Source organism: Lolium perenne, chromosome 4, assembly GCF_019359855.2.
Source record: "Lolium perenne isolate Kyuss_39 chromosome 4, Kyuss_2.0, whole genome shotgun sequence".
Classification (NCBI taxonomy): Eukaryota; Viridiplantae; Streptophyta; class Magnoliopsida; order Poales; family Poaceae; genus Lolium; species Lolium perenne.
The window spans coordinates 302643020-302715108 of NC_067247.2; the positions used below are offsets into that span (position 1 = coordinate 302643020).

Genomic DNA, 72089 nt, shown 5'->3' on the forward strand with positions numbered 1-72089 from the left:
GAGGGGTTTATGTGCATGAGGTCACTACAAAGGACCGTGAGGTCGCCTCGCATTCCCAAGCATATGGGTAGGCCAAGCAACAGCTCGACACGCCCATGCACACAACACCCACCTCAAAGGCTCACGATAGGCTTTCCAAGCCTGAGTGCTTCACCTTCCTGTGCACTTCACACATACACACACTGTGCACAGGATACGAGGGTAGAATACAGCTTGAATATCACAACATGACTATGTATGACACAAAAGATGGAAATAAGGTTCATATGTATAGCAACGCTCTAATGAGCAAGATCCAAATGACACTCAGAAGGGAAACATATCCCATCAGTACATCATACATAAGGTAGCCAAATAGTCTGGGTACAGACAAGATCCAAATTGGACTAAGAGTCCTGAAGATAATCAAGCGATGTTCCATAACCAACAAGCCACAGGCTGCTGCCTTAGGAACGATCCTGCTACGCAACGAAGTCGTCGTCCGTGAACTCGACAAAGTAGCCACCTGCGTACTGCTCATCATCTGTCGTACCTGTTTGTCGAAAAGCGGGTTCCGGAAAAAGAGGGAGAAAAACGAGGGTAAGTACCAATGGCACGTACTTGCGAGACAAGACCAGCTATGCTTGCTGGTGGGCGGTGTAAACTTCGCCCGGCTATATGTGGAGTTTAGCGGCAGCAAAGCAACTAACCAATAGAGACACGCTACAACATTCGTCTATTAGAGAAGGTGAGAGAGCGCATAAACTAGCAGTTCTATACTCTGCAAACAAAACCCAGCCAATGCGATCCCCCTTCGCCAAGAGGTATTGCAAAGGCACACACACTTTTGAAAGAGTTTTATTAGCAAATTATTAACAACAGGAAATAAGGTGTAAGTTGTTCTATGATCGAGTTAAACATCTCCAAGTCGTCCATAACCGCGGACACGGCTTATCGATAAGATCTCACCCTGCAGGGATGCACTACTGTACCCATACACGCATGTCCGACTCCACAAGCAAGGGTTTTGAGAAAACTTGCCAGCGAAACCTCGCATCACAACCCCTCCCTTCACCACAGACCAAGTCCAAGAAGCCACCTAACTAAGTTGAATCCGTATCGAAGTCCGGCGAAACTCCGAGGCGGACCTAGCTATGTGCGTCAGCGTACTAGGTGATCAGTGCCCAGCGGGATGACCACTTCGCAGCGGCTCCGCAACCTACGAGCGTGCAAGAGACAACGGGGTTACAAGGCACACGGCTTCCCCAAAAGTAACACCATGATATCTGACCACAAAGAAACAAGCTTGCACGCCCGGGAGAAACAAAACGTTACGAACTAGTTGTGGCACTTGGACAGTGGAAGCAGTTCCGGTAATAGGTCGAGGGGGGTCCCAGTGAAACCTCCCACGTGTGGTTAGTGCGCTCAGTCTTGGATCAGAAAACAAGAACTCGTCCTAATTATAAAATTAGACACAAGTGAGCCATGGTAAAACCAATTATACAGCTGACCCACCGATGCCTCTTCTTATCCATTTTAATATTAGCATTAGGGTGAGCCATGAATATCTCCAACAACAGATATAGCAAGTAAAACAACTACCCAACAAGATATCCCGAACATTTCGAGATATCAACAAAACCCTAAACTCGCCTACGACTCGCAAAGCTGGCAAACAACAAACAATGGGTAGGGCGAGGAGGTGTAATTCGGTAATATAGGTAACAGGTGGAATAGGACACGTGACACGACAGAATCGCAACATAGGGATAGCAATAGATCAAAAGAGCATGAAAATGTAAAATAGGTGAAGGGGTGGGCTCGCCTGTCAAATCGGAAGAGGAAACACGAACGCGATCTTCAGGGGTGATGTAGAGGAACTCCTCCCGAACTGCTCGGTGTCGATGTCTACTCGAGAAGAACCAAATAGCACATACAAGAAAGTAATAGCACAAATCAATACAAGGAAATGCAATGCGCAATATGATGCATGAGATGCAAAGGTTTCATACATAGCATAATTAAGTGGGGTGCTTTCCAAAGTAGCATGAAATGATAAAAACACCCACACATAGCATTTAGTTGAAGTTGCACTTTTAATTTGGCCGAACTAGGGATGCGGCCAATGATGCATGACATGGTGATATTTGAATACATCATGCTTTAGTGATGCAATTAGATATAAAGATTATGCAAATTGGAGTTGTAGAAAGAGGGTTATGAGTTTTGCAAGTTTTAGCAATTTTAAACCCAATTTATAAAGTGGTCAGATTTTATTGTTCAAAAGTTGAAACAAGTTTTATAACCATGTAGCTTAGGTTTTTCTGATGCTCAAACATATCAAGTTTGTATGAATTGAAATTTGTAAGGTTGGTTTTTAAATCAAAACAAAAAGTGTGCTGTAAGCAAAACTCCTGAAACAGTAAAGAAGAAAGGAAACTGGAGCTTCAGGAATTTTTGCGCCGGGGTGGTTCTAGCCAAGATTAAAGACAGTGGTGGGAAGCAAATGATAAAAGGATCTGCCGAAACGTTCCGGCCAGAATTTGAACTTGAGACATACAGATGGTTGGCTAGAGATATAACCAGTATAGCTGCTCGTTTGTTTTGATATGTTACATGCTTCAGTAAAGAAAACGTGTAGACTGCAGTTAACTGAAGAATTGAACAAAAGGGGGACGTTTCATCAGGTGAAGCAGATGTGCAAAAGAATGGTCTTCTCGCCAGCTATAGATTTGAACTCCGGTCTATTAAAACAGGAACATGCATCTAGCCACTGTGTTACACGATCGTGTTTGAAAAGAAAAGGATACTGAAACAAAAGAATGTTGTCGCGCGTTATCTGGAAGTTTTAACTGAAAACAGAGACAGGGTTATCTGAAAACTGTAACAGCGCGAACTGAAGACGATTCCTGTCTTTCGCACGCACACAGTCACGCGACGGAAAAAGAAGTGACTGCTGCAACGTTCTAGTGGCGTGCCCATGACGGAGAAGACGACGTTGAGATGCAGCGTGGTGGCGCGCGTCGAGCGGTACTAAAAAGGTAGGCTATTGTGCACGGATACGACGGGAAGGAGCTCGCCGGAGACATGCCCGTGGCGGCAACGTACAGCGACGAACTCGGTTCGGCGAACCAGAGATGGTTTCGAGCGGGGAAAGGGAGGAGGAGAAGCGGCTGCTCACCACGCGGCTGCCGGACGAAGGAATCGGGCGGCGGAGGTGCGGAAGCAAGGCCACGGTCGTCGGAGTCCGTGAAGAAGACGATGTGGCGAGGTCGATTACGCGCAGACCTTGACGTATACTGCTCCGCGAAGAAGTCGTTGAGGAAGAGGAAGCAGAGGCGGAACAATTTCCCCGGTCAGGTGAGCTCAAGGACGACCATGGCGTCGGCGGCGGTCGGCGATGCGCTCGAGCAAAACCCTCTCAGTTGCTTGGGAAGATACAGAACAAAGTGGGGAGTAGACACGGGAGTGGCGGCGTCGAGGAATAGAGCAGCTAGGGTTTGCTGGCTTGATCTCCATTTAGTTTGGTAAGGCCTTGTTCGGTACTCGCGGTTCTGCTGGGTTTGGAGTGTATTTCACCGGGCTAATCCAATAATACACCTAGGAAATCTACAAACACCGTTCGGCAGGCCGGGATGAAACGGAATTAGCATGGTAATCCCCCTAAAAACTCGTCGGGCCGGAGGGAATTAGAAACGCGAGGGGTACTCGCGTTTTGTCTCTTTCTCACGCGCGGTCACTCGCCTACTTCATTTTGCTACTGCCGGGCTGCCGGCGGTCTGCACGAGAAGAGCATGCATGCATAGCTAGGTGGTGTGTGTCAGACTGCCAGCTCTCAAGGGTACGCACGTGCTGAGCTGTTTGCTGGGTAGTGTCGAATCGCTGGCGGTGACCCAAAAGGTCAGTTATTTCCACCAAATACACGTCTGAACCACTACCAAACCCTGCGTAGTGTAGTATTTCCACCCGATACACGCGAGACAATACTCACCAAAACACCCCAGCCGAACAAGCCCTAAAGAAGTGAGCAGGTGGGAGGAACACATGTGGAGGAGAAGCTCTGTGTCGTGCTGGAAAGCAGAGGACAGGGAGGCGAGCGCTCTAGCTCGTCAAGGTAAGCAGGCCGGGCTGGCCTGGCCTGGCCTTGGAAAACAAAAAGGCCACGGCAGGTTTTCCTGGGTTGGGTTAGCAAGGTTAGCTTTAGGTTGATGTCGAGCTGATTTTGTCTATACCGCTCAGCGGGAGGAGGTTTGATGATTTCTGGGCGTGGCACTATGATCGACAAGGGGTGTTCTCTGTTCGGTCAGCATATAGGATGCTAGTGAAGACTAGAGAGAAGAGGGAGGCCTGGCTGGAGAAGAGGCCATCATCCTCACACACGGAGGTGATTGTAACGACCCGGAAAAACCCCATAGAATTGTTTTTTCTCCGTTGCTTGTTTTTCCGTGTCGTTCCAAGTTCATCATAGCATATGCATCATATCATCCATGTTTTCACTAAATTAAATTATTTTATAAAGTCTAGATATTTTGTTTTCTTCTCATATGGTATATCTAATAAACTCTCCTCTTTTCTTTTCTCTTAACAAAACCTTAACACCAAACCTATCTAACAAATAAGACTATTTCAAATATTTCATATACAAAGTAAATCTGGTTTTGTTTTGGTTTGGTTTGGTTTTAAAATAGGTTTCAAATCTGTTTTGAACAAGAGAGAAAAGGAAAATAAATTTTAAAAGCAAAACCCTAACATCTAACCCTGGGCCGCCTCTCCCCTTCCCTGGCCTTCTTCTTTTCCTTCCACCGGATCTATCCGGCCCACCTTCCTCCACCGCAGCAGCCCACCTGGCAGCCCATCTCCTTCTCCCTTGCCCGGCCTGCAGCGAACCGGTACGCCACCGCGTCGTTGTCGTCTTCCCCAGAGAGCACGCGAGCAGCGTGTCCCGTGGTCCTCCACCGAGCGCCCCACGCCTCACCTGCTCTCCCTTCCCTTCTTATCCCCTCCTGGAGGCTCCTGGAACCCTAGATGCTCCTATCTCCCTCCCTCACGCGCCGCCATCTCGGTTCCTCTTTTCTCTTCCATCACCGAGAACGCCGCCGCCTTTGCTTCCTATCGTCGGCGACACCGTCCACCCCTAGCCGTTCCAAGGGCACCGACGAGTGCGTCTCGTCCTCCTCTACCTCTGCTGCAAGTAATCGACACCAGGCCGCTCACCCGAGCACAAATCGTCGAATCCCTCGCTCCGGCCGCCGCAGTTCGTGGGACGAATCCGACCGCCGTGGTCAACCTCCGGCGACCTCGACCACACCACCGTGCTCTGGGTAATCTCCTCGACCCCCTGGACACCTCCGTTCTTCCCCTTGCTTCCTCCTTCTTCTTCCTCATGTTGATGCCGGTGCTTCCTCCGCAGATCCTCGCCGCCGGCACCTCTCCGGCGACCTCCAGCCGGCGGCGTCGCCCCCATCGGGTCCGCGCTACCGAGGCGCACCCGTAGCCTCCTCCTCGCTACCTGGAACCCATCGAGGCACCCGCTGCGTCGACGCCGCCCCGCGGTGATCGCCTTTGTCTGGAACGCGAGCGGCATCGTCCCCGCGTCGAACATCTCTTGCGCGTGCACGCTTGGTCTGCCAGCGTGGCCGCCACGTCGTCTCCTGGGCCCCATCCGTCAGCCTCTCCGGCTAGCTCAGCCCCGGTGAGAAATCTTTTCCCAGATCCGCATCTACACCTTTTACGCTTTGGTCCCTGCATCTTTTCAGCATCAACCCGTGGTCCCTGGATGTGCGCGTTTACATGATAACCCCTGAATATTTATAAAATAAACCCGGGGTCCTTCCCCGTATAGAAATTGTTTTCGGTCCTTACCCCAACTAAATAAATCTGTTTTCTATTTTAATTAATAATAAAACTTAATAATTAATAACTTTTAATTGGTAACTCCAATAAAAATGTTTTATATATGAAAATTAATCAGAAAAATGTGCTGAACATGAATATGCCATCCATACATCTGTTTGCATTTTGCATCGTGTCGAGACGTGATAGTTATGCATGTTCACCTAACATATATGCGGAGTATTTCGGATACCGACTATGGTTTTCCCCGCTCCGTTTAATATTGAAGTAGCGCACCCCTGCCATGTTATGCCGTGCTAATCAACACTTAAATTTGCCGGTAGAAATGCAACTCCAACCTAATTTGCTTGTCCGGGGTTCCGACTCCGATTAAATTGGATAAGTGCATCGCATCATATCTGCCATGTCATGCATATCATCTTGAGCATGCCGACTTTTTATCCGTAGTAGTAAGACTTGCATGCGTTGTGTGTTCCAGCATTTGCTTCTTCTCGGATAGGATCGCGAAGTGGTGATGTGAGATACGACGAGTTCTCCGACAAGTTCTTCTGCAGCTTTTCACAGCGAGCCCTCTCTTCACCTATTTTACTCTCTCTCTCGCATTGCTATCCCTATGTTGCGATTCTTTATCGAGTCACGTGTCCTATTCCACTTGTTTACCATAATAATCCTATATGTATCATTCCTCAACCATAGCCGTTGCTTGATGTTTGAGCCTTGCGAGTCGTAGGCGTGTTTAGGCTCTGTTGTTTATCTCGATCTGTTATCGGGATATGTTGGGTTGTTGGGAGGTTATCACATGCTATATCAGTTGTTGGAGATACACATGCTTTACTTTATTGTTAACAACTAAAATTGTAAGCAGAGGCATCTGTGAGCCCCTTTGCGAAAGCATCGGAACTTTGACTTGCTAATGTCCCCTAGGACCCGAGTTCTTGTTATCTGTTCCGAGATTGAGCGCTCTACCCGTACGTGGGGGAGTGGGACCCCCATCACCCACTACCTTTCCTCGAGTCTGTTTATTGGGAGCCACAACCTTGGTTTTATTTGCTCATATGCACGATGCATGATTTACTTCTGTTGCCTTCGGGTGTTTATATTCTGTTCTGTACTCATATCGTGGAACGATTAGCGACAGCAGGTTGTTCACACTTAGCTTAGCCGTTGACACAAACCTCTGGGTCCGTATCGGAGTACGGCCGAACTTCGTCACGGGTAGCTTAGCGGGGTGGCTCCCCTTAAACTTTCTCTTGCATTGGGAACGGTCTTGATGTGAGACTCCACCTGTAGCAAGTGGGTTCGAGCATGCGTATGGTTACATTTGGGCAACCCCTGCAGGGTGTACATCTTATCGATAAGCCGTGTCCGCGGTTATGGACGACTTGGAATTGTATGGCTTGATCATAGAACAACTTACACCTTTATGTTGTTGATAATAATCTGCTAATAACTTGATTAGTAATATAGCATTACTACAACCGATACCTAATAAAACTTGTCCACCGTTGAGTGCCTTTTACATTGCCTCTTCGCAATTGTTGGAGGGGATATGTGTAATCGGCTGGGTTATGTTTGTGTAGTATTTATCTGTTACCTTGTGCGCTCTCTTATCTTATCTGATTAGACGGATGTTGTAGCGTGTCTCTATTGGTTATAGTTATGCTGCCGCTAAACCTACCATATAGCCCCCGGCGATATATATATTATACTCGCCCGGCGAGCATAGCCATTTCTAGTCTCGCTAAGTACGTGCCGGAGTTCGTTCCTTGGTACTTACTCTCGCCTTTTTCCCCTTTCTCTTTTGCTTCCTCCCTCTTGTCGGCAACCGATGGCCCGACTTTGACAGGTACAAGATGACGACGTTAGCAAGGTTACCCTTCCGGCTTGGCCTGGGCAGGGTTATGGACGCCACTGGTTATCTTCAGGACTCTTAGTCCAATTTGTATCTTGTCCGTACTCGGACGTATTCGATCTTTTGTATGATTTGGATCTTTGTATTGTATATTTGTATCTTGACTCGTTGGAGTCGTTGTTGTAATATATCTGTATCTTGTGGGCTCTATTGTAATCCTGTTGTAATGTTACCGCTCGTGTTAATTCCTCTGGCATCACGTGTGTGATTCGTCGCGCACGTCGTGTCGGAGGGCGTCTCTGAATCGATATCGTGCGGATTTCGGTGGGATCGCTGGAATCCTCATGGTACCGGTTCCGGGGCGTCACAAGTTGGTATCAGAGCTCAGGTTGACGGTACCCCACTAGTCCAGCCTGTAGGATAGCCTTGCCAACGTTCGTTGAGTTAGAGTGTCAAAACCTATTTTCTAAAATTCGTTGGATAGATCTGATTAGCTCTATTTTCTCCTTATCTATATTCTTTCTCATCTCACCTTTGCGAGTTTTGAGTCTTCTCTCTTATCCGAGTTTTTCCGAGTCTTAGGTTTCGACGTGGGTTGGACGATCTATGCCTTTATCCTATTAGGTTCGATCTTTGGAGGACCCAGACGGAAGCGCATCATCAACAACGGAACAACGACTTCTTGTTAGTGGTGTCGCCGATCTACGTGGAGCAAGAACTCTTGTTAGTGGTGTCGAGGAGATCGTCACGCGCCTGAAGATCCGATAGTTCACCTCTCTTCCCCGTACCTTGAGGTGGAACCTCGGGGCGAGGTTCCTTGTTAGTGGTGTCGTTTGTAACGACCCGGAAAAACCCCATAGAATTGTTTTTTCTCCGTTGCTTGTTTTTCCGTGTCGTTCCAAGTTCATCATAGCATATGCATCATATCATCCATGTTTTCACTAAATTAAATTATTTTATAAAGTCTAGATATTTTGTTTTCTTCTCATATGGTATATCTAATAAACTCTCCTCTTTTCTTTTCTCTTAACAAAACCTTAACACCAAACCTATCTAACAAATAAGACTATTTCAAATATTTCATATACAAAGTAAATCTGGTTTTGTTTTGGTTTGGTTTGGTTTTAAAATAGGTTTCAAATCTGTTTTGAACAAGAGAGAAAAGGAAAATAAATTTTAAAAGCAAAACCCTAACATCTAACCCTGGGCCGCCTCTCCCCTTCCCTGGCCTTCTTCTTTTCCTTCCACCGGATCTATCCGGCCCACCTTCCTCCACCGCAGCAGCCCACCTGGCAGCCCATCTCCTTCTCCCTTGCCCGGCCTGCAGCGAACCGGTACGCCACCGCGTCGTTGTCGTCTTCCCTGTAGAGCACGCGAGCGGCGTGTCCCGTGGTCCTCCACCGAGCGCCCCCCGCCTCACCCGCTCGCCCCTCCCAACCCAACCCCCCCAGGAGGCTCCTGGAACCCTAGATGCTCCTATCTCCCTCCCTCACGCGCCGCCATCTCGGTTCCTCTTTTCTCTTCCATCACCGAGAACGCCGCCGCCTTTGCTTCCTATCGTCGGCGACACCGTCCACCCCTAGCCGTTCCAAGGGCACCGACGAGTGCGTCTCGTCCTCCTCTACCTCCTGCTGCAAGTAATCGACACCAGGCCGCTCAATTCGAGCACAAATCGTCGAATCCCTCGCTCCGGCCGCCGCGGTTCGTGGAGCGAATCCGACCGCCGTGGTCAACCTCCGGCGACCTCGACCACACCACCGTGCTCGGGTAATCTCCTCGACCCCCGGACACCTCCGTTCTTCCCCTTGCTTCCTCCTTCTTCTTCCTCATGTTGATGCCGGTGCTTCCTCCGCAGATCCTCGCCGCCGGCACCTCTCCGGCGACCTCCAGCCGGCGGCGTCGCCCCCATCGGGTCCGCGCTACCGAGGCGCACCCGTAGCCTCCTCCTCGCTACCTGGAACCCATCGAGGCACCCGCGCGCGTCGACGCCGCCCCGCGGTGATCGCCTTTGTCTGGAACGCGAGCGGCATCGTCCCCGCGTCGAACATCTCTTGCGCGTGCACGCTTGGTCTGCCAGCGTGGCCGCCACGTCGTCTCCTGGGCCCCATCCGTCAGCCTCTCCCGGCTAGCTCAGCCCCCGGTGAGAAATCTTTTCCCGCATCCAGATCTACACCTTTTACGCTTTGGTCCCTGCATCTTTTCAGCATCAACCCGTGGTCCCTGGATGTGCGCGTTTACATGATAACCCCCTGAATATTTATAAAATAAACCCGGGGTCCTTCCCCGTATAGAAATTGTTTTCGGGTCCTTACCCCAACTAAATAAATCTGTTTTCTATTTTAATTAATAATAAAACTTAATAATTAATAACTTTTAATTGGTAACTCCAATAAAAATGTTTTATATATGAAAATTAATCAGAAAAATGTGCTGAACATGAATATGCCATCCATACATCTGTTTGCATTTTGCATCGTGTCGAGACGTGATAGTTATGCATGTTCACCTAACATATATGCGGAGTATTTCGGATACCGACTATGGTTTTCCCCGCTCCGTTTAATATTGAAGTAGCGCACCCCTGCCATGTTATGCCGTGCTAATCAACACTTAAATTTGCCGGTAGAAATGCAACTCCAACCTAATTTGCTTGTCCGGGGTTCCGACTCCGATTAAATTGGATAAGTGCATCGCATCATATCTGCCATGTCATGCATATCATCTTGAGCATGCCGACTTTTTATCCGTAGTAGTAAGACTTGCATGCGTTGTGTGTTCCAGCATTTGCTTCTTCTCGGATAGGATCGCGAAGTGGTGATGTGAGATACGACGAGTTCTCCGACAAGTTCTTCTGCAGCTTTTCACAGGCGAGCCCCCTCTCTTCACCTATTTTACTCTCTCTCTCGCATTGCTATCCCTATGTTGCGATTCTTTATCGAGTCACGTGTCCTATTCCACTTGTTTACCATAATAATCCTATATGTATCATTCCTCAACCATAGCCGTTGCTTGATGTTTGAGCCTTGCGAGTCGTAGGCGTGTTTAGGCTCTGTTGTTTATCTCGATCTGTTATCGGGATATGTTGGGTTGTTGGGAGGTTATCACATGCTATATCAGTTGTTGGAGATACACATGCTTTACTTTATTGTTAACAACTAAAATTGTAAGCAGAGGCATCTGTGAGCCCCTTTGCGAAAGCATCGGAACTTTGACTTGCTAATGTCCCCTAGGACCCGAGTTCTTGTTATCTGTTCCGAGATTGAGCGCTCTACCCGTACGTGGGGGAGTGGGACCCCCATCACCCACTACCTTTCCTCGAGTCTGTTTATTGGGAGCCACAACCTTGGTTTTATTTGCTCATATGCACGATGCACGATTTACTTACATTGCCTTCGGGTGTTTATATTCTCGTTCGTACTCATATCGTGGAACGATTAGCGACAGCAGGTTGTTCACACTTAGCTTAGCCGTTGACACAAACCTCTGGGTCCGTATCGGAGTACGGCCGAACTTCGTCACGGGTAGCTTAGCGGGGTGGCTCCCCTTAAACTTTCTCTTGCATTGGGAACGGTCTTGATGTGAGACTCCACCTGTAGCAAGTGGGTTCGAGCATGCGTATGGTTACATTTGGGCAACCCCTGCAGGGTGTACATCTTATCGATAAGCCGTGTCCGCGGTTATGGACGACTTGGAATTGTATGGCTTGATCATAGAACAACTTACACCTTTATGTTGTTGATAATAATCTGCTAATAACTTGATTAGTAATATAGCATTACTACAACCGATACCTAATAAAACTTGTCCACCGTTGAGTGCCTTTTACATTGCCTCTTCGCAATTGTTGGAGGGGATATGTGTAATCGGCTGGGTTATGTTTGTGTAGTATTTATCTGTTACCTTGTGCGCTCTCTTATCTTATCTGATTAGACGGATGTTGTAGCGTGTCTCTATTGGTTATAGTTATGCTGCCGCTAAACCTACCATATAGCCCCCGGCGATATATATATTATACTCGCCCGGCGAGCATAGCCATTTCTAGTCTCGCTAAGTACGTGCCGGAGTTCGTTCCTTGGTACTTACTCTCGCCTTTTTCCCCTTTCTCTTTTGCTTCCTCCCTCTTGTCGGCAACCGATGGCCCGACTTTGACAGGTACAAGATGACGACGTTAGCAAGGTTACCCTTCCGGCTTGGCCTGGGCAGGGTTATGGACGCCACTGGTTATCTTCAGGACTCTTAGTCCAATTTGTATCTTGTCCGTACTCGGACGTATTCGATCTTTTGTATGATTTGGATCTTTGTATTGTATATTTGTATCTTGACTCGTTGGAGTCGTTGTTGTAATATATCTGTATCTTGTGGGCTCTATTGTAATCCTGTTGTAATGTTACCGCTCGTGTTAATTCCTCTGGCATCACGTGTGTGATTCGTCGCGCACGTCGTGTCGGAGGGCGTCTCTGAATCGATATCGTGCGGATTTCGGTGGGATCGCTGGAATCCTCATGGTACCGGTTCCGGGGCGTCACAGTGATCGAGAAGCAGTGGACGTCTTTGTGGAAGACCAGGGTCCCTTCAAAGGTGAGAATGTTCCTCTGGAGATTATCCAAGCAATCTTTACCGACGAACGAGGTCCGCCACCGAAGACATATGGCAGATGATGATCATTGCCAGTTCTGTGGGGCACAAGATTCATGGAGGCATGCCTTGGTTGATTGTAATTTAGCCAGGTCAGTCTGGGCTCTAGCAGATGAAGAGCTAACTGAGCATATTCAGTGTTCGGCTGAAGGGGACGCGAGAGAGTGGATAGCCAGTCTGATTTCTACTCTTAAACACTCCGAGCAGACAAGGGTTTTTGTGACCTTGTGGGCAATTTGGCATGCGAGGAGGAAGGCGATACATGAGAACATATTCCAGAGTCCTTTATCTGTCCATTTTTTCGTTCAGAATCTGATGGCAGAGCTGAGTTTTGCTGAATCTAGTAAGGATCGGAGAGCGAGGGTCAATACCCCAATGCAGTCACCGGCATGGATTCCTCCTCCTAGCGGGGTGATCAAGATCAATGTTGATGCAGCTATGGGGAAGAATACGCGGCGAGGATCAGTAGCCGCAGTGGCGAGAGATGACTCTGGGAAGTTTGTGGGTGCTTCTGCGGTGGTGTTGAGCGGGCAGGTCGCGGCGGAGACGGTAGAAGCACTGGCGTGTCGGGAGGCAATCGCCCTTGCTCGAGACATCAACGCTCGGCGGGTGCGGGTGGCGAGCGACTGCAGCAATGTGATTGCAAGCATTGAAGAAGGAACGCGGGGTGTCTATGCTCTCATTACTATGGAGCTGAGGGATGCAAAGCGGGATTTTGAGGAACTCTCGTTCTGTCACGAGAGGAGAGGTTCGAATAAGGAACCTCATTCTTTAGCTAAGTTTGTAGTGTCAGATGATCTAGGCCGCCAAGTTTGGTTTTTATCGCCACCGGATGGCGTTTGTATCCCGATGTTTGTGAGTTAATAAAGGCGGGTGGATCTCTCTCAAAAAAAAGCAAGGTTAGCTTTAGGTTTTATTTTTTTCTTTTATTTTTTTTCCTTTTCTGATTTTTGTTTACTTTTCAAATAAAAACTGTTTTATCAATTTGATAAAAGGGTGTTGGTTGAAGGTTTGAAAAGGAAAAGAATATGAAAAGAAACCAAGCCTTTAAACCATATATGGTGGCTTGAGAAAAGAAAGAGAATATAATTATAAGAGAGAGAGAGGGAGACATAGAGAATTAAGAGAGATTGAAATTATTTGGTTTTCAAATATTTGTAAGCCCTAATGGGCTCATCCATTTGAGATTCATCTCAAGGATAAAAGATAGGTGCATTGCAAAAGAAAAAGGGGAGAGCTAGGTTTATAGCAACCAAGGAAAAAGGAAAATTTTGGCATAACCTATTTGTAATATAGATTAAGTAGAGGGAGAAAGTTTGGCTTGTGCTTCTCTTGTGACATCACAAGTGGTGAGATGAAACAAGAGAGAGAAGGAGGAAGAACAACACATGAAAATATAGGGCAACAAAACCAAATGCAATTTATTTAAAAACCAAAGGTGACATGATATGACATGCATGATGCAAAGATGATGCATAAACATGGAAAGTAAAGATGGTAGCTCACTTGGGATGTTACAGGGCGCGCCCCCTAGTGTGTGGGTCCCCCGTGGCCCCTCCGACTCCGCCTCTTCGCCTATTTAGGCCTCCCTGACCTAAAACTTCGACACCGATTGACGAAACCCGAGAAAACCTTCCAGAGCCGCCGCCATCGCGAAACTCCAATTCAGGGGACATAAGTCTCTGTTCCGGCACGTCGCCGGGACGGGGAATTGCCCCCGGAGTCATCTCCACAGCCGTCTCCACCGCCATCTTCACCGCCATCGCTGTCTCCATGATGAGGAGGCAGTAATTCACCCCCGGGGTTGAGGGCTCCGCTGTAGCTATGTGGTTCATCTCTCTTTATGTGATCTAGTTGAATATCATCTATGTGCTACTCTAGTGATGTTATTAAAGTAGTCTATTCCTCCTCCACGGTGTAATGGTGACAGTGTGTGCATCGTGTAGTACTTGGCGTAGGTTATGATTGTAATCTCTTGTAGATTATGAAGTTAATTATTGCTATGATAGTATTGATGTGATCTATGCCTCCTTCATAGTGTGATGGTGACAGTGTGCATGCTATGTTAGTACTTGGTGTAATTGCAATGATCTATCATGCACTCTAAGGTTATTTAAACATGAATATCGAATATTGTGGAGCTTGTTAACTCCGGCATTGAGGGTTCGTGTAATCCTACACAATTAGTGGTGTTCATCATCCAACAAGAGAGTGTAGAGTGGTTCTATTATGTGATCATTGTTGAGAGTGTCCACTAGTGAAAGCAGGATCCCTAGGCCTTGCTTCCAAGCATCGAATCTCCGTTTGTTTACTGTTTTATTGCATGTTTACTCGCTGCCATATTTTATTCAGATCGCTATTACCACTCATATTCATTCATACCACTTGTATTTCACTATCTCTTCGCCGAACTAGTGCACCTATACATCTGACAAGTGTATTGGGTGTGTTGGGGACACAAGAGATTCTTGCTTTGTGGTTGCAGGGTTGCTTGAGAGGGATATCTTTGACCTCTTCCTCCCTGAGTTCGATAAACCTTGGGTGATCCACTTAAGGGAAAACTTGCTGTTGTTCTACAAACCTCTGCTCTTGGAGGCCCAACACTGTCTACAAGAAAAGAAGCGTGAGTAGACATCAAGCACTTTTCTGGCGCCGTTGCCGGGGAACGAAGGAAAGCTACACCATTTCCTCCCTCATCAACCACGCGCCAGTCCTGGACAGCATCAAGTACTTTTCTGGCGCCGTTGTCGGGGAGGAAAGGTAAAAGGTACTCACACTCCGGATCTCGGCTACTAAGCTATTTTCTGGGTGAGTGCTCGAAGCTATTTCCTTTAGATCCTGCAATTGCATTTTTTTGTTTCTTGTTTTACACTAGTTTGGCATAATGGAAAACAACTATGAGCTTTTTAATTTATTTCCTAAGTTAAGACATGAATTGTGTGATGCCAAAATTAAAGAACCTATGGAACCTCATTTGCATGCTAGTAGCAATGTTATTGGTATGAACGCAATCACTGCTAATGCTATGGAGAAGTCTAAGCTTGGGGAAGCTAGTTTTTATGATCTTTTTAGCTTCCCATCTTTAGGGGAGAAAATTTGCTCTGATAATACTTTATCTCCCATATGCGATAACTCTAATGATGCTTGTGATATTTTAAATCCACCAACTGCAAGTACTGCTTTCGAGATACCCATGAAAATTATTGAACGTGTTATGGATAACCGCTATGAATGGGATGGAACTGTCCATCCTGGAGATCATTTACTATTTTTGCATGAATTATGCGGGTTATTCAAGTGTGCAGGTATCTCTATGGATGAAGTGAGGAAGAAACTATTCTCTATTTCGCTGTCTGGTAAAGCGGCGCATTGGTATAAATTGCTGAAGAATAGTCATTCTCTTGGTTGGGAGGAAATTGTATCTCTCTTTTATTCTAAATTTTATCCTCCTCATGAAGTGCATATTGATAGGAATTACATTTATAACTTCTATCCTCGTGATGGAGAGAGTATTTCCCAAGCATGGGGGAGATTGAAGTCACTAATGCTCAAATGTCCCATTCATGAGCTCCCCCGTAATGTTATTATTAATAATTTTTATGCAAGGCTTTCAGGACATCACAAGGACACTAGTAGGAAAACCCTTATAGGCGGAGCTTAGTTCTGTGGCGCACCACAAAAAATGCGCCACAGAAAGTTATTTTGTGGCGCACCAGGCACGGTGCGCCACAGAAATAGCTTAATTTTGTGGCGCACCATGGATCCATGCGCCACAAAAATTTGGTGGGGCCAGCCCCAATCATTGGTTTCACTATTTATGTGGCGCACAGGATCACGTGCGCCACAGAAGCTACACATTTCTGTGGCGCACATGAGTTCCATGCGCCACAGAACTTTTTTGGCTCCCCACGCAACTCCACCCCCACCCCCCTTGGATCGCCTTTTTTACCTCTTTACAAAATAAGAACAATAGATAAAAATTTCAAAAAATAAATTCCTTCAAGATGCCCATGTATTATGTCATCTTTACCACTGAGAATTAACAAACATGAATTTTGACTTTTTTTGCAAAATTGCGTGGGAAAATCATGAAACTGGATTTCTGGTTGCATACGAACTCGAAAAAAACGCATAATATATCAAAATGTTCCCGGTTGGACAATTTTTAGAATCTCCAAATTCGAAAAGAGTAAAAAGTTACGGCCAGTTAAAGTTTTTTGGCTGCAAAATACAAAAAAAAGAAAAAAATTCAGTGGCGCACCTAGTGCCCGTGCGCCACAGAATTAACGTCCAAAAAATTCTGTGGCGCACCTAGTTCTGCCCTCCTCCACTTCTCCTCCACTTCTCCTCCACTTCTCCTCACTTCTCCTCCACTTCTCCTCCACTTCTCCTCACTTCTCCTCACTTCTCCTCCACTTCTCCTCACTTCTCCTCCACTTCTTCTCCTTCTCCTCCTCCTCCTCCACCACAACCACCACCACCACCTCCTCCTCCGGCCGGCCTCCTCCTCTTCCACCACCACCACCACCACCTCCTCCTCCTCCGGCCGGCCTCCTCCTCCTCCTCCACCACCACCACCTCCTCCGGGGCCGGCCTCCTACTCCGGCGACCTCCTCCTCCTCCTCCTACTCCGGCGACCTACTCCGGCGACGACGACCTTCTCCTCCTCCTCCTACTCCGGCGACCTACTCAGGCGACGACGACCTTCTCCTCCTCCTCCTACTCTGGCGACCTACTCTTCCTCCACCTCCACCACCTCCCCTTCCTTCACCACCACCTCCTCTTCCTCCACCACCTCCTTCACCACCACCACCACCTCCTCCACCACCACCTCCATCACCACCACCACCACCACCACCACCACTACCACAACCACCTCCATCACCACCACCACCACAACCACCACAACCTCCTCCTCCTCCGGCCGTCCTCCTCCTTCACCCACCCACCCACCTCCGGCTACCTTCCAGCGAAATTTAAAAATAAAAAATAAAAAAATTCGGCGGGGGCGGCCCCTGATCTAGATCTAGATCTAGATCTGGCCGCCTTTTTTTTGAATTTCAAAAAAAAAATCTGTGGCGCACCACCACCGGTGCGCCATAGAAATAAGTTTCTGTGGCGCACCATCGCCGGTGCGCCACAGAAATAAGACTTTCTGTGGCGCATGGGCCGGTGCGCCACAGAAACCTTATTTTTGTGGCGAGAATTCTGTGGCGCACCGCCCATGCGCCACAGAATTGATTTTTGGTGCGCCACTGATGAGCCTTTTCCTACTAGTGGGACTATCTAGATGCCTGTTCGGAGGGATCTTTCACAAGCAAGGAGGTTGAAGCTAGGTGGGATCTTCTTGATCGGATTGAGGAGAACGCTGAAGGATGGGAGAACAACAAAGGTAAAGAGTTAGGTATAAAATATGATTATGAATGCATTGAAACATTTATGGATACTGGTAAATTTCGAAATATGAGTGCTACCTATGGTCTTGACTCTCAAGTTGCTGCAAATCTTTATAAAGCTTTTGCCTCTCATTTTGAATTGCCTAAGAAGAATTTTGATAAGTATCATGAACCTTTTAAAGATGCTTGCATGAAGGATGAAATTGTTGTTAATGATTGCAATAAACATGCTCAAACTCCTAAGACTTCCTATAAGCATGTTAATTTTGGTGGAATGCATAGACCTTGTGGAATTAGTCAAGTCGAAGATGAATATTGTATCCATCATATTAATGAAAAAACTAGAAAGTGGGCTAGGGTTCTAGATGATCTTGGTAAAAAGGTTTGTGCCGACTATCCTTTTATTTGTGAAGTTTGCCATAGAGTGGGTCATTTTAATTTTCAATGCTCCTCCAATGGTAATTTGAACCCCATGAGTGCTGCAAATTTGTATTGTGATGATGAAATTACTCCTAATCAGCATGATGAACTTACTTTATTTTTGTGATGTGAAGAGCTATCAAGAAAAATCTCTTTGTTACATATGAGTGATCTTGATATTGATGATGTCCTGCATGGGTGTTTTTCTTATTGCATTGATAATAGCCATACAAATACTTACATACAAAATATTTTAGAAGATGACACCTTGCCAAAATATGATAGGACCGCTATGTGTTTTGAACTAATTAATGAAAAGGAGGAATCCTCCCAAGTTTCTTCTATTATTTCTGAAAGTAAATCAGGGTATGTGGACAAGCCACCCTTCAAGCCTCTTCCTCCTAAAGAAGGGAACAAGGAGAAGAAGAAGAAAAGGGAACGAAGAAGAAGAAGAAGAAGAAGAAGAAGAAGAAGGAGGAGGAGAATAAAGAGAAAGAGGTAACGGCATATCCCCGCATGAATGAGATAACGCTAGGTAACCGTAAGTATGTTGCTCCTAATGATTATCATGATAATGAATCTGAATACAATGATCTTCCTATGCCCTTTACATACATTAGTGATCATGATTTGAAAGAGCACACTACTTTTGATATTGCAAATCTCTGGGAAACTAATTCTGAAAATGATGATGTTAATAATTGCCATAGTATCAGTACTATCCATGCTTCCTCCCATAATGATATAGAAATCTCTAAGCTTGGGGATGAGGTGTTTGAAAATCCTTTTGCTACTGATCATTACATGTTTGATACATCTTCTTCTTGCAACAATGATGGTATGATCACGGATGAACCTACCGTGAAAGATAACTATTCTATTTCTTATGATGACATTATGCCTCCGACCTTTGATGATTATTATAAAGAATGCTATGATATAGGTTATAACTATCCTTATGAAACTTGTCATAGTTATGATTGGATTGCCAAAAACAATTCCTTAATATGCAACTTGTTTGCCATGTTCAAATTCTTGATAATAATCTTGCTCCAATTACTATTAATGAGAAGAACTCTTCTTATGCCAAAATTAATGATACTTCTATGCATATGAACCATGATAAGAATGTTTTAAGTGATGGGTATATTGTGGATTTCATCAATGATGCTACTGAAAGTTATTACGAGAGAGGGAAACATGGTTATATGCATCTTAATAATATTAAGTTTCCCCTCTTTATGTTGAGAATCTTGAAGTTGCTCGTGTTTTATCCTCCTATGCTTGTCACTTCGTTCTTCATGAATTCATTTGTGTACAAGATTCCTTTGCATAGGAAGTGGGTTAGACTTAAATTTGTTTTGAATTTGCTTCTTGATGCTCTCTTTTGCCTCAACTCTTATTTCTTGGGAGTGCATCATTGAAATTATTGAGCCCATCTTAATGGCTATAAAGAAAGAACTTCTTGGGAGATAACCCATGTGTTTATTTTGCTACAGTAACTTTGTTTTATATTTGAGTCTTAGAAGTTGTTACTACTGTAGCAACCTCTCCTTATCTTTATTTTATTGCATTTTTGTGCCAAGTAAAGTCTTTGATAGCAAGGTTGATACTAGATTTGGATTACTGCGCAGAAACAGATTTCTTGCTGTCACGAATCTGGGCTGAATTATCTGTAGGTAACTCTGAAAATTCTGCCAATTTACGTGAGTGATCCTCAGATATGTACACAACTTTCATTCAATTTGAGCATTTTCATTTGAGCAAGTCTGGTTCCTCTTAGAAATTCGTCTTTACGGACTGTTCTGTTTTGACAGATTCTACCTTTTATTTCGCATTGCCTCTTTTGCTATGTGGGATGGATTTCTTTGTTCCACTAACTTCCAGTAGCTTTAGGCAATGTCCAGAAGTGTTAAGAATGATTTTGTCACCTCTGAACATGTGAGTTTTTGATTATGCACTAATCCTCTAATGAGTTGTTTTGAGTTTGGTGTGGAGGAAGTTTTCAAGGGTCAAGAGAGGAGGATGATACAATGTGATCAAGAAGAGTGAAAAGCCTAAGCTTGGGGATGCCCCGGTGGTTCATCCTTGCATATTTCAAGAAGACTCAAGCATCTAAGCTTGGGGATGCCCAAGGCATCCCCTTCTTCATCGAGAAATTATCAGGTCCCTTCTCTTGAAACTATATTTTTATTCGGTCACATCTTATGTACTTTACTTGGAGCGTCTGTTTGCTTTCGTTTTTGTTTTTGTTTGAATAAATGCATGCTTGTGTGGGAGATATACACGCTCCGCTGGTTCATATGAACACATGTGTTCTTAGCTTTTAATTTTCATGGCGAAGGTTGAAACTGCTTCTTTAATTATTATATGGTTGGAAACAGAAAATGCTACATGTAGTAATTGGTATAATGTCTTGAACAATGTGATACTTGGCAATTGTTGTGCTCATGATTAGGCTCTTGCATCATATACTTTGCACCTATTAGTGAAGAAATACATAGAGCTTGCTTAAATTTGGTTTGCATGATTGGTCTCTCTAAGGTCTAGATATTTTCTAGTAAGGGTCGAACAACAAGGAAGACGGTGTACAATCTTATAATGCTTGCAATATGTCTTTTATGTGAGTTTTGCTGTACCGGTTCATACTTGTGTTTGTTTCAAATAGCCTTGCTAGCCTAAACCTTGTATTGAGAGGGAATACTTCTCGTGCATCCAAATCCTTGAGCCAAACACTATGCCATTTGTGTCCACCATACCTACCTACTACATGGTATTTCTCCGCCATTCCAAAGTAAATTGCTTGAGTGCTACCTTTAAATTTCCATTCTTTGTCTTTGCAATATATAGCTCATGGTACAAATAGCCTAAAAACTATTGTGGTATTGAATATGTACTTATGCATTTTATCTCTTATTAAGTTGCTTGTTGTGCGATAACCATGTTCCTGGGGACGCCATCAACTACTCCTTGTTGAATATCATGTGAGTTGCTATGCATGTCCGTCTTGTCTGAAGTAAGGGCGATTTACCATGAGTTGAATGGTTTGAGCATGCATATTGTTAGAGAAGAACATTGGGCCGCTAACTAAAGCCATGATCCATGGTGGAAGTTTCAGTTTTGGACAACAATCCTCAATCTCTTATGAGAATATTATTTGTTGCTAAATGCTTATGCATTAAAGAGGAGTCCATTATCTGTTGTCTATGTTGTCCCGGTATGGATGTCTAAGTTGAGAATAATCAAAAGCGAGAAATCCAATCCGAGCTTTCTCATTAGACCTTTGTACAGGCGGCATAGAGGTAGCCCTTTGTGACACTTGGTTAAAACATATGTATTGCGATGATAATCCAGGTAATCCGAGCTAATTAAGACAAGGTGCGGGCACTATTGGTATACTATGCATGAGGCTTGCAACTTGTAGGATATAATTTACATGATACATATGCTTTATTACTACCGTTGACAAAATTGTTTCTTGTTTTCAAAACCAAAGCTCTAGCACAAATATAGCAATCAATGCTTCCCTCTGCGAAGGGCCATTCTTCTACTTTTATGTTGAGTCAGTTCACCTATTTCTCTCCATCTCAAGAAGCAAACACTTGTGTGAACTGTGCATTGATTCCTACATACTTGCATATTGCACTTATTATATTACTTTGCATTGACAACTATCCATGAGATATACATGTTACAAGTTGAAAGCAACCGCTGAAACTTAATCTTCCTTTGTGTTGCTTCAATGCCTTTATTTAGAATCTATTGCTTTATGAGTTAACTCTTATGCAAGACTTATTGATGCTTGTATCGAAAGTACTATTCATGAAAAGTCTTTGCTATATGATTCAGTTGTTTAATCATTGTCTTTACCATTGCTTTGAATCGCTGCATTCATCTCATATGCTTTACAATAGTATGATTAAGATCATGTTGGTAGCATGTCACTTCAGAAATTATCTTTGTTATCGTTTACCTACTCGAGGACGAGTAGGAACTAAACTTGGGGATGCTGATACGTCTCCAACGTATCGATAATTTCTTATGTTCCATGCTTGTTTTATGACAATACCTACATGTTTTGTTCACACTTTATATCGTTTTTATGCATTTTCCGGAACTAACCTATTGACGAGATGCCGAAGGGCCAGTTGCTGTTTTCTGCTGTTTTTGGTTTCAGAAATCCTATAAAGGAAATATTCTCGGAATCGGACGAAATCAACGCCCAATATCTTATTTTTCCCGGAAGCTTCCAGAGAACCGAAGAGGGGCCAGAGGGGAGCCAGGGGGCCCCACCCCACAGGGCGGCGCGGCCAAGGGGGGGCGCGCCCCCCTAGTGTGTGGGTCCCCCGTGGCCCCTCCGACTCCGCCTCTTCGCCTATTTAGGCCTCCGTGACCTAAAACTTCGACACCGATTGACGAAACCCGAGAAAACCTTCCAGAGTCGCCGCCATCGCGAAACTCCAATTCGGGGGATAGAAGTCTCTGTTCCAGCACGCCGCCGGGATGGGGAATTGCCCCCGGAGTCATCTCCACCGCCGTCTCCACCGCCATCTTCACCGCCATCGCTGTCTCCATGATGAGGAGGGAGTAATTCACCCCCGGGGCTGAGGGCTCCGCTGTAGCTTTGTGGTTCATCTCTCTCTTTATGTGATCTAGTTGAATATCATCTATGTGCTACTCTAGTGATGTTATTAAAGTAGTCTATTCCTCCTCCACGGTGTAATGGTGACAGTGTGTGCATCGTGTAGTACTTGGCGTAGGTTATGATTGTAATCTCTTGTAGATTATGAAGTTAATTATTGCTATGATAGTATTGATGTGATCTATGCCTCCTTCATAGTGTGATGGTGACAGTGTGCATGCTATGTTAGTACTTGGTGTAATTGCAATGATCTATCATGCACTCTAAGGTTATTTAAACATGAATATCGAATATTGTGGAGCTTGTTAACTCCGACATTGAGGGTTCGTGTAATCCTACACAATTAGTGGTGTTCATCATCCAACAAGAGAGTGTAGAGTGGTTCTATTATGTGATCATTGTTGAGAGTGTCCACTAGTGAAAGCAGGATCCCTAGGCCTTGCTTCCAAGCATCGAATCTCCGTTTGTTTACTGTTTTGTTGCATGTTTACTCGCTGCCATATTTTATTCAGATCGCTATTACCACTCATATTCATTCATACCACTTGTATTTCACTATCTCTTCGCCGAACTAGTGCACCTATACATCTGACAAGTGTATTGGGTGTGTTGGGGACACAAGAGACTTCTTGCTTTGTGGTTGCAGGGTTGCTTGAGAGGGATATCTTTGACCTCTTCCTCCCTGAGTTCGATAAACCTTGGGTGATCCACTTAAGGGAAAACTTGCTGCTGTTCTACAAACCTCTGCTCTTGGAGGCCCAACACTGTCTACAAGAAAAGAAGCGTGAGTATACATCAGCAACTAAAGCACTTTTCCCCATTTGGTTCTTTCTCCTGACGTGGGCATTACCCTTCGAGTAACCAGCGTTGCCCTATCCGGCATTGACTAATTGGAGGCCCATGAAGATACCTGAAGGCGTGATGGGCCGCTAGGTCGGCGTACCAGAAGATTCCTTGACGGGCAAGATAAGGAAGTGAACAAACAAGGAAAGATTGGATCTAAACTACTGTAAATCTAGTCGTATTCGGTTAGACCTCTTGAGACCTGGCCTCCTATATAAAGGCCAAGAGAGGGGCTGCTGACAAGGTATCAACTTGTCAATGCCTATGGATTGTAGGCTAGGGTTTAGTTGGAAGTAGAGGGCAAGTAGATCTCGAAGGTTTCAGCCGAAAAGTACTCGACGATTATGAAAACTAGGGTTTGAAACAATGATTCGATTCCCTCTTCGTCCCTCGACTCCCCCTTTATATAGGAGGCGGAGCCGAGGGATTCGTGTTGTATAAGTTACAGAGTCCGGGACGGTTTCTAATTCATCCCGCCAGATTACAAATAACACTTCCTATTACAACTCTAACTTTCCTTAATATATCTTGGGCTCCCGAATCTTCTTATTCTTCGGGTAGTGGGCCTTCAGCAAACCCCGGGTACTATCTTCAGCAGGCCCATTTGGGATGCCTATGTCAGTAGCCCTCGAGATTTTTCTTGAATCGTAGAGTCAGGGAAAATCTCCACTGTTTACTTTTATTCGACAACTTCAACTTTTCTATATTTCTTTACATAAAATTCTATATTGTACATGGATAATGGTAGTTGGGGCTAGTTCATCTGACGGATCAGGTACTAGTTAACTGCTCTAGTGGCAATCCGCAAAAACCTACTTCAAGATCACGTCCCTGGACATGACCTCGGGATACTGGTGTAAACTTCGACAGGTGCCGCTTAAGGTCTTACCATTCTGTCGAGTCCCAGTAAAATTTATCGGGTACCTAACGCGTCCGTTAGGATTTTTCTTCGTATCTGTTGATACGGATGAAAGTAGCAGAGCGCATTCTTCGGCGATGCCACGCCCAGCAGAACGGATCTGGGGTCTTACCTTCACAAATTTGCGGCATTCAGAAATTGATCGCAACTTTGGCGTTCTGAGAATATATTGTCGAGTGCTTTTCCGGCTGTTGGAATGGCACATTTTATCGAGTCAAAGATGACTTATATTGTTCTCCCGATGGGAGTATATGTAGAGTTAGTTATAACTCGAAATATACTCTTTTGCTCTTTTATCTTTCTTTTTTCTCTGTCTTTCTTTCTTTTATAATTTCCTCGGGCACGCGAACAGCGTTCCCGATGGGAGTAGCCCCCGAGGCTACAGCCAAGGACTTGTACTTGGGTGTAGGCTCCACGCCTTATGCCGACATATTTCCCTTTCTCTCCCGGAGTTTTACAATTTCTCGGGTGCGCGAACAGCGCTCCCGATGGGAGTAGCCCCCGAGGCTACAGCCAAGGACTTGTGCTTGGTTGTAGGCTCTCACAATTTCTATATTGCCATACTCGAAATTTTACTTTTGTCGAAGTAGCCCCCGAGCATTTGGGCAAAAACTTGTATTTGATCAAAGGCTCCCGAAGTATTCAATAACTTCTCCTGTCGTCAATCTTCTTTTATTTTTCTTGTCGGCATGCTTTCCTTAGTCAAATTTACTTCATCTCTGTTACTAGTCGTGATTTTTCTTCCTTGTGGGTCCATTGTTTCCACCATGTTGACACGCCGTGCAAGTGGGGGACACACGTCCTCCGCTTTTCCTGGCGCACGTACTGTAACGTCTGTTCTGTTCCATCTCAGTAAAAATACCTTTTTACCCTTTATCTACAAGATCTTTTTTCACCACACGATTTCTTCATCCAACGGTGCATTGCTTCGTCCAATTCCTATATAAACCTTTCTTCAACCTCTGTTCACATCTTCGTTTGCGCCGCACCTCTGTTCCTCTTTGCAAAAAACTTCCACTGCGCCCAACTCTCTTTGATCTTACGCACGCACGACTTTGCTTTTCCAGTGCCGTTGATGCCACCGCGCACGCGACTCACTCGCCACAGTACTCCAGAGTCCAAGATGGCCGCTGAAGATCTTGAGTGGGAGAGATCTAAAATCTCCAACCAAGACGTCAACATGCTGAAGAGGCTAGGCCTGATGAAGAAAGAAGACGCCATCCGCTTTCCCAGCGAAGAAAGCTACCCAACCCCTCCAATGGAGTACCGGGTTAGTTTCGTTGATCACCTCATCCGCGGCCTTTCTGCCCCAATTCACGATTTCCTCCGCGGCCTTCTTTTTGTTTATGGGATTCAGCTGCACCAGTTGACCCCCAATTCCATCCTCCATGTCTCTATTTTTATCACTCTTTGCGAGTGCTTCCTTGGAGTCCCTCCTAACTGGGCTCTGTGGAAACGCATTTTCTGCCTCCGCCGCAATGGCTCCCACAACGCCACCTATAACATAGGCGGTGTTGTTATCTGTGTCCAATCTGACGTTGATTACTTCGACGTCAAATTTCCTGATTCTGTCCAAGGGTAGCGCAAAAGGTGGCTCTACATACACGAAGAAAGTGCCAATTCTGTTGAGCACAACATAGTCCCTTTCGACGGAAGTGCCAAAATTCTGCGCCGCCGCTCCTGGGATGCTGAAGCTTCCGAAGAAGAGAAAACGTCGACAAAAGCACTTATGTCTCGTATTCATCAGCTTCAAAATACTCGAGGCAAAGAACTGTCTGGTGTTCAAATCACCGCCTACTTCCTTAGGATTAGAGTGCAGCCTCTTCAGGCCCGCAAAAATCCCCTTTGGACGTATGCTGGTGAAAATGACGCCAATAGGCTCTCCAATGATCTTTTTGTAAAGGACTTGGAGAAGCTGATTCGAAGAATTTCCTCGCTTAACAAGAAAGATCCTATTCCCTCCTCTTGCCGCGTGGAACCATACAGCTCCGCCAATCCTCTCCCTGAGGTATTTTGTCTTCTCGAATTTCTGTTTTGTTCCGAACTTTTCCTGCATCTCATTGTATTGATACCTCTCTAATTTTCTTTTGTCGCTATTTTCCTGCAGAACCATCCTACTGTGGTGTCCCTTCCTCCTCTTCCTGAGGATGGAGAAGTCGAAGAAAGGGCCATTATCACGGATGACAATCAAGAAGCTCCATCCTTTGTGAACGAACCCGTGGATTCACGAAAATCTGCGGGTAATTCCGAAGGTACTTCGTCGGCACAATCTCCTCCTCCCGCTGTCTCCCCGAAAGGCATTGATGTCTACTTCCCCCTCCTTTCCTGTAGACAGTGTTGGGCCTCCAAGAGCAGAGGTTTGTAGAACAGCAGCAAGTTTTCCCTTAAGTGGATCACCCAAGGTTTATCGAACTCAGGGAGGAAGAGGTCAAAGATATCCCTCTCATGCAACCCTGCAACCACAAAGCAAGAAGTCTCTTGTGTCCCCAACACACCTAATAGGTGCACTAGTTCGGCGAAGAGATAGTGAAATACAGGTGGTATGAATATATATGAGCAGTAGCAACGGTGCCAGAAAATAGCTTGCTGGCGTGTAGTTGATGGTGGTAGTATTGCAGCAGTAGTAACACAGTGAAATAGTAAACAAGCAGTAGTAACGCAGCAGTATTTAGGAACAAGGCCTAGGGATTAGACTTTCACTAGTGGACACTCTCAACATTGATCACATAACATAACAGATAAATGCATACTCTACACTTTTGTTGGATGATGAACGCATTGCGTAGGATTACACGAACCCTCAATGCCGGAGTTAACAAGCTCCACAATTTGTTCATATTTAAGTAACCTTATAGTGCAAGATAGATCAACATAACCAAATAGATCACATCAATACCATCATAGTAATAGTTAACTTCACAATCCACAAGAGATCATGATCATAGCCTACGACAAGAACCACATGGTGCACACACTAGTCACCTTTACACCATGCAGGAGGAATAGAATACTTTAATAACATCACTAGAGTAGCACATAGATGAATTGTGATACAAAACTCATATGAATCTCAATCATGTAAAGCAGCTCATGAGATTATTGTATTGAAGCACATATGAGAGAGATGAACCACATAGCTACCGGTACAGCCCCGAGCCTCGATGGAGAACTACTCCCTCCTCATGGGAGCAGCAGCGGTGATGAAGATGGCGGTGGAGATGGCAGCGGTGTCGATGGAGAAGCCTTCCGGGGGCACTTCCCCGCTCCGGCGGCGTGCCGGAACAGAGACTCCTGTCCCCCAGATCTTGGCTTCGCGATGGCGGCGGCTCTGGAAGGTTTCTGTGGGTTTCGTCGAACGTATCAGGGTTTTCGATCCAGGGGCTTTATATATGCGAAGAGGCGGCGCAGGAGGGTCGAAGGGGCGACGACACCATAAGGCGGCGCGGCCAGGGCCTGGGCCGCGCCGGCCTATGGTCTGGGGGCCCAGTGCCCCCCCTCTGGTCCTTCCCGGGTGTTCTGGATGCTTCCGGTGAAAATAGGAACTTGGGCGTTGATTTCGTCCGATTCCGAGAATATTTCGTTACTAGGATTTCTGAAACCAAAAACAGCAGAAAACAGGAACTGGCACTTCGGCATCTTGTTAATAGGTTAGTTCCAGAAAATGCACGAATATGACATAAAGTGTGCATAAAACATGTAGATAACATCAATAATGTGGCATGGAACATAAGAAATTATCGATACGTCGGAGACGTATCAGCATCCCCAAGCTTAGTTCTGCTCGTCCCGAGCAGGTAAAACGATAACACAGATAATTTCTGGAGTGACATGCCATCATAACCTTGATCATACTATTTGTAAAGCATATGTAGTGAATGCAGCGATCAAAACAATGTATATGACATGAGTAAACAAGTGAATCATAAAGCAAAGACTTTTCATGAATAGCACTTCAAGACAAGCATCAATAAGTCTTGCATAAGAGTTAACTCATAAAGCAATAATTCATAGTAAAAGCATTGAAGCAACATAAAAGAAGATTAAGTTTTAGCGGTTGCTTTCAACTTGTAACATGTATATCTCATGGATAATTGTCAACATAGAGTAATATAACAAGTGCAATATGCAAATATGTAGGAATCAATGCACAGTTCACACAAGTGTTTGCTTCTTGAGGTGGAGAGAAATAGGTGAACTGACTCAACATAAAGTAAAAGAAAGGCCCTTCGCAGAGGGAAGCAGGGATTAAATCATGTGCTAGAGCTTTTTAAGTTTTGAAATCATATAGAGAGCATAAAAGTAAAATTTTGAGAGGTGTTTGTTGTTGTCAACGAATGGTAATGGGTACTCTAACTACCTCGCCAACCAGACTTTCAAGAGCGGCTCCCATGAAGGACGTTATCTCTACCAGCAAGGTAGATCATCCCTCTTCTCTTTTGTTTACATGTGTACTTTAGTTTTTGTTTATTTATGGGTGACACTCCTCCCAACCTTTGCTTACACAAGCCATGGCTAACCGAATCCTCGGGTGCCTACCATCAATCTCATACCATGGAGGAGTGTCTATTTGCAAAATTAAGTTGCTTTGCTGATGAATCAGAGCAAAACATGTGAAGAGAATTATTAATGCAAGTTGTAATTAATTGGGGCTGGGAACCCCATTGCCAGCTCTTTTTGCAAAATTATTGGATAAGCGGATGTGCCACTAGTCCATTATGAAAGTCTGTCAAAAGTAAATGAAAAGGTTGAAAGATAAACACCACATACTTCCTCATGAGCTATAAAACATTAACACAAATTGAGAAGCATTTTGAAGGTTTAAAGGTAGCACATGAAGTATTTACTTGGAATGGCAGAAAATACCATGTAGTAGGTAGGTATGGTGGACACAAATGGCATAGTGGTTGGCTCAAGGATTTTGGATGCATGAGAAGTATTCCCTCTCGATACAAGGTTTAGGCTAGCAAGGCTTATTTGAAACAAACACAAGGATGAACCGGTGCAGCAAAACTTACATAAAAGACATATTGAAAACATTATAAGACTCTACACCGTCTTCCTTGTTGTTCAAACTCAATACTAGAAATTATCTAGACCTTAGAGAGACCAATTATGCAAACCAAATTTTAGCATGCTCTATGTATTTCTTCATTAATAGGTGCAAAGTATATGATGCAAGAGCTTAAACATGAGCACAACAATTGCCAAGTATCACATTACCCAAGACATTATAGCAATTACTACATGTATCATTTTCCAATTCCAACCATATAACAATTTAACGAAGAAGAAACTTCGCCATGAATACTATGAGTAGAAACTAAGGACATACTTGTCCATATGCTACAGCGGAGCGTGTCTCTCTCCCACACAAGCATGATGTAATCCAATTTATTCAAACACAAACAAAAACAAAAACAAACAGACGCTCCAAGTAAAGTACATAAGATGTGGCTGAATAAAAATATAGTTTCAAGGGAGGAACCTGATAATGTTGTCGATGAAGAAGGGGATGCCTTGGGCAACCCCAAGCTTAAACGCTTGAGTCTTCTTGATATATGCAGAGGTGAACCACCGGGGCATCCCCAAGCTTAGACTTTTCACTCTTCTTGATCATAGTATATCATCGTCCTCTCTTGACCCTTGAAAACTTCCTCCACACCAAACTCAAAGCAAACTCATTAGAGGGTTAGTGCATAATCAAAAACTCACATGTTCAGAGGTGACACAATCATTCTTAACACTTCTGGACATTGCCCAAAGCTACTGGAAGTTAATGGAACAAAGAAATCCATCCCACATAGCAAAAGAAGCAATGCGAAATAAAAGGCAGAATCTGTCAAAACAGAACAGTCCATAAAGACGAATTTTAAAATGGCACCAGACTTGCTCAAATGAAAATGCCCAAATTGAATGAAAGTTGCGTACATATCTGAGGATCACTCACGTAAATTGGCATAATTTTCTGAGTTACCTACAGAGAATTTTTCCCAGATCCGTGACAGCAAAGAAAACAGTTTCTGCGCAGTAATCCAAATCTAGTATTGACTTTACTATCAAAGACTTTACTTGGCACAACAAAACACAAAACTAAGATAAGGAGAGGTTGCTACAGTAGTAAACAACTTCCAAGACACAAATATAAAACAAAGTACTGTAGCAAAATAACACATGGGTTATCTCCCAAGAAGTTCTTTCTTTATAGCCATTAAGATGGGCTCAGCAGTTTTAATGATGCACCCGCAAGAAATAATATTTAAAGCAAAAGAGAGCATCAAGAGGCAAATTCAAAACACATTTAAGTCTAACATGCTTCCTATGCATAGGAATCTTGTAAATAAACAAGTTCATGAAAAGCAAAGTAACAAGCATAGGAAGATAAAACAAGTATAGCTTCACAAATTTCAGCACATAGAGAGGTGTTTTAGTAACATGAAAATTTCTACAACCATATTTTCCTCTCTCATAATAACTTTCAGTAGTATCATGAGCAAACTCAACAATATAACCATCACATAAAGCATTCTTATCATGAGTCTCATGCATAAAATTATTACTACTCCCAACATAAGCATAATCAATTTTATTAGTTGTAGTGGGAGCAAATTCAACAAAGTAGCTATCATATATAGGAGGTATATTGTAATCATAATCAAATTTATCCTCCATAACAGGTGGTACCAAAAGACTACTATCATTATAATCATCATAAATAGGAGGTAGAGTATCATCAAAGTAAATTTTCTCCTCAATGCTTGGGGGACTAAAAAGATCATGAAAACCAGCTTCCCCAAGCTTAGAATTTTCCATATCATTAGCAACAATGGTGTTCAAAGTGTTCATATTAATATGTTCCATGGGTTTTTTAATTTTCGGATCAAACCATCCATGTCTTAAATCAGGAAATAGAATAAAAAGCTCATTGTTGTCCATTATGCCAAACTAGTGTAAACAAGAAACAAAAAGATGCAATTGCAGGATCTAAAGGAAATAGCTTCGAGTACTTACAACGCCGGAAAATAGCTTAGTAGCCGAGATACGGAGTGTGAGTACCTTTTACCTTTCCTCCCCGGCAACGGCGCCAGAAAATACTTGATGCTGTCCAGGACTGGCGCGTGGTTGACGAGGGAGGAAATCCCTGTTGTGTAGCTTTCTGGTCCCCGGCAACGGCGCCAGAAAAATAGCTTGATGTCTACTTCCCCCTCCTTTCCTGTAGACAGTGTTGGGCCTCCAAGAGCAGAGGTTTGTAGAACAGCAGCAAGTTTTCCCTTAAGTGGATCACCCAAGGTTTATCGAACTCAGGGAGGAAGAGGTCAAAGATATCCCTCTCATGCAACCCTGCAACCACAAAGCAAGAAGACTCTTGTGTCCCCAACACACCTAATAGGTGCACTAGTTCGGCGAAGAGATAGTGAAATACAGGTGGTATGAATATATATGAGCAGTAGCAACGGTGCCAGAAAATAGCTTGCTGGCGTGTAGTTGATGGTGGTAGTATTGCAGCAGTAGTAACACAGTGAAACGATGAAACAAGCAGTAGTAACGCAGCAGTATTTAGGAACAAGGCCTAGGGATTAGACTTTCACTAGTGGACACTCTCAACATTGATCACATAACAGAACAGATAAATGCATACTCTACACTTTTGTTGGATGATGAACGCATTGCGTAGGATTACACGAACCCTCAATGCCGGAGTTAACAAGCTCCACAATTTGTTCATATTTAAGTAACCTTATAGTGCAAGATAGATCAACATAACCAAATAGATCACATCAATACCATCATAGTAATAGTTAACTTCACAATCCACAAGAGATCATGATCATAGCCTACGACAAGAACCACATGGTGCACACACTAGTCACCTTTACACCATGCAGGAGGAATAGAATACTTTAATAACATCACTAGAGTAGCACATATATGAATTGTGATACAAAACTCATATGAATCTCAATCATGTAAAGCAGCTCATGAGATTATTGTATTGAAGCACATATGAGAGAGATGAACCACATAGCTACCGGTACAGCCCCGAGCCTTGATGGAGAACTACTCCCTCCTCATGGGGGCAGCAGCGGTGATGAAGATGGCGGTGGAGATGGCAGCGGTGTCGATGGAGAAGCCTTCCGGGGGCACTTCCCCGCTCCGGCGGCGTGCCGGAACAGAGACTCCTGTCCCCCAGATCTTGGCTTCGCGATGGCGGCGGCTCTGGAAGGTTTCTGTGGGTTTCGTCGAACGTATCAGGGTTTTCGATCCAGGGGCTTTATATAGGCGAAGAGGCGGCACAGGAGGGTCGAAGGGGCGACGACACCATAAGGCGGCGCGGCCAGGGCCTGGGCCGCGCCGGCCTATGGTCTGGGGGCCCAGTGCCCCCCCTCTGGTCCTTCCCGGGTGTTCTGGATGCTTCCGGTGAAAAGAGGAACTTGGGCGTTGATTTCGTCCGATTCCGAGAATATTTCGTTACTAGGATTTACGAAACCAAAAACAACGAAAACAGAACGGCACTTCGGCATCTTGTTAATAGGTTAGTTCCAGAAAATGCACGAATATGACATAAAGTGTGCATAAAACATGTAGATAACATCAATAATGTGGCATGGAACATAAGAAATTATCGATACGTCGGAGACGTATCAGGCATAAGGAAAAGGAATGATGTCGAAGACTCCGGCACTTCCAAAGCCGAAGAAGTTGATCCTTCACACCAGAAGGCAACTTACGATCCTTATCTTGAATCCCTCGTCAGCTCGTAAGTCATTTTTATTTCTCCTTATTTCTGTACCCGAAATGTTTTGTCTTGTCTTGCTTTTTATGCTGTCTTCTTTTAATCACAGTGATGACGAGGAAGAAGTACGAACTGTCGACGTGGCTCCCCGTACGAGCACGTCACATACTTTGCTTGCTTCGGACACACTAGTTGAAGGAGAAGAATCTTCTCCTCCTCAACGAAACGTCGTCACCACTACTTTGCCATCAAGCCCCCTTGCGCCTTCACCAAAAAGGACAAGGATTGAAACGATTGTTGAGCCTGCCCCTCAGTTAGGCGGCTCTTCTACTTTGCTCTTGGATGATGTAAGTTTGTCGATATCTATATTTCCTCTATTTTGCTTTTTCACGCCTTCATTCGTTTTTCATTCCGATATTTCTCTTTCTTTGTTCTTCTTTGACAGCCCATGATCAAAGAGCTTATTCGCATTGGATCCCAATTCATTGGGTATCGTGAGTATGCCAACAGAGCTGAAGGTAATAACTTTTTTGCTGTCTTTGTTTTTGACTTCTTGCTCCTGTCCTTTGTCGCAACCTTTTTGACCTTTCTTTTTTCTTTTTTACTTCGACAGAGAAACTTGCAGAGGCCAACAAACGTGCCGACACACTTGCTCAACAACTGAAGCAAAGTGAAGCGGCACGCAAGAAAGCCGAACTTGTTGCTAGCGAAGCCAAAACAGAGGCTGATGAAGCCAAAGCGAAGACTGCTCGTGTCGAGGATCTGCAGAAAAGACTTGAGGATGCTGAAACTGCTTTAAACGAGCACAAAGCTGCATAGGCTGATCGTGAGCAGGGGATCCTCAAGCGCCTAAAATCACAAAGTCGACGCACTCAAAGTAATATTAGTGATTCCTTCTATTTTTGTGCTACCCGCTGTTTCTTGTTTTTGACCAACGTTTTGTTTCATGTGGCAGACCAAACAAACCAAGAATTTGACCTGGAGAATCCCGATAATGATCCTCTCCTTGACGCACTTTCTTATCTGGAGCTTCATGGAGCCGAAATTCGTGAAGGCGTGGCGAATGCTAGTGCGGGACTGTCGGCGCTGTTCCCCTACTTCTTCCCGAAGAAAGAGGAGCCCCCGACTTTCCTTACCCTTGCCAAGAGCTTCAATTCATCAGAGGACCTTGGACTGAAGATGCGCCAGGAAAACATGAAGATTGCTGTCGAGAGTACTGTTGCCTTGGTCGCTGACAGCCAACAATCTGTTGATTGGATGAAGGTTGGCGACACCGATCAGATAGAGCAGTCAAGATGGAGGTCGTTGATTAAGGCAGCCAAGCCCAACACGAAGAAAATCCTGGCCTATCTTGGGATCAGACCAGCTGCAACTCCTAGCTCATCAAGGCCGGAGGTCTAGTTGCATGCCTCTTTGTTTTTTCGTTCTCTGCTTCTTTTGCCCTTGTCGCCAATTTTAGCTATGGCGACAATTATCCTGGTAGTCCTTTAGGAGAAACTTCTTTTGTAATGCCTATGTAAATGTTTCTAGAAATTAATGAAATTTCCTCTGGCATTATCATTGATCCTGGCGCTTTCTTTTCCAGTTAATATTTGACAACTATTCGACCAATCCTTGCTCTGCCGATGCTTCTCCCGCTTCTTCCTTCTCGAAGAAAATGCCAATCGCTGATAACCCTCTCGAAGGTTCTTCAAACAAACATTCGTCAGAAGATTTGCAAGAACTTCGACATCAACTTCAATCCATGAAGAAACAAACTCTTGCGATGATGGAAAAATCTCGACAAGCATCCGAGAGAGAGGAAATTGCTCTTCAACAGGCGAAGGAAGCTATCGCTGTGAAGGATGCTGCTGTTGCTGAAGCTGCTGAAGCTTCTTCTCGCGAGAATTATATGCTTCAGCTAATGACTGATGCCAGTTTGGACATGACAGGTATGTTTCCCGCTCGTAACCATATTGGATATTATTCTTCACCATTCGTTACTTGATTTTTGTTTGATGTGTCAGGCTCGTTTCTGGATGCTGTTGCCGAAGACCAACGTGTTGAAGCTCGAACCACTATTTTGCTGAGACTGGCTGCGCAACATGGGTCTAATTTTTGGGTTACTCCTGAGCGCACCCGCCAAATCGTCAGATTTCAAGATCGCGCGGCTCAAGTCCGCGATTTCCTTGACTTCTGTACGAAGACTTTATTCTTAGTTTATGGGACCATGTTTCCTCGGAACAAAATGCCAGAAACCCTTCCAGCTTTAATGGAGAAATTTCGAGATGCTCCTCGAATCCATGGCTTTGTGCGAGCTCAACTTTCTGCTGGCGCAAGATTTGCCATGATGATGATAAAAATTTGTCATCCAAAATTGCCCATAGATCAAATTGTTCCTACTTGTTTGGCGAAGATGGCAAAGAAAAAGAGAAATGTGGGCAAGATTGACGATTTGGTGACTCCTGTTGCTGAAGATATGATGGATGAACTTCTTCGGATGGATTCTGAGTTCTTCGTGAAGGGAAGCTATGCTGAACATAGTACTCGTCCTTCTACTGAGCGGACAGCCATAGATCATGTGCTAGGTTTCCCTTGAAAACTTTTTCCTCTTCTTTGCTGTATTTCTATCATTGATACATTTTTGTGTATTTGTAAACACAATCTATATTGTCAAACTGCGTTTTTGATCACTGCGCCCCCGAGCTTTTGGCTGGAGTCTATGCTATTTTTCTATCTCGGATGTTTTCCCTCCTGTCATAATAAGATATCTCTATTTTTTCATTGATGGGTTGGAAACCCCCGAGTGTCGTGGTATCACAGTTCTATATTTTTGTTGCGACGTTCTTAGACCAAAGCAGTAAGTTTCTTTGGCGCATACACTATGTTTATGATTTTATTAACTTCCGATATTTGGCGAGGTATTTAGTGTACCAAGGCGAAATATTTTGGTAAGTCTAATATGTCTATATTGTACGTATTTTGAAACTTGAAGGCGTCGAGCCCCCGAGCGTGTCGAAGAATAAGAAATATATCTCCACTATCTTTATTATATTGCAGCGCCGCGAGCCCGCCTCATTAAAAACCTTTCCGGCCCCACTCGGTGCCCCGAAAAGGAAAAGAGTGCGTCTGAAAACTCGTGGGCGTTTCAGTACATTGTATTTTTACAGAGAAGGACTATATTTCGACTCTAGGCGTAGAACCGCCTGAGCTGTGCTACGTTCCAGGGGTTTTTCTCGGGGACCCCTGTCTTCTTTTCCTTTATCCTGTACGCTCCTCCTTCAATTACTTCCGTTATGACGTAGGGGCCAAGCCATGGCGACTCGAGTTTTTCAGTGCGCTCTTGATTGAGTCGCAAAACTAGGTCTCCGACTTGAAAAGATCTTGGTCTCAAACGTCGACTGTGGTAATTTTTCAGGTCCTGCTGATATTTGGTTACCCTTGATAATACTTCGTCTCGAGCTTCGTCGAGTGCGTCGACGTCATCTTCCAATGCTTTCCTGGAAGCTTCTTCATTATACTCTGTGACTCTGGGGGAGTCGTGCTCTATTTCTATTGGCGATCGCCTCTGCTCCATGGACAAGGAAAAACGGGGTCTCCTGTGTCGCTGTATTTGGTGTTGTTCGGATGCTCCATAACACACTTGGTAGTTCTTCTGGCCAGGTATGTCGAGCTTTTTCCAGTGGTCCTAATAGGCGTTTCTTGATGCCGTTGCAGATGATGCCATTGGCTTTCTCGACTTGACCATTGGTTTGAGGATGTGCAACTGACGCGAAGTGCAATTTGATGCCTACCTCTGCACAATACGCCTTAAACTCCTTTGACGTAAAGTTGCTGCCATTGTCTGTGACAATGCTATGAGGTACTCCAAATCGAAAAACGATGTCCTTCACGAATTTTATTGCTGATGCTGCATCTGGTGAATTTATTGGCTTTGCTTCTATCCACTTGGTGAATTTGTCGACAGCAACCAGCAAGTACTCATATCCTCCTGGCGAAGCTTTGTGCAACTTGCCCACCATATCCAGTCCCCATTGGGAAAAAGGCCACGACAATGGTATTGGTGTTAATTCTGCCGCTGGAGAGTGAGGTTTGGCGGCGAATCTTTGGCACGCGTCGCAAGTTCTTACTATCTCCTTGGCATCCTCAATTGCTGTCAACCAATAGAATCCTGCCCGAAAAACTTTGGTTGCAATAGCTCGACTACTTGCGTGGTGACCACATATCCCTTCGTGCACGTCTTTCAGAATTGCTCTTCCTTCTTCGGGTGTGACACACCTTTGGAGGACGCCTGAAATACTTCGCTTGTATAATTCCCCTTTGATCACTGTGAAAGCCTTGGATCGTCGAATAACTCGCCTTGCTTCAACTGGATCGTCGGGTATTTCTTTCCTGAGGATGTATGATATATATGCTTGCATCCATGGAATTTGTATCATCATCAAAAGTTCTTGGTCCTCTTCATCCTCCGTGGTTTCTTTGAGAAGCGTCGAAGTTTTCTCCTCTTTTGCTTTTTTCTGCACCTTTTTTGGCTTCTTGGATCTCTCCGCTATTTCTTCCCAAAACACTCCTGGCGGGATTGAGAGGCACTGCGATCCGATGTTTGCGAGGACGTCGGCTTCATCGTTGCTCAATCTACTGATGTGATTTACCTCGCATCCATCAAATAGCTTCTCGAGCTCATTGTACACCTCCTTGTATGCTACCATGCTATCATTGACTGCGTCACATTGGTTCATAACTTGCTGAGCCACCAATTGTGAGTCGCCAAAGATTTTTAGTCGAGTTGCACCGCAAGCTTTTGCCATCTTCATCCCGTGTATGAGGGCTTCATATTCTGCTTCATTGTTAGATGCGTTAGGGAATGTCATCCGAAGGATGTATTTCAACTTGTCGCCTTCAGGTGATATAAGTACTACTCCTGCGCCAGCTCCTTCTACTCTCTTGGACCCGTCGAAATTCATGGTCCAGGTTCTCGATAAATCTGGGGGTCCCGTGTTTTGTAGCTCCATCCACTCTGCGATGAAGTCTGGCAGAACTTGCGACTTGATTGCTTTTCTTTTTTCATACGTGATGTCTCGAGGGGAAAGTTCTATTCCCCAAAGGGAGACACGCCCTGTAGCTTCTGGATTGTTTAGTATATTTGAAAGAGGTGCTTCGTTGACTACTATTATCGGGTGTGCCGAAAAATAGTGGCGCAACTTCCTTGCAGTTGCAATTACTCCATATGCTAGTTTTTGGTACTGCGGGTACCGCTGTTTGGAAGGCGACAGAACTTCGCTGATGAAATATACTAGCCTCTGCACTCCATGGAGTTTTCCTTCTTCTTCTCTTTCGACAACTAGCACCGTGCTAACCACTTGGGGCGTGGCTGCAATATACAGCATGAGAGGTTCTTTTTCCTTCGGCGCCACCAAAATTGGTGGTGTCGAAATTGTGCGCTTCAAATCCTCGAAAGCTCTGTCGGCCTCTTCGTTCCACTGGAATTTATCTCCTTGCTTTATCAGAGCGTAAAATGGTAACGCTTTTTCTCCCAGCCTGGCGACGAATCTGCTCAAAGCTGCGACTCGCCCAGTTAGCTGCTGTATTTCTTTCAACTTTGTTGGCTTTCTCATTGTTACGATAGCTTGTATTTTGTCGGGATTTGCTTCAATTCCTCTTGCTGAAACTAGGAACCCCGGAAGTTCTCCTGCTAGAACGCCAAAAGAACACTTCGTTGGGTTCAACTTGAGGCAGAATTTGTCGAGGTTGTCAAAGGTTTCTTTGAGATCCTCGACCAACGTTGCCCCCTTTTTTGATGTTATGACGACATCGTCGATGTATACTTGCACGTTTTTCCCAATCTGTGTCGCCAAACACTTCTGCATCATCCTCTGGTATGTTGCTCCCGCATTTTTTAGACCAAAGGGCATTGTTTTGTAGCAAAACACGCCGTAAGGTGTAATAAACGCTGTTTTGGCCTCATCATCTTCTTTTAATCTGATCTGGTTATAACCAGAGTATGCATCCAAAAAGGAAAGACGTTCACATCCTGCCGTGGAGTCGATGATTTGATCGATCCTTGGGAGGGGAAAGTGATCCTTAGGACAATGTTTATTGAGACACGTAAAGTCGACGCACATGCGAAGGACTGTCGTGTGTTTCTTCGGCACCATCACTGGGTTAGCTACCCATGTGGCTTCTGTAGATATCTCTTTGATAAAACCAGCATCTTTGAGTCGATCTATTTCTGATAACATAGCTTTGCGGTTTGGTTCCGAAAAACGCCGCAAGGGTTGTTTGATTGGTCTCGCGAGAGGATCCAAGTTGAGGTGGTGCTCGGCAAGTTCCCTGGGTACTCCTGGCATGTCAGCTGGACACCATGCGAAGATTTTCCAGTGCTCACGGAGGAACTTGACGAGCGCGCTTTCCTATGCGATATCCATATTTGTTGCAATGGACGTCGTCTTTTTCGGGTCTGTCGGGTGAATCTGCACCTCCTTAGAATTTTTCTCGGTATTGAAAGTTGATTCTTTATTTGGCCTTCCAACGTCCGGCAGCACGTCGTAGTCAGTCATACTTTTTGACGCTAAATACTCAGCTTGCATCCCGAAAGTTTCTGATAGCCGATGGAAATCCTTGTCGCACTTATCAGCTAAGGCGAAGCTTCCTTTGACTGTGATTGGTCCCTTTGGTCCAGGCAATCTCCACAACAGGTATGTATAGTGTGGCACCGCCATAAATCTAGCATATGCTGGTCGTCCCAACAAAGCGTGGTACTGCGACGGAAAATCCACGACTTCAAATTCCAGCCTCTCGATTCTATAATTTTCTCGGGTTCCGAACTGAACGTCGAGATTGATCTTCCCCAATGGATAACTTGGTTTCTCCGGTGTGATGCCGTGGAACCTTGTGTCTATTGGCTTCAAATTTGCTAAGGATATGTTCATCTTCCTCAATGTATCTGCATACATAAGGTTTAAGCTGCTGCCGCCGTCTATGAATACTCGAGAGACATCAAATCCCGCAATAACTGCTGGCAGAATAAGTGCTGACTGCCCTGGTCGAGGAACTTGCTGCGGATGATCTGCTATGGTGAAGCCAATATCTTGTCCTGACCAATTAAGATACTCGACTGTTGGTGGAGGCATTTTTTCTGCCATAAACACCTGTCGTGAGATTACTTTCTGAGCTCTATTGGATGGCCTTCCCTTCTGAATCATCGACACCACTCCATTGGAATTAGGATCAACGTAAGGTGGCGGTGGAGGTGCTGCCGCTATTCTGAGCTGATGCCGATTGTCGTCTGTAATCGCGGGAGGAGGTGGCAAGTGAATCTCGCTCCTGGGTTCTCGAGGATTTCTCTGTGCTGCCCGAGCGTTAGCGTGCTCTGCATACCTTAACATTGCCTGAAAATTTCGACAGTCTTTCTGCAGGTGCCCTGACTGTCTTTTTCCGTTGCTGTCGAGGAAAAAATGCATCTGGCACGGTCCGTTCATCATTTCTTCGGGGGACATGAAAGGCCTCGGGAACCTAGGCCCGCTATTTTGCCTGTTGCGAGAATCGTCCCTGCTATCGCCTCGCTGCTCACTGCTTCTCTGATAATCATCTCTGTTGTTTCCTCCTGTGTTTGCCCGAAAACCTGCCGAAATTTGCCCTGGAGCGTCATAGTTCGGGTACTGCCGAGGAAATCGTCGCCTCGGTTGATAATTTCGACCACGGTCCTGTTCTGGCGACCTGTGCTGTTTGTTGTGGACTGCATCTTCTCCATCTGCCCATCTGTTTGCTATCTCCATTAACGCGGATAATGTCTTTGGATTGGTCCTTCCCAAGTCCTCAACAAAATCTCCACGCCTGATTCCTGCGACAAACGCATCTATTGCTCTCTCGTCAGATATGTTTTCTGCCGAGTTTTTGATGATGTTCCACCTTTGGATATACTTTCTCATTGGCTCATCTGGCTTTTGTCGACATGCTCTCAACTCCTCTAACGACGCAGGTTTTTTGCACGTGGATCTGAAATTCTTGACGAACACGTCCTCGAAACTTTCCCAGCTATCGATAGACCCTGGAGTAAGTTTCTTTATCCAAGATCGTGCGGCTCCACTCAAGTGCACCTGGATGCTTTGCATAGCTGTTGCCCTGGTTCCTCCTGTGAGCTTCACTGTCTCGAGATAATCAACTAGCCAATCCTCTGGATCTTGAAGGCCGTCGAACTTCTTGAAGTTGTCGGGTAACTTGAATCCTGAAGGGACTCGAGTTTTTCGGACTCTCCTCGTGAAGCACGGCAAACCACACATATCTTCGTCGTTAAGTTCTGGGGATTGCCGATGTTCCCTTCTGCCTTGCCGCGCTCTGTCGACCCTTGCTTGTGCTGCCGTGTCTCTTGCTCCACTTGGTCCTTCAGGGGCTGCCGTTGTTGCTGCTGCAGGTCGTGGACTATTTTGCCTTGCCACTCCTTCTGGAGGCGTTGATACAAACGCTGTCCCCATAGCTCCAACTCCTGCTATCGCCATATTGTACAGTGTTTCCCTTGGATCGCCTGGAGGTGGTTTAGATGCGAGGATAAAAGCTTGTGTCGCCATATACCCGGCCTCTGGTGTCTTAGGGATGATGTTCCCTCTTGTGTCTATCGACATAAAGGACATGTCGAGGTTTTGGACCAAGTGCTCTCTTTCTGCTTCGGGTATGTGTTGTAACCTTGATCTCCCTCTGTTCCGAGCCTCCCTGTGGCTATCACCCGAAGTTCTAGATTGTCGACTTAGATCTGCCCTTCTCCTGCTGGATGCAGAAGCTGCCTCCTTTCTCCTGTTTAACTCAGCTGTCTGTTTTTCCAATTCTCTGGCAGCTCGTGCGAGCCTATATTGATATGCTTGTAATTCCTCTGGTGTGGCCGTGGTAGCCATTGGTTCTGTACCGTTCATAGCTCTCACGGCTCTGTCCCACACTGCTTGCGAAAGTTGAACTCTGTCTCGCGGCTGTGGCCCGACGTATTTATTGCCCAGGCCTCGTCGCAGATCAGAGGGATCGACGTATGGATTTCCCAGATCGTCGAAAGCCTCAGATGTTTCCTCTTGATCTTCAATAGCATAAATCTGATGGTATTTTGTATTCAGATCTATATTGGGTTTGGTGACATCATCGTTGAGGTTGATGAAGACCTTGCCCACTGTGATAGATTTGTCGATTAAGTCATAACTGTCGACATTGCTTGAGCCATCGCTTATATATGAGTCCGCAGATGACTCAAACGACATGTCGCTGAAGATCTTGGCAAGTTTCTCTCTTGCCCTGGTGCTGACGTAGTGTGTCGACGAAGTTTCTTCTTCTCCTGACTCGGTTGACGATGTATAGCTTGAAAAATCGGAATCGACCGCCGACGATCCCGACGAAATCGGAATTTCGACACGATACGATCCTTCCTTCTCGACGCGAAAGTGAAACCTTCCGAACGTCATCTCCATGGGCTCCGCCAGATACGCATATGCATCCAAACGGGAGGGTGGGTGAGGAACAAAATCGACAGGACCAGCAACGATCTGTTTACCTCGATCCATTGCGTTGCTTGCTGTTGACGATGTCGAAGACCTTGAACGTGCCATCGAGATCAGATCCTTACGCCTCTAGTCCCCACAGACGGCGCCAATTGACAAGGTATCAACTTGTCAATGCCTATGAATTGTAGGCTAGGGTTTAGTTGGAAGTAGAGGGCAAGTAGATCTCGAAGGTTTCAGCCGAAAAGTACTCGACGATTATGAAAACTAGGGTTTGAAACAATGATTCGATTCCCTCTTCGTCCCTCGACTCCCCCTTTATATAGGAGGCGGAGCCGAGGGATTCGTGTTGTATAAGTTACAGAGTCCGGGACGGTTTCTAATTCATCCCGCCAGATTACAAATAACACTTCCTATTACAACTCTAACTTTCCTTAATATATCTTGGGCTCCCGAATCTTCTTATTCTTCGGGTAGTGGGCCTTCAGCAAACCCCGGGTACTATCTTCAGCAGGCCCATTTGGGATGCCTATGTCAGCTGCCGAGGGACACGATCAATCTTAGCAATCCTAGCCAGGAAAAGCTTAGAGCTAGGTAACCCTAGCAATAGCAATCTCGACAAGATCTCAGCCGAACTATTCGGCACCCCATTGTAACCCATTGTCTTCATAATCAAAGAACAGACAGGCAGGACGTAAGGGTTTTACCTCATCGAGGGCCCCGAACCTGGGTAAATTGCTCTCCCCGCTTGTCTGTGAACCGATGTCTCGTGTCAGCCTACAGGATTCCATCAACCCTAAGCCCCTATCGGAGGGCATTGGCGAGGAGTACCCTCAACAATTGGCGCCGTCTGTGGGAAGTCTGTCGGCACAAGGCAGGTCATCGGCAGCACCAGTTACGTCCGTGGCGTTCTTACTCGAGTCGCCGACACCAGCAAAGTCAAGAGATCCGATCCGCTGTGGATCCTTCGAGTTCGTGCCGCGCCGCGAAGAACTTCACCCGAATTCTATGGCACCGTCTCACAACACGGAAGCTGTTTTCAGTGGCGTCCACTTCGTCATCGACTCCGGAGGTTTTCTTCGCCTCCCCAGGGCTGGCGTGTTCGACTCAAAGGCCGTGCCTCAGGAGGGTGTCCCTTCGGCAACAGCCCTGAAAATTTCGCCCAGAAGCATACAAGAGAGCAACCTAGAAAATCTCGACGCCACAGTTGGACAAAGAAAGAGACGAAGGAGCTCACACCGTGAAGAGGAAGGCAGAACAGCAGTCCACTCTCGATGCTATGACATGTCGTCAATCAGGGGCCGCACCCGGTCTCCACACCTCTCAGCTACAGAGCAACTTGAGGCGCCATGTTATATCCACTCTTACTTCGACCCTAAAGATGGTCGGGAAAAGTCCAGCCATCTGTTAAGGAACTGCCGACACTTCCTAGAGATTCGACAGTTCTGCGACGACCTTAGAGCTGAAGCCACATCAAGAGTTCGCATGATGGAAGAGAAAGCAAGGTCCTATGACCATCAGTCAGAACCATATGTACTAGAACCGTACGAGCCAATGGAAAAAGACGAATATGTACCAGTCGAGGTATTCCCAGCGCTGCGTGGACAAATCAACATGATCCACAAAACCAGCTTTTCGAAAAGAGAAATCAAAAAGTTCTCCCGAGAAGTAAAATACGCGGAAGTTGCCATGGTCGATACGCCGGATTTCATCGACAGGTCAGATCAGAGCATCACCTTCAGCAGGGCGGACCACCCGAAAGCCGTCCCGAGGCCCGGTCACGCGGCCCTTGTCCTGGAAGCACAGATTGGAGGGTACAATATGGGCAAAGTATTCATGGACGGAGGAAGCGGCTTGAACCTGTTATTCGCTAGCACAATGAGGGCAATGGGTTTAACAGTCGACATGCTAAAAGAATCCGACACAGGGTTCCACGGCATTATACCGACTCGACCCGCCTACTCGCTAGGCAAAACATCATTGGACGTAGTCTTCGGCACGCCCAGTAATTTCAGGAAAGAAAATGTCGAGTTCGAGGTAGTTGACTGGGAATCTCAGTACCACGCCATCCTTGGCAGGCCTGCGTTTGCCAAATTCATGGTCGTGTCTCATTATGCATACCTGAAACTAAAGATGCCAGGCAACAACGGGACCTCAATAACCGTTCACGGCAGCTTCGCTCGATCAGACAACTGCGACAGGGAATTCCAGAAGATCGCCTCGAAGTTTGGAGCCAAAGAAGAACTCAACGCAATCGACGCCATTACAGATCACACACAGCCGCCAGCCGACAATCAAAACGTAAGATCCGATGAGTTCGATACTGTAAAGGAGACCAAGAAGCTGCAAGTGCACCCTACTGATCCGAAGAAGACGGTCAACACCTCGGCTGACCTCGCTGTCGCATAGGAAAGCGCGCTCATCGAGTTCCTCCGTGAGCGCTGGGAGATATTTGCATGGGAGCCATCCGACATGCCAGGTATCCCCAGGGAACTCGCTGAGCACGCCCTAAATGTTGACCCGACGGCCAAACCAGTACAGCAGTCGATGCGGCGATTTTCCAAACCTAAAAGAAGAGCAATCAGTGAAGAAGTTAATCGACTTCGCAAGGCGGGATTTATCCGGGAGCTTAAGGAATCTGAATGGGTGGCCAATCCAGTCATGGTGCCGAAGAAGGACACAACCGCCCTCCGCATGTGCATCGATTACACCAGCCTTAACAAGCACTGCCCGAAAGATCATTTCCCGCTGCCTGGAATAGATCAAATAGTCGATTCTACGGCCGGGTGCGATCGTCTCTCTTTCCTCGATGCATACTCCGGGTACAACCAGATCAAACTGAAGAAGGAGTACCAGGAGCTAACCGCGTTCATCACTCCACACGGCGTTTTCTGTTACAACGTCATGACCTTCGGGTTGAAAAATGCAGGAGCTACCTACCAATGTTGCATGCAAGCCTGCCTCGCGGAGCAGATTGGAAGGAACATTGAAGTCTAGATCGACGACATCGTGGTGAAAACAAAGCACGCAGCCACACTCATCGATGACTTGCGGGAAACCTTCGACAATCTGGACAGATACAAAATCAAGCTAAATCCCAAGAAATGTTTCTTCGGAGTGCCAGGAGGACAAGTACTCGGGTACTTCATATCAGCCAGAGGAATCGAGGCTAACCCCTTGAAGATCAAAGCTATTCTCGACAAGGAGCCGTGATACGTCTCCGACGTATCGATAATTTCTTATGTTCCATGCCACATTATTGATGATATCTACATGTTTTATGCACACTTTATATCGTTTTTATGCGTTTTCCGGAACTAACCTATTGACGAGATGCCGAAGGGCCAGTTGGTGTTTTCTGCTGTTTTTGGTTTCAGAAATCCTAGTAAGGAAATATTCTCGGAATCGGACGAAATCAACGCCCAGCATCTTAGGATCACGCGAAGCTTCCAGAACACCCGAGAGAGGCCAGAGGGGGCCACAGGCCCACCAGATGGTAGGCCGGCGCGGCCAAGGGGGGCCCGTGCCCCCCTAGTGTGTCGTCACCTCGTTGACCTTCTGACGCCGCCTCTTCGCCTATAAGAAGCCCCTCGACCTAAAACCTCGAGATGGAAAAGCCACGGTACGAGAAACCTTCCAGAGCCGCCGCCATCGCGAAGCCAAGATCTGGGGGACAGGAGTCTCTGTTCCGGCACGCCGCCGGGACGGGGAAGTGCCCCCGGAAGGCTTCTCCATCGACACCGCTGCCATCTCCACCGCCATCTTCATCACCGCTGCTGTCTCCCATGAGGAGGGAGTAGTTCTCCCTCGAGGCTCGGGGCTGTACCGGTAGCTATGTGGTTAATCTCTCTCCTATGTACTTCAATACAATGATCTCATGAGCTGCCTTACATGATTGAGATTCATATGAGTTTTGTATCACTATTCATCTATGTGCTACTCTAGTGATGTTATTAAAGTACTCTATTCCTCCTGCATGGTGTAAAGGTGACAGTGTGTGCATCATGTAGTACTTGGCGTAGTTTATGATTGTGATCTCTTGTAGATTATGAAGTTAACTATTACTATGATGGTATTGATGTGATCTATTTGGTTATGTTGATCTGTCGTGCACTCTAAGGTTATTTAAACATGAATATCGAATATTGTGGAGCTTGTTAACTCCGGCATTGAGGGTTCGTGTAATCCTACACAGTTAGTGGTGTTCATCATCCAACAAGAGAGTGTAGAGTCTAGCATCTATTTATTTATTCTGTCATGTGATCAATGTTGAGAGTGTCCACTAGTGAAAGTATAATCCCTAGGCCTTGTTTCCAAATACTGCTATCGCTGCTTGTTTACTGTTCTACTGCATCTGTACTGCCCGCAATATTACCACCATCAACTACACGCCAGTCCTGGACAGCAAAGCACTTTTCTGGTGCTATTGCTACTGCTCATATTTATTCATACCACTTGTATTTCACTATCTCTTCGCCGAACTAGTGCACCTATTAGGTGTGTTGGGGACACAAGAGACTGCTTGCTTTGTGGTTGCAGGGTTGCATGAGAGGGATATCTTTGACCTCTTCCTCCCTGAGATCGATAAACATTGGGTGATCCACTTAAGGAAAACTTGCTGCTGTTCTACAAACCTCTGCTCTTGGAGGCCCAACATTGTCTACAAGAATAGAAGCTCCCGTTGACATCAAGCACTTTTCTGGCGCCGTTGCCGGGGAGGAAAGGTAAAAAGCACTCATACTCCGGTTCCAGGTAACAGTACTTTTCTGGCGCCATTGTGTGTGTGCTCGAAGCTATTTCCTTTAGATCCTGCAATTGCATCTTTTTGTTTCTTGTTTACACTAGTAAGGCATAATGGACAACAATGAGCTTCTTATTCTATTTCCTGATTTAAGACATGGATGGTTTGATCCGAAAATTAAAAAACCCATGGAACATGTTAGTATGAACGCTTTGAACACTATTGTTGCTAATGATATGGAAAATTCTAAGCTTGGGGAAGCTGGTTTTGATGAGCATGATCTTTTTAGTCCCCCAAGCATGGAGGAGAAAATCTACTTTGATGATACTTTGCCCCCTATTTATGATGATTATAATGATAGTAGTCTTTTGGTGCCACCTGTTATGGAGGATAAATTTGATTATGATTACGATATACCTCCTATATTTGATGATAGCTACTCTGTTGAATTTGCTCCCACTACAACTAATAAAATTGATTATGCTTATGTGGAAAGTAATAATTTTATGCATGAGACTCATGATAAGAATGCTTTATGTGATAGTTATATTGTTGAGTTTGCTTATGATGCTACTGAAAGTTATTATGAGAGAGGAAAATATGGTTGTAGAAATTTTCATGTTACTAAAACACCTCTCTATATGCTTAAAATCTTGAAGCTGCACTTGTTTTATCCTTATATGCTTGTTGCATTATGCTTCATGAATTTGTTTATTTACAAGATTCCTATGCATAGGAAGCATGTTAGACTTAAATTTGTTTTGAATTTGCCTCTTGATGCTCTCTTTTGCTTCAAATACTATTTCTTGCGAGTGCATCATTAAAACTGCTGAGCCCATCTTAATGGCTATAAAGAAAGAACTTCTTGGGAGATAACCCATGTGTTTTTTTTTACTATAGTACTTTAATTTTGTATTTGTGTCTTGGAAGTTGTTACTACTGTAGCAACCTCTCCGTATCTTAGTTTTGTTGCATTGTTGTGCCAAGTAAAGTCTTTGATAGTAAGGTTCATACTAGATTTGGATTACTGCGCAGAAACAGATTTCTTTGCTGTCATGAATCTGGGCCTAATTCTCTGTAAGTAACTCATAAAATTATGCCAGTTTACGTGAGCGATCCTCAGATATGTACGCAACTTTCATTCAATTTGAGCATTTTCATTTGAGCAAGTCTGGTGCCTCAATAAAATTCGTCTTTACGGACTGTTCTGTTTTGTCAGATTCTGCCTTTTATTCCGCATTGCTTCTTTTGCTATGTTGGATGGATTTCTTTGTTCCATTGACTTCCAGTAGCTTTAGGCAATGTCCAGAAGTGTTAAGAATGATTGTGTCACCTCTGAACATGTGAGTTTTTGATTATGCACTAACCCTCTAATGAGTTTGTTTCGAGTTTGGTGTGGAGGAAGTTTTCAAGGGTCAAGAGAGGAGGATGATACAATGTGATCAAGAAGAGTGAAAGCTCTAAGCTTGGGGATGCCCCGGTGGTTCATCCCTGCATATTTCAAGAAGACTCAAGCATCTAAGCTTGGGGATGCCCAAGGCATCCCCTTCTTCATCGACAAATTATCAGGTTCCTTCTCTTGAAACTATATTTTTATTCGGCCACATCTTATGTACTTTACTTGGAGCGTCTGTGTGTTTTTGTTTTTGCTTTTGTTTGAATAAATGCTTGTGTGGGAGAGAGACACGCTCCGCTGGTTCATATGAACACATGTGTTCTTAGCTTTACTTTTAATGTTCATGGCGAAGGTTGAAACTGCTTCGTTAATTGTTATATGGTTGGAAACGGAAAATGCTACATGTAGTAATTGGTAGAATGTCTTGAATAATTTGATACTTGGCAATTGTTGTGCTCATGTCTAAGCTCTTGCATCATATACTTTGCACCTATTAATGAAGAAATACATAGAGCTTGCTAAAATTTGGTTTGCATAATTGGTCTCTCTAAGGTCTAGATAATTTCTAGTAAAGAGTTTGAACAACAGGGAAGACGGTGTAGAGTCTTATAATATTTACAATATGTCTTTTATGTGAGTTTTGCTGCACCGCTTCATCCTTGTGTTTGTTTCAAATAACCTTGCTAGCCTAAACCTTGTATCGAGAGGGAATACTTCTCATGCATCCAAAATCCTTGAGCCAACCACTATGCCATTTGTGTCCACCATACCTACCTACTACATGGTATTTCTCCATCATTCCAAAGTAAATTGCTTGAGTGCTATCTTTAAATTTCTATCCTCTACCTTTGCAATATATAGCTCATGGGACAAATAGCCTAAAAACTATTGTGGTATTGAATATGTACTTATGCACTTTATCTCTTATTAAGTTGGTTGTTGTGCGATAACCATGTTCCTGGGGACGCCATCAACTACTCTTTGTTGAATATCATGTGAGTTGCTATGCATGTTCGTCTCGTCTGAAGTAAGGGAGATTTACCACTAAAATGGTTAGAGCATTGCATAATGTTAGAGAAGAACATTGGGCCGCTAACTAAAGCCATGATCCATGGTGGAAGTTTCAGTTTTGGACAAATATCCTCAATCTCATATGAGAAAATTAATTGTTGCTACATGCTTATGCATATAAGAGGAGTCCATTATCGGTTGTCTATGTTGTCCCGGTATGGATGTCTAAGTTGAGAATAATCAATAGCGAGAAATCCGATGCGAGCTTTCTCCTTAGACCTTTGTACAGGCGGCATAGAGGTACCCCTTTGTGACACTTGGTTAAAACATATGCACTGCAATGATAATCCAGGTAATCCGAGCTAATTAGGACAAGGTGCGGGCACTATTAGTATACTATGCATGAGGCTTGCAACTTGTAAGATATAATTTACATGACACATATGCTTTATTACTACCGTTGACAAAATTGTTTCTTGTTTTCAAAATCAAAGCTCTAGCACAAATATAGCAATCAATGTTTTCCTCTTTGAAGGACCATTCTTTTATCTTTATGTTGAGTCAGTTCACCTATTTCTCTCCATCTCAAGAAGCAAACACTTGTGTGAACTGTGCATTGATTCCTACATACTTGCATATTGCACTTGTTATATTACTTTACATTGACAACTATCCATGAGATATACATGTTACAAGTTGAAAGCAACCGCTGGAACTTAATCTTCCTTTGTGTTGCTTCAATGCCTTTACTTTGAATTTATTGCTTTATGAGTTAACTCTTATGCAAGACTTATTGATGCTTGTCTTGAAAGTACTATTCATGAAAAGTCTTTGCTATATGATTCATTTGTTTACTCATGTCATTTACCATTGTTTTGATCGCTGCATTCATTACATATGCTTACAATAGTATGATCAAGATTATGATGGCATGTCACTCCAGAAATTATATTTGTTATCGTTTACCTGCTCGGGACGAGCAGAAACTAAGCTTGGGGATGTTGATACGTCTCCGACGTATCGATAATTTCTTATGTTCCATGCCACATTATTGATGATATCTACATGTTTTATGCACACTTTATATCGTTTTTATGCGTTTTCTGGAACTAACCTATTGACGAGATGCCGAAGGGCCAGTTGCTGTTTTCTGCTGTTTTTGGTTTCAGAAATCCTAGTAAGGAAATATTCTCGGAATCGGACGAAATCAACGCCCAGCATCTTAGGATCACGCGAAGCTTCTAGAACACCCGAGAGAGGCCAGAGGGGGGCCACAGGCCCACCAGATGGTAGGCCGGCACGGCCAAGGGGGGGCCCGCGCCCCCCTAGTGTGTCGTCGCCTCGTTGACCTTCTGACGCTGCCTCTTCGCCTATAAGAAGCCCCTCGACCTAAAACCTCGAGACGGAAAAGCCACGGTACGAGAAACCTTCCAGAGCCGCCGCCATCGCGAAGCCAAGATCTGGGGGACAGGAGTCTCTGTTCCGGCACGCCGCCGGGATGGGGAAGTGCGCCTGGAAGGCTTCTCCATCGACACCGCTGCCATCTCCACCGCCATCTTCATCGCCGCTGCTGTCTCCCATGAGGAGGGAGTAGTTCTCCCTCGAGGCTCGGGGTTGTACCGGTAGCTATGTGGTTAATCTCTCTCCTATTTACTTCAATACAATGATCTCATGAGCTGCCTTACATGATTGAGATTCATATGAGTTTTGTATCACTATTCATCTATGTGCTACTCTAGTGATGTTATTAAAGTACTCTATTCCTCCTGCATGGTGTAAAGGTGGCAGTGTGTGCATCATGTAGTAATTGGCGTAGTTTATGATTGTGATCTCTTGTAGATTATGAAGTTAACTATTACTATGATGGTATTGATGTGATCTATTTGGTTATGTTGATCTGTCGTGCACTCTAAGGTTATTTAAACATGAATATCGAATATTCTGGAGCTTGTTAACTCCGGCATTGAGGGTTCGTGTAATCCTACACAGTTAGTGGTGTTCATCATCCAACAAGAGAGTGTAGAGTCTAGCATCTATTTATTTATTCTGTTATGTGATCAATGTTGAGAGTGTCCACTAGTGAAAGTATAATCCCTAGGCCTTGTTTCCAAATACTGCTATCGCTGCTTGTTTACTGTTCTACTGCATCTGTACTGCCCGCAATATTACCACCATCAACTACACGCCAGTCCTGGACAGCAAAGCACTTTTCTGGTGCTGTTGCTACTGCTCATATTTATTCATACCACCTGTATTTCACTATCTCTTCGCCGAACTAGTGCAGCTATTAGGTGTGTTGGGGACACAAGAGACTGCTTGCTTTGTGGTTGCAGGGTTGCATGAGAGGGATATCTTTGACCTCTTCCTCCCTAAGATCGATAAACCTTGGGTGATCCACTTAAGGGAAACTTGCTGCTGTTCTACAAACCTCTGCTCTTGGAGGCCCAACACTGTCTACAAGAATAGAAGCTCCCGTAGACATCAAGCCGCCGAAGAATCTGCACCAAGTGCAGCAGTTGGCAGGCCGATTAGCGGCGCTCAGCAGGTTCATCGTAAAGCTAGGGGAGAAAGCTCTGCCATTCTACAACTTGATGAAAAAGTCAGAAAAATTTGAGTGGACGAAGGAGGCACAAGATTCCTTCGACAACTTGAAGAAAATCCTATCGACCTCCCCAGTGCTCGTGACCCCGCGTGAAAAGGAGACACTACTGATGTACATAGCCGCTACAGCTCAAGTCTTCAGCATCGTTTTGGTTGTCAAACGAGAAGAAGCAGGGAGAGTTCATGGTGTCCAGAGGCCCATTTACTACCTCAGTGAAGTACTTACCCCCGCAAGGCAGAGGTATCCCCATCACCAGAAGTTAGCATATGCAGTGTTGAGGTCGGCTCGGAAGCTGCGGCATTATTTCACGGAGCACCCGATCAAAGTTGTGAGCGAAGCACCCCTGAAGAGTATAATGACGAATCCGGAAGCCACGGGTCGAGTGTCTCAATGGGCCATCGAGTTAGCGCCGCACGACATAACTTACGTCAACCGAACGGCGGTAAAATCCCAAATCCTCCCAGATTTTGTGGCAGATTGGATCCAATCACAGACACCAGCAACACCCGACATGTCGGGGTCATGGGTAATGTACTTTGATGGGTCAAAACGGAGTACAGGCGCAGGGGCAGGAGTGGTGCTGATATCACCACAGGGAGATAAGATGAAGTATATACTACGCATGAATTTCTCCCTGTCGACAAACAACGAAGCAGAATACGAAGCGCTGCTACACGGAATGAAAATGGCGAAGGCGTGTGGTGCTACGCGCCTAGAAATCTACGGAGACTCAAACCTGGTGGTCCAGCAGTCGATGAACCTGTGCGATGCAGTTAGTGACAACATGGTTGCTTATCGACAGCTGTATCAGAACATGGAGGCTAAATTCGAAGGATGCGAGCTTAAGCACATCGGCAGAGCCAGTAACGAGGAAGCCGATACTTTGGCAAACATCGGGTCCACATGCTCCCCTATCCCGGACGGAGTTTTTTACGAAGTGATCGCTCAAAGATCAATTAAAGAAAAGACGTCTGCATCTTCAAAACCATCGGCTGAAGATTTGGAGAAAAGCTCACTACCAAAACCTTCGACTGAAGAATCCTCAGTCCTTCCTGCCGAGCAAGTTCTCCTCCTCGAGCCACTATGGACCGAACCATTCCTAGCGTACCTGTCGAAACAAGAGCTGCCAGAAGACCCTGTGGAAGCCAAGCGAATCGTCAGACGATCAAAGGCCTTCACAGTGATAAATGGTGAGCTTTACAAGCGTAGCATCTCAGGGATCTTCCAAAGGTGCATCGCCATTGACGATGGAAAAGCACTGTTGCGCGAGATACATGAGGGAACCTGTGGGCATCATGCAGGGAGCAGAGCCCTTGTGGCGAAAGCCTTTAGGGCAGGATTTTATTGGCCAACGGCAGCATCGGATGCTAGGGATCTAGTCATAAAGTGCGATGCGTGCCAACGTTTCTCGTCGAAACCACACGCTCCTGCAACGGATTTAATGACAATACCCTTCGCATGGCCGTTCGCTCAATGGGGACTCGATCAAGTTGGACCGTTGCCAAGATCGTCACCCGGAGGACACACGTACTTACTAGTTGCAGTCGACAAATTCACTAAGTGGATCGAGGCAGTACCAGTGCGAAACCAAAAGGCTGAAATAGCGGTTCAATTCTTCAAAGGAACAACCTGTCGATTCGGTATGCCCCACAGCATCGTCACAGACAACGGCTCCAACTTTGATTCCGAGGAGTTCAGGAAATTTGTGATGATGGAGGGATCAAATTGAAATTCGCATCAGTCTCTCACCCCCAGACCAATGGCCAGGTGGAAAGGATCAATGGTTTAATAGGGGATGGTTTAAAGAAACGCCTTAAAGGCGCAGCCGGAGCCTGGGTTGAAGAGTTACCATCTGTGCTATGGAGTTTGCGTACCACCCCTAACAGGTCGACTCAATACACTCCATTCTTCTTGGTGTACGGAGCCGAAGCAGTCCTACCAGCCGACGTCCGATTTGAAGCACCTCGAGTAACAGCGTACACAGAGTCCTCCTCCAATATCGCGCTACAAGATGTTGTCGACCTCCTTGACGAAGCACGAGATATCGCCTTGGCAAGAACAACGGTCTATCAACAAGCGCTGAGAAATTATCACAGCCGACGAATACGCAGTCGAAATTTCAGTGTTGGAGATATGGTACTGCGGTTAAAGCAAAAAAGACCCTTAAAGCTAGAATCCCCATGGGAAGGACCTTACATCATCACCGAAGTGATACCAGGAGGAGCTTATCGGCTCAAAAATCCAGTCTCAGGGAAAGATGTCGAGAATCCATGGAACATCGCGCAATTGCGACGGTTTTATACATAGGATACGATTGTTTTTCATTTAACGGCCTACAAGGTTGCTTTACATTATGAATAAAGATCTAATAAGATTTTTGTTACCCTTTTTTCTTGCTTCAGGCTTTGACACCCGAACGTAACGTTTGGGGCCTTTTCCATCGGCTCTAACTCCCATCGGGAGCATTGGCCCAGAAGAAACATGTTTACACGATGTCATTAATTAAATACTCTCAGCGAGAGCTAAGATTAATGACACACAAAAACAACCAATCCAAGCCTCGAAAAATACGCGAGTGCTGCAGTCGATGGTTACATTGTCATAAGATAAGGCTCAAACCGGGTGCACCGTGTGACTAAGCCGAGCTTTCGCATAAATTACATATCGACTTTGCAATAACATTGCATAAAATACAACGAAGTCGTCGAGTAAGCAGGTTGAACTGATCACTCAGCCGCACTCGACAACAAAATATCAATCAAATTAACATAAGCGTGCAGCGTACGCAGTAAACAATCTTATGCGAATACAAAGCTATTACATTCATAATCGGGATCCCCGGTCCCAGTGGGCCTTCAGTTCCTTTTCAAGGCATGATTCCATCCGAGAAACAATGGTGTGAGCAGGACCTCTAGCAACATCATAGTACTGGCCTAAATCCCTTTCAGTGTTCGCCACGGCTCTTAAATCTAAAGATGGATGACATGCCAATATTGAAGCAAAGGCAAGTTCAGCACCAGCTAGAAGCTCTTTCCGCACTAGCAGCCGAATCCTTTCGGGAGACTTGAATCGGGTGAACAAGCCAGACAAAGTTTCGGGTGCCTGATCCAGAGGAAACAAGGTGTGCCAAACCATCGTAAGAAGGGCATAGTATTTATCAAAATAGTAATGTGCCTTCATCACCCGGTACTTAAACTTCGCCATGATGACGGCCTTCGGACGATGCAGCCATAAACCATGCGTTGGGTGCGCAACGTCGGTCATCGCCTCAACCTCTTCATGAATCTTCTTGTCCTCCTCAGCTGCATCCGAAGCTACGACTGGAAAAGGAACGAATGTTAGAACATTCAAGCTATACCCGGAATCAGAAGACAGGCTAATACTCACAGCCCAAACTTTCGGTAGCAACATGAAGACCATCGAGAGCGTATTGTTCGACGGCAGTTGCTATTTCTCCCTTCTTCTTCACCAAGGCAGCCATCGCACGAAGGGAAGTAATGTCCTTATTTAGACTAGACACCTGGTCACGTAACTGACGAACAAGGCCTGACTCGTCATTACCCGAAGAATTCAGAAAGAGCTCGGCATGGGAAGAAGATGAAGGAATCTGCAGTACGTCCTCAGTTCAGACCAAGCATTAATATAAAAACTCCCATCGGGAGCATTGAAGTGCGCATCATACAGGCAAAAGGATGCTTTGGCAACAAAGCCGAATTTAAAAGAGTTACGGATAATCTTATGTACAACACATAGAATAATAGTTTAAGGATTCGCCGACGTTGAACCAGGGGCTGACTCAGGAACAGGCTCGGCTTGTGCTTCGTCCACCAACTTCAGAAGCCGGTTGGCGCAAGTTATTGCCGATCTCTTGAAAGGCTCAAGGTCGACTAGATGGTTTTCATCATCAACAGGCAGTGCCTTAGAGAAATCTTCCAATTCCGACCCCATCCCGTGGCCCATAAGCAACTGGAAAGTAAGAACCGCACCAATCAAGCGGCTGCGACGTTTCAATACCTCTACAGGCTCGGAAGGATCGACAAGGAAAGCTTCCGCCATCTCGTCGAGAGTCTTGTCCAGCTTCGCCTTTGGGAAGATCATCGAGTATAACTTCGACAGTGCCCCCTTGGACTTTTGCAGTAATCTGAGGATCTGGACATTAGACTCAGCAGCAAGTGACAAAGCATCGGCTGTGGAATCCTCCCGAAGCTGATGACGTCGGCTAACAGTTATATTAGCGGCCTTTGAAAGAGAGACGTATCAGCAATTAATGAAGAAAACATCAAGAAAGGAGCGGAGTGTTATGAGGATTTTTACCCAATAAATTCTTGATGGATTCACGGAGGACACCCTCCTTCTCATCAATTGCAGCCGCTGCTGCACGCTTAGCATCTTGATCATCCTTCATCTGACGCTTCAGCCTCTTTACTTCTTCCTTCAACAAGGCGTTCTCACTCTTGGCATCGGCAGTGAGCCTGTTGGCTTCAACCACCTAATCAGCCGAAGATTTGACGGCCTTCCGAAGTTGGGAGTTTTCGGCCTCAAGGCGAATAAATTGTTCAGCAAAGTCCGCCACAGCATCGACTGTAGCGTAAATTGGCTACAGCCAGGAAAAATCAAGGGGAGTCAGGTGATGGAAATTTAGCAAAGCCAGACAGATTAAGTACTTACGTGATTGCGGCCAGCCGGCAGGGTGGGAGCATCATCAGGAGGAATAACTCTCGATACTGGGACCTTCTCTACACCCGTTCGGGATGGAGGTGTCGACTTGGCAGGAAAAGGGTTCGATTCCTTAGCCCATGCTGCTCTCTCAGAAGCTAGTTTAGCCCTCTTTGCGAGAGGAAAATCGTCATCGTCATCGTCAGAGCTATTTAAGTACAGTGCGCAGTTAGTATGCAAGGTGACAAGAAATAAAAATAAAAAGAGTATAAAAGCTCACAGGTCCAGATCATCTTCGTCCACGAAGAAACTTGTTGAACCCTTCTTAGCAGGAGGAGGCGAAGCAGCTTCGTCGGCATCATTATCTCCTCCTCTAGGACTTGATTCAGCCGACGTGATAAGATCATCATGTACCTGCTTACGACGTCTGCTCTTGAGAAAGGCGTCATCTTCGGCAGCTTCCTCCTCTTGGACATCGCTGTCCTCAAGGACGTGCTGAGCATCCTCGGTTCCCTCAGAATCATCATCATCATCCTCTAATACCACGCCGCTCTCGGGTGAGGGAGGATAACATTGGGTGACAGCGGGAGCCTGTGGAAGGATAGAAAACATGTAAAGCACAAGCAGGAAAAAGAAGTAATAACAGCAAACGAAGAATGGTAAGGTTACCTCGGACGGAAGATGCTTGAGATCATAAGGAGGGCGCGCTGATGTCAAGACAATGGTGTCCTTGGTGCTGAGGCATGTTAGGCGACGAACTTCGTTCTGGAGCTCATCTGCCGATAGGTCGGCAGAGTTGACCCTCGACTTGTCGTTTTTGCCAGTGTAAAGCCACAACTGGTGAGGGCGAGACATCAGCGGCTGCACTCGACGTTGTAGAAACACTGAAACTACTTCAGTGCCGCACATCGTCAGGCCTCCTGTATTCTTCAAAGTGACAATTTGCTCGAATAGCTCATCGGCTGTCGCCTTTTCTTCGGGAGAAAGGGCATTGTTCCAAGACTTCTTCTTATGAGCTACCAAGACATCGTCAAAAAGAGGGAGATTTGAACGCCGCCCAGGAACAGCGGGGTCCCGAAGATAGAACTGTAGGACAACGTTGCATAGAAAACAAAAAATTTCCTACCGCGAACACGAAATCCAAGCCAAGATGCAATCTAGAAGACGGTAGCAACGAGGGGATTATCGAGTCTCACCCTTGAAGAGATTCCAAAGCCTACAAGAGGAGGCTCTTGTTGCTGCGGTAGACGTTCACTTGCCGCTTGCAAAAGCGCGTAGAAGATCTTGATCACGATCGGTTCCGGCGCCACGAACGGGCAGCACCTCCGTACTCGGTCACACGTTCGGTTGTTGATGAAGACGACGTCCACCTCCCCGTTCCAGCGGGCAGCGGAAGTAGTAGCTCCTCTTGAATCCGACAGCACGATGGCGTGGTGTCGGTGGTGGTGGAGAAATCCGGCGGAGCTTCGCTAAAGCTATGCGGAAGATATGGAGGAGAAGGGGGCGGCTAGGGTTTGGGAGGGGGTGGCCGGTCACTTCAATGGGGCGGCCAGCTTGTGGTCTTGGGGTGGCCGGCCCCCTCCCTTGGCCCCTCATTATATAGGTGGATTCCCAAGAGTTGGTCTCCAAGTCTTCGAATAAGACCCGAACCAAAAACTTCCCATAAGAGGAGGAAACCTAGCCAAGCTAGGACTCCCACCAAAGGTGGGATTTCCACCTCCCATATGGGGGGTTGGCCGGCCCCCTAAGGGGGAGTCCACTTGGGACTCCTCCCCCACTAGGGTTGGTCGGCCATGGAGGTGGAGTCCCATGTGGACTCCACCTTCCTTGGTGGTTTCTTCCGGACTTTTCTAGAACCTTCTGGAACCTTCCATAGAACCTTCCGCGACATTTTAATTCACATAAAATGACATCCTATATATGAATCTTATTCTCCGGACCATTCCGGAACTCCTCGTGATGTCCGGGATCTCATCCGGGACTCCGAACAAATATTCGAACTCCATTCCATATTCAATTTCTACCATTTCAACATCCAACTTTAAGTGTGTCACCCTACGGTTCGTGAACTATGCGGACATGGTTGAGTACTCACTCCGACCAATAACCAATAGCGGGATCTGGAGATCCATAATGGCTCCCACATATTCAACGATGACTTTAGTGATCGAATGAACCATTCACATATAATACCAATTCCCTTTGTCACGTGATATTTTACTTGTCCAAGGTTTGATCTTCGGTATCACTTTATACCTTGTTCAACCTTGTCTCCTGACAAGTACTCTTTACTCGTACCGTGGTATGTGGTCTCTTATGAACTTATTCATATGCTTGCAAGACATTAGACGACATTCCACCGAGAGGGCCCAGAGTATATCTATCCGTCATCGGGATGGACAAATCCCACTGTTGATCCATATGCTTCAACTCATACTTTCCGGATACTTAATCCCACCTTTATAGCCATCCATTTACGCAGTGGTGTTTGGTGTAATCAAAGTACCTTTCCGGTATAAGTGATTTATATGATCTCATGGTCATAAGGACTAGGTAACTATGTATCGAAAGCTTATAGCAAATAACTTAATGACGAGATCTTATGCTACGCTTAATTGGGTGTGTCCATTATATCATTCATATAATGATATAACCTTGTTATTAATAACATCCAATGTTCATGATTATGAAACTAATCATCCATTAATCAACAAGCTAGTTTAAGAGGCATACTAGGGACTTCTTGTTTGTCTACATATCACACATGTACTAATGTTTCGGTTAATACAATTATAGCATGATATATAAACATTTTTCATAAACATAAAGATATAAATAATAACCACTTTATTATTGCCTCTAGGGCATATCTCCTTCAGTCTCCCACTTGCACTAGAGTCAATAATCTAGATTACATTGTAATATACCTAACACCCATGGCATTCTGGTGTTGGTCATGCTTTGCCCTAGGGAGAGCTTTAGTCAACGGATCTGCTACATTCAGATCAGTGTGTACTTTGCAAATCTTTACTTCTCCATCTTCGATGTACTCGCGAATCGAGTGGTAACGCAGCTTGATATGCTTCAGCCTCTTGTGTGACCTTGGTTCTTGTGCATTGGCGATGGCACCCATGTTGTCACAATATATGACTAGTGGGTCCAATGCACTAGGAACCACACCGAGCTCTATAATGAACCTCTTCATCCATACCGCTTCTGATGAAGCCTCTGAAGCCGCTATGTACTCCGATTATGTTGAGGATTTCGCCACCGTGCACTGCTTCGAGCTTGCCCAGCTTACTGCAGCACCATTCAATATAAACACGTACCCAGATTGTGACTTAGAGTCATCAGGATCAGTGTTCCAACTTGCATCGGTGTAACTTGTTACAACGAGCTCTTGGTCACCTCCATAACAAAGAAACATATCCTTAGTTCTTTGCAAGTACTTCAGGATATTCTTGACCGATGTCCAGTGTTCCATTCCTGGATCACTTTGATATCTGCTAGTCAAACTAACAGCATGTGCTATATCCGGTCTTGTACATAGCATGGCATACATGATAGAGCCTACTGCCGAGGCATAGGGGATCTGACTCATCCTTTCTCTTTCTTCTGCTGTAGCCGGACCTTGAGTCTTACTCAAGACCTTGCCTGGTAACATAGGTAAGAATCCTTTCTTACTTTCGTCCATTCTAAACTTCTTTAGAATCTTGTCCAGGTATGTACTCTGTGATAGCCCTATTAGACGTCTTGATCTATCTCTATAAATCTTGATGCCTAATATATATGATGCTTCACCAAGGTCTTTCATTGAAAAACTATTATTCAAATAACCCTTTACACTGCTTAATAGTTCTATATCATTCCCAATCAATAATATGTCATCTACATATAATATCAGGAATGCTACAGAGCTCCCACTCACTTTCTTGTAAATACAGGCCTCTCCATGACACTGTATAAACCCGAAGTCTTTGATCACCTTATCAAAGCGTCGGTTCCAACTTCTCGATGCTTGCTTCAGTCCATAAATTGAACGCTGAAGTTTGCATACTTTGTCAGCATTTTAGGATCGACAAAACCTTTGGGTTGTACCATATACAACTCTTCCTCAATGTCTCCATTAAGGAACGCCGTTTTGACATCCATCTGCCAAATCTCATAATCGAAAAATGCAGCTATTGCTAACAAAATCCTCACAGATTTTAGCTTCGCTACAGGTGAGAAAGTCTCATCGTAGTCAACTCCTTGAATTTGTCGGAAACCCTTTGCGACAAGTCGAGCTTTATAGACAGTAATATTACCATCGGCATCTGTTTTTCTCTTGAAGATCCATTTATTCTCAACAGCCTTTCGGCTATCGTGTAAGTCTACCAAAGTCCATACTTTGTTATCATACATGGATCCCATTTCGGATTTCATGGCTTCTTGCCATTTGTTGGAATCTGGGCTCATCATCGCTTCTTCATACGTCACAGGGTCCTCATCATTGTTATCCACAATCATGACATTTAGACAAGGATCATACCAATCAGGAGTGGCACGTTCCCTTGTCGATCTGCGAGGTTCGTAGTTTCCTCGTTCGAAGTTTCATGATCATTATCATTAGCTTCCTCTCGTTGTCGGTGTAAGCGGTACTGGTACAACTTTCTGCATCGCGCTACTGCGATCAACGAGTATAGATTCATCAATCTCATCGAGTTCTACTTTTCTTTCAGTCACTTCTTTAGTGAGAAATTCTTTCTCAAGAAAGGTTCCGTTCTTAGCAACAAAGATTTTGCCTTCGGATCTGTGATAGAAAGTGTACCCTATAGTTTCCTTAGGGTATCCTATGAAGACGCATTTCTCCGCTTTGGGTTCTAGCTTGTCCGGTTGTAACTTCTTTACATAGGCTTCGCAACCCCAAACTTTCAGGAACGACAGCTTAGGTTTCTTATTAAACCATAATTCATACGGTGTCGTTTCTACGGATTTTGATGGTGCTCTATTTAAAGTGAATGCGGCTGTCTCTAATGCATAACTCCAAAATGATAACGGCAAATCAGTAAGAGACATCATAGAATGAACCATATCTAAGAGAGTTCGATTACGACGTTCGGACACACCGTTACGTTGTGGTGTTCCCGGCGGTGTCAATTGTGAAAGTATTCCGCATTTCTTTAAATGCATGCCAAACTCATAACTCAGATATTCACCTCCGCGATCAGATCGTAGAAATTTAATCTTCTTGTTACGTTGATTTTCTACTTCACTTTGGAATTCCTTAAACTTCTCAAAAGTCTCGGATTTATGTTTCATGAAATAGATATACCCATATCTACTCAGATCATCTGTGAAGGTTAGAACATAACGATAACCACCGCGCGATGCTACACTCATTGGTCCGCACACATCGGTATGTATGATTTCCAATAAGTCAGTAGCTCGCTCCATAATACCAGAGAATGGAGTCTTAGTCATTTTTCTCATTAGACATGCTTCGCATCTATCAAGTGACTCAAAGTCAAGTGATTCAAGTAATCCATCGATATGGAGTTTCTTCATGCGTTTCACTCCAATATGACCAAGACGACAGTGCCACATATAAGTAGAATTATCATTCAATTTAATTCGCTTAGCATCAATGTTATGTATATGTGTATCACTACTATCGAGATCTAACAGAAATAAGCCATTCTTTTCAGGTGCTCGACCATAAAAGATATTATTCATAAAAATAGAACAACCATTATTCTCAGACTTGAATGAATAACCGTCTTGCATTAAACAAGATCCAGATATAATGTTCATGCTCAACGCGGGTACAAAATAACAATTATTGAGGCTTAAAACTAATCCCGAAGGTAGATGTAGAGGAAGTGTGCCGACAGCGATCACATCGACTTTGGATCCATTTCCAACGCGCATGGTCACTTCATCCTTTAGTAGTCTTCGTTTATTCTTTAGTTCCTGTTTCGAGTTACAAATATGAGCAACCGAACCAGTATCAAATACCCAGGTACTAGTACGAGAACCAGTAAGATAAACATCTATAACATGTATATCAGATATACCTTCTTTCTTCTTCTTGACAAGGCCGCTCTTCAGATCCGCCAAATACTTGGAGCAATTATGCTTTCAGTGTCCCTTCTCCTTGCAGTAATAGCACTCAGCATCAGGCTTAGGGCCAGTCTTAGGTTTCACAGGAGGTGTGGCAGCTTTCTTGCCACTCTTCCTGTTCTTGCCTTTAGACTTGCCCTGTTTCTTGAAGTTGGTGGTCTTGTTGACCATCAACACTTGGTGCTCTTTCTTGATCTCAATCTCAGCAGATTTTAGCATGGAGAAGAGTTCAGGTAACTCTTTGTTCATGTTCTGCATATTGTAGTTCATCACAAAGTTCTTGTAACTAGGTGGCAGTGATTGAAGGACACGATTAATCCCCAGTCTATTAGGAATCACTATTCCCAAGTCACTGAGTTTCTTCGCATGCCCGGTCATGGCGAGCATGTGCTCACTAACGGAGCTGCCTTCTTCCATCATGCAGCTGAAGAAGTGTTTCGATGCTTCATAGCATTCCACGGCCGCATGAGTCTCAAATATAGTCTTCAACTCATTGATCAACTCATGTGGATCGTGGTGCTCAAAACGTTTTTGAAGATCGGCTTCCAGACTGCATAAGATGGCACACTGAACTTGAGAGTACCGAGTTTTCCGAGTTGCGTAAACAGTTTTTACTTCAACGGTTTCAGTTTCTGCAGGAGGGTCACCTAGCGGTGCATCAAGCACATATTGCAGATTTCCGCCATTGAGGAAAATCCTTGTAGGATAACGTTGCATAGAAAACAAAAATTTTCCTACCGCGAACACGCAATCCAAGCCAAGATGCAATCTAGAAGACGGTAGCAACGAGGGGGTATCGAGTCTCACCCTTGAAGAGATTCCAAAGCCTACAAGATGAGGCTCTTATTGCTGCGGTAGACGATCACTTGCCGCTTGCAAAAGCGCGTAGAAGATCTTGATCACGATCGGTTCCGGCGCCACGAACGGGCAGCACCTCCGTACTCGGTCACACGTTCGGTTGTTGATGAAGACGACGTCCACCTCCCCGTTCCAGCGGGCAGCGGAAGTAGTAGCTCCTCTTGAATCCGACAGCACGACGGCGTGGTGTCGGTGGCGGTGTAGAAGTCCGGCGGAGCTTCGCTAAGCTACGCGGGAAATATGAAGTGGAGGAGCAAAGCTAGGGTTTGGGAGGGGGTGGCCGGCCACTCAAGGGGGGCGGCCAAGCTATGGTCTTGGGGTGGCCGGCCCCCTCCCTTGGCCCCTCATTATATAGGTGGATCCCAAGTGTTGGTGTCCAAGTCTTCGAATAAGACCCGAAACCAAAACCTTCCATAGGAGGGGGCAAACCTAGCCCAACTAGGACTCCCACCCAAAGGTGGGATTCCCACCTCCCATGTGGGGGGTGGCCGGCCCCCTATGGTGGAGTCCACTTGGGACTCCACCCCCACTAGGGCTGGCCGGCCATGGAGGTGGAGTCCCTTGTGGACTCCACCTTCCTTGGTGGTTTCTTCCGGACTTTTCTAGAACCTTCTAGAACCTTCCATAGAACCTTCCGCGACATTTTATTTCACATAAAATGACATCCTATATATGAATCTTATTCTCGGACCATTCCTAACTCCTCGTGATGTCCGGGATCTCATCCGGGACTCCGAACAAATATTCGAACTCCATTCCATAATTCAAGTGCTACCATTTCAACATCCAACTTTAAGTGTGTCACCCTACGGTTCGAGAACTATGCGGACATGGTTGAGTACTCACTCCGACCAATAACCAATAGCGGGATCTGGAGATCCATAATGGCTCCCACATATTCAACGATGACTTTAGTGATCGAATGAACCATTCACATAAATTACCAATTCCCTTTGTCTCACGATATTTTACTTGTCCGAGGTTTGATCTTCGGTATCACTCTATACCTTGTTCAACCTCGTCTCCTGACAAGTACTCTTTACTCGTACCGTGGTATGTGGTCTCTTATGAACTCTTTCATATGCTTGCAAGACATTAGACGACATTCCACCGAGAGGGCCCAGAGTATATCTATCCGTCATCGGGATGGACAAATCCCACCGTTGATCCATATGCCTCAACTCATACTTTCCTGGATACTTAATCCCACCTTTATAGCCACCCATTTACGCGGTGGTGTTTGGTGTAATCAAAGTACCTTTCCTAAGTATAAGTGATTTACATGATCTCATGGTCATAAGGACTAGGTAACTATGTATCGAAAGCTTATAGCAAATAACTTAATGACGAGATCTTATGCTACGCTTAATTAGGTGTATCCATTATATCATTCACACAATGACATAACCTTGTTATTAATAACATCCAATGTTCATGATTATGAAACTAATCATCCATTAATCAACAAGCTAGTTTAAGAGGCATACTAGGGACTTCTTGTTTGTCTACATATCACACATGTACTAATGTTTCGGTTAATACAATTCTAGCATGATATATAAACATTTATCATAAACATAAAGATATAAATAATAACCACTTTATTATTGCCTCTAGGGCATATCTCCTTCGCCTCCCACTTGCACTAGAGTCAATAATCTAGATTACATTGTAATATACCTAACACCCATGGCATTCTGGTGTTGGTCATGCTTTGCCCTAGGGAGAGCTTTAGTCAACGGATCTGCTACATTCAGATCAGTGTGTACTTTGCAAATCTTTACTTCTCCATCTTCGATGTACTCGCGAATCGAGTGATAACGCAGCTTGATATGCTTCAGCCTCTTGTGTGACCTTGGCTCTTGTGCATTGGCGATGGCACCCATGTTATCACAGTAAATGATTAATGGGTCCAATGCACTAGGAACCACACCGAGCTCTACAATGAACCTCTTCATCCATACCGCTTCTGATGAAGCCTCTGAAGCCGCTATGTACTCCGATTCTGTTGAAGACTTCGCCACCGTGCACCGCTTCGAGCTTGCCCAGCTTATCGAAAAGCACCATTCAATATAAACACGTACCCAGATTGTGACTTAGAGTCATCAGGATCAGTGTTCCAACTTGCATCGGTGTAACCGTTTACAATGAGCTCTTGGTCACCTCCATAACAAAGAAACATATCCTTAGTTCTTTTCAAGTACTTCAGGATATTCTTGACCGCTGTCCAGTGTTCCATTCCTGGATCACTTTGATATCTGCTAGTCAAACTAACAGCATGTGCTATATCTGGTCTAGTACATAGCATGGCATACATGATAGATCCTCTGCCGAGGCATAGGGGATGTTACTCATCCTTTCTCTTTCTTCTGTAGTAGCCGGTCCTTGAGTTTTACTCAATACCTTGCCTGGTAACATAGGTAAGAACCCTTTCTTACTTTCGTCCATTCTAAACTTCTTTAGAATCTTGTCCAGATATGTACTCTGTGATAGCCCTATTAGGCGTCTTGATCTATCTCTATAAATCTTGATGCCTAATATATATGATGCTTCACCAAGGTCTTTCATTGAAAAACTATTATTCAAATAACCTTTAACACTGCTTAATAGTTCTATATCATTCCCAATCAATAATATGTCATCTACATATAATATCAGGAATGCTACAGAGCTCCCACTCACTTTCTTGTAAATACAGGCCTCTCCATGACACTGTATAAACCCGAAGTCTTTGATCACCTTATCAAAGCGTCGGTTCCAACTTCTTGATGCTTGCTTCAGTCCATAGATTGAACGCTGAAGTTTGCATACTTTGTCAGCATTTTTAGGATCGACAAAACCTTTGGGTTGTACCATATACAACTCTTCCTCAATGTCTCCATTAAGGAACGCCGTTTTGACATCCATACTGCCAAATCTCATAATCGAAAAATGCAGCTATTGCTAACAAAATCCTCACAGATTTTAGCTTCGCTACAGGTGAGAAAGTCTCATCGTAGTCAACTCCTTGAATTTGTCGGAAACCCTTTGCGACAAGTCGAGCTTTATAGACAGTAATATTACCATCAAGATCTGTTTTTCTCTTGAAGATCCATTTATTCTCGACAGCCTTTCGGCTATCAGGTAAATCTACTAAAGTCCATACTTTGTTATCATACATGGATCCCATTTCGGATTTCATGGCTTCTTGCCATTTGTTGGAATCTGGGCTCATCATCGCTTCTTCATACGTCGCAGGGTCCTCATCATTGTTATCTACAATCATGACATTTAGACAAGGATCATACCAATCAGGAGTGGCACGTTCCCTTGTCGATCTGCGAGGTTCGATGAGTTTCCTCGTTCGAAGTTTCATGATCATTATCATTAGCTTCCTCTGTTGCTGTGTAGGCGGTACAGTACAACTTCCGGTATCGCGCTACTCACGATCAACGAGTATAGATTCATCAATCTCATCGAGTTCTACTTTTCTTCCAGTCACTTCTTTAGTGAGAAATTCTTTCTCAAGAAAGGTTCCGTTCTTAGCAACAAAGATTTTGCCTTCGGATCTGTGATAGAAAGTGTACCCTATAGTTTCCTTAGGGTATCCTATGAAGACGCATTTCTCCGCTTTGGGTTCTAGCTTGTCCGGTTGTAACTTCTTTACATAGGCTTCGCAACCCCAAACATTCAGAACGATGACTTAGGTTTCTTATTAAACCATAATTCATACGGTGTCGTTTCTACGGATTTTGATGGTGCTCTATTTAAAGTGAATGCGGCTGTCTCTAATGCATAACTCCAAAATGATAACGGCAAATCAGTAAGAGACATCATACTACGAACCATATCTAAGAGAGTTCGATTACGACGTTCGGACACACCGTTTCGTTGAGGTGTTCCCGGCGGTGTCAATTGTGAAAGTATTCCGCATTTCTTTAAATGCATGCCAAACTCATAACTCAGATATTCACCTCCACGATCAGATCGTAGAAATTTGATCTTCTTGTTACGTTGATTTTCTACTTCACTTTGAAATTCCTTAAACTTCTCGAAAGTTTCAGATTTATGTTTCATGAAATAGATATACCCATATCTACTCAGATCATCTGTGAAGGTTAGAACATAACGATAACCACCGCGCGATGCTACGCTCATTGGTCCACATACATCGGTATGTATGATTTCTAATAAGTCAAGAGCTCGCTCCATCATACCGTAAAATGGAGTCTTTGTCATTTTTCCCATTAGACATGCTTCGCATCTATCAAGTGACTCAAAGTCAAGTGATTCAAGTAATCCATCGGTATGGAGTTTCTTCATGCGTTTCACTCCAATATGACCAAGACGACAGCACATATAAGTAGAATTATCATTAAGTTTAATTCGCTTAGCATCAATGTTATGTATGTGCGTATCACTACTATCGAGATCTAACAGAAATAAGCCATTCTTTTGTGGTGCTCGACCATAAAAGATATTATTCATAAAAATAGAACAACCATTATTCTCAGACTTGAATGAATAACCGTCTTGCATTAAACAAGATCCAGATATAATGTTCATGCTCAACGCAGGTACATAATAGCAATTATTTAGGCTTAAAACTAATCCCGAAGGTAGATGTAGAGGAAGTGTGCCGACTGCGATCACATTGACCTTGGATCCATTTCCAACGCGCATCGTCACTTCATCTTTCAGCAGTTGTCGTTTATTCTTTAGTTCCTGTTTCGAGTTACAAATATGAGCAACCGAACCAGTATCAAATACCCAGGTACTAGAACGAGAACTAGTGAGATAAACATCTATAACATGTATATCAGATATACCTTCTTTCTTCTTCTTGACAAGGCCGCTCTTCAGATCTGCCAAATACTTGGAGCAATTACGCTTCCAGTGTCCCTTCTCCTTGCAGTAATAGCACTCAGCATCAGGCTTAGGGCCGTTCTTAGGTTTCATAGGAGGCGTGGCAGCTTTCTTGCCACCCTTCTTGAATTTTCCCTTAGACTTGCCCTGTTTCTTGAAACTGGTGGTCTTGTTGACCATCAACACTTCGTGCTCTTTCTTGATCTCAATCTCAGCAGCTTTTAGCATGCCAAAGAGTTCAGGTAACTCCTTGTTCATGTTCTGCATATTGTAGTTCATCACAAAGTTCTTGTAACTTGGTGGCAGTGATTGAAGGACACGATTAATCCTCAGTCTGTTAGGAATCACTATTCCCAAGTCACTGAGTTTCTTCGCATGCCCGGTCATGGCGAGCATGTGCTCACTAACGGAGCTGCCTTCTTCCATCATACAGCTGAAGAAATGTTTCGATGCTTCATAGCATTCCACTGCCGCATGAGTCTCGAATATAGCTTTCAGCTCATTCATCAACTCATGAGGATCATGGTGCTCAAAACATTTTTGAAGATCAGACTGCACAGGATGGCACACTGAACTTGAGAGTACCGAGTTTTCCGAGTCGCGTAAACAGCTTTTACTTCATCGGATTCATCTTCTGCAGGAGGGTCACCTAGCGGTGCATCAAGCACAAATTGCAGATTTCCGCCAGAGAGGAAGATCCTCACATGACGGAACCAGTCGGTGAAGTTGCTACCGTTGCTCTTAAGTTTCTCTTTCTCTAGGAACTGATTAAAATTGATTGGGGACGCCATCTCTACAACATATATTTGCAATAGTTTAGACTAAGTTTATGACATATTGAGTTCAAATTTTAATTCAACATAATTAAAAACCTAAGTGAACTCCCACTCAAAACAATATCCCTCGCATTGTCTTAGTGATCACACGAACCAAATCCACCGCACCTAAACCCGATCATCACGAGAAAAGGTGTGATTTCAATGGCGAACACTCAAAGTGTTCATCATATCAACCATATGATTCATGCTCTACCTTTCGGTATCACGTGTTCCGAGACCATGTCTGTACATGCTAGGCTCGTCAAGGCCACCTTAGTATCCGCATGTGCAAAACTGTCTTGCACCCGTTGTATGTACTTATCGAATCTATCACATCCGATCATCACGAGATGCTTCGAAACGATAAGACTTGATAACGGTGCTACTAAGGATGAACACTTTATTATCTTGAGATTTTAGTGAGGGATCATCTTATAATGCTACCGTCATGATCTAAGCAAAATAAGATGCATAAAAGGATTAACATCACATGCAGTTCATATGTGATATGATATGGCCCTTTTGTCTTTGCGCCTTTGATCTTCATCTCCAAAGCACGGACATGATCTCCATCATCTTCGGGCATGATCTCCATCATCGTCGGCGATGCACCAAGGTCAATGGCACCGTCTTCATGATTGTCCTCCATGTAGCAACTATTACAACTACTTTGAAATACTACTCAACATGAAATTTAAAGACAACCATAAGGCTCCTGCCGGTTGCCACAATACAATAATGATCATCTCATACATATTCATCATCACATTATGGCCATATCACATCACCAAACCCTGCAAAAACAAGTTAGACGCTCTCTAATTTGGTTTGCATATTTTACGTGGTTTAGGGTTTTCGATATAGATCTAATCTACCTACGAACATGAACCACAACGTTGATACTAATGTTGTCAATAGAAGAGTAAATTGAATCTTTACTATAGTAGGAGAGACAGACACCCGCAAAGCCTCTTATGCAATACAAGTTGCATGTCGAACGAGGAACAAGTCTCATGAACGCGGTCATGTAAAGTTAGTCCGAGCCGCTTCATCCCACTATGCCATAAAGATGCAAAGTACTCAAACTAAAGATAACAAGAGCATCAACGCCCACAAACCATTGTGTTCTACTCGTGCAACCATCTATGCATAGACACGGCTCTGATACCACTGTAGGATAACGTTGCATAGAAAACAAAAATTTTCCTACCGCGAACACGCAATCCAAGCCAAGATGCAATCTAGAAGACGGTAGCAACGAGGGGGTATCGAGTCTCACCCTTGAAGAGATTCCAAAGCCTACAAGATGAGGCTCTTATTGCTGCGGTAGACGATCACTTGCCGCTTGCAAAAGCGCGTAGAAGATCTTGATCACGATCGGTTCCGGCGCCACGAACGGGCAGCACCTCCGTACTCGGTCACACGTTCGGTTGTTGATGAAGACGACGTCCACCTCCCCGTTCCAGCGGGCAGCGGAAGTAGTAGCTCCTCTTGAATCCGACAGCACGACGGCGTGGTGTCGGTGGCGGTGTAGAAGTCCGGCGGAGCTTCGCTAAGCTACGCGGGAAATATGAAGTGGAGGAGCAAAGCTAGGGTTTGGGAGGGGGTGGCCGGCCACTCAAGGGGGGGCGGCCAAGCTATGGTCTTGGGGTGGCCGGCCCTCCCTTGGCCCCTCATTATATAGGTGGATCCCAAGTGTTGGTGTCCAAGTCTTCGAATAAGACCCGAAACCAAAACCTTCCATAGGAGGGGGCAAACCTAGCCCAACTAGGACTCCCACCCAAAGGTGGGATTCCCACCTCCCATGTGGGGGTGGCCGGCCCCCTATGGTGGAGTCCACTTGGGACTCCACCCCCACTAGGGCTGGCCGGCCATGGAGGTGGAGTCCCTTGTGGACTCCACCTTCCTTGGTGGTTTCTTCCGGACTTTTCTAGAACCTTCTAGAACCTTCCATAGAACCTTCCGCGACATTTTATTTCACATAAAATGACATCCTATATATGAATCTTATTCTCCGGACCATTCCGGAACTCCTCGTGATGTCCGGGATCTCATCCGGGACTCCGAACAAATATTCGAACTCCATTCCATAATTCAAGTGCTACCATTTCAACATCCAACTTTAAGTGTGTCACCCTACGGTTCGAGAACTATGCGGACATGGTTGAGTACTCACTCCGACCAATAACCAATAGCGCGATCTGGAGATCCATAATGGCTCCCACATATTCAACGATGACTTTAGTGATCGAATGAACCATTCACATAAATTACCAATTCCCTTTGTCTCACGATATTTTACTTGTCCGAGGTTTGATCTTCGGTATCACTCTATACC

The 72089-nt window shown here is 44.9% G+C and overlaps 1 protein-coding gene and 2 long non-coding RNA genes across 3 annotated transcripts; 2 read left to right on the forward strand and 1 right to left on the reverse strand.

Annotated features, from left to right (window-relative positions):
- Positions 1-250: 250 nt before the first annotated feature.
- Positions 251-3506, reverse strand: LOC139830671 (uncharacterized). The gene is made up of 3 exons (XR_011743721.1): positions 3161-3506; positions 1805-1887; positions 251-532 (listed from the first exon to the last, which is right to left on the reverse strand). It is a non-coding gene; the product is annotated as an uncharacterized lncRNA (long non-coding RNA).
- Positions 3507-9878: 6372 nt separating this feature from the next.
- On the forward strand, positions 9879-12074 carry LOC139830672 (uncharacterized). The gene is made up of 2 exons (XR_011743722.1): positions 9879-10551; positions 11837-12074. It is a non-coding gene; the product is annotated as an uncharacterized lncRNA (long non-coding RNA).
- A 257-nt stretch (positions 12075-12331) lies between these two features.
- On the forward strand, positions 12332-13183 carry LOC139830197 (uncharacterized). Its single transcript, XM_071818205.1, has one exon. It carries the CDS (start codon positions 12332-12334, stop codon positions 13181-13183), a length of 852 nt encoding a protein of 283 aa, XP_071674306.1.
- Positions 13184-72089: the final 58906 nt, after the last annotated feature.

What these genes read in the sequence shown, in the direction of transcription:
- LOC139830197 (XM_071818205.1), top strand. Translation starts at nt 12,332, where the DNA reads ATGGCAGATGATGATCATTGCCAGTTCTGTGGGGCACAAGATTCATGG.